The 72,089-nt window shown below is 44.2% G+C and overlaps 2 protein-coding genes across 2 annotated transcripts; both read right to left on the bottom strand.

Moving 5' to 3' along the window:
- Positions 1–6,215: 6,215 nt before the first annotated feature.
- LOC126095411 (dual specificity protein phosphatase 8-like) lies at positions 6,216–8,605 on the bottom strand. Its single transcript, XM_049910209.1, has 2 exons — positions 8,368–8,605; positions 6,216–6,481 (listed from the first exon to the last, which is right to left on the bottom strand). Exons 1-2 carry the CDS (start codon positions 8,603–8,605, stop codon positions 6,216–6,218), a joined length of 504 nt encoding a protein of 167 aa, XP_049766166.1.
- A 91-nt stretch (positions 8,606–8,696) lies between these two features.
- LOC126095412 (translation initiation factor IF-2-like) lies at positions 8,697–52,898 on the bottom strand. The gene is made up of 5 exons (XM_049910210.1): positions 52,808–52,898; positions 27,199–27,283; positions 26,971–27,156; positions 16,295–16,586; positions 8,697–8,879 (listed from the first exon to the last, which is right to left on the bottom strand). The coding sequence occupies exons 1-5, from the start codon at positions 52,896–52,898 to the stop codon at positions 8,697–8,699; spliced, it is 837 nt and encodes a 278-aa protein (XP_049766167.1).
- Positions 52,899–72,089: the final 19,191 nt, after the last annotated feature.

Below are 72,089 nucleotides of genomic sequence, written 5' to 3' on the forward strand. Positions count from 1 at the left end.
TCGATAGCGTGTGGCGAGAGTAGATATTGAAGTTCACTGTAGTCTATAAGATGCATCTGATCAATCAAAATGTTTCGCATATCATAGTACAGGGCTATTACAAATGATTGAAGCGATTTCATAAATTCACTGTAGCTCCATTCATTCACATATGGTCACGACACACTACAGATACGTAGAAAAACTCATAAAGTTTTGTTAGGCTGAAGCCGCACTTCAGGTTTCTGCCGCCAGAGCGCTCGAGAGCGCAGTGAGACAAAATGGCGACAGGAGCAGAGAAAGCGTATGTCGTGCTTGAAATGCACTCATATCAGTCAGTCATAACAGTGCAACGACACTTCAGGACGAAGTTCAACAAAGATCCACCAACTGCTTACTCCATTCGGCGATGGTATGCGCAGTTTAAAGCTTCTGGATGCCTCTGTAAGGGGAAATCAACGGCTCGGCCTGCAGTGAGCGAAGAAACGGTTGAACTCGTGCGGGCGAGTTTCACGCGTAGCCCGCGGAAGTCGACGAATAAAGCAAGCAGGGAGCTAAACGTACCACAGCCGACGGTTTGGAAAATCTTACGGAAAAGGCTAAAGCAGAAACCTTACCGATTACAATTGCTACAAGCCCTGACACCCGATGACAAAGTCAAACGCTTCGAATTTTCGGCGCGGTTGCAACAGCTCATGGAAGAGGATGCGTTCAGTGCGAAACTTGTTTTCAGTGATGAAGCAACAATTTTTCTTAATGGTGAAGTGAACAGACACAATGTGCGAATCTGGGCGGTAGAGAATCCTCACGCATTCGTGCAGAAAATTCGCAATTCACCAAAAGTTAACGTGTTTTGTGCAATCTCACGGTTTAAAGTTTACGGCCCCTTTTTCTTCTGCGAAAAGAACGTTACAGGACACGTGTATCTGGACATGCTGGAAAATTGGCTCATGCCACAACTGGAGACCGACAGCGCCGACTTCATCTTTCAACAGGATGGTGCTCCACCGCATTTCCATGATGATGTTCGGCGTTTCTTAAACAGAAGATTGGAAAACCGATGGATCGGCCGTGGTGGAGATTATGATCAGCAATTCATGTCATGGCCTCCACGCTCTCCCGACTTAACCCCATGCGATTTCTTTCTGTGGGGTTATGTGAAAGATTGTGTTGAAACCGCCTCTACCAAGAAACTTGCCAGAACTGCGAGCTCGCATCAACGATGCTTTCGAACTCATTGATGGGGACATGCTGCGCCGAGTGTGGGAGAAACTTGATTATCGGCTTTTTGAGTTTTTGTATGTGTGTGCAAAGCATTATGAAAATATCTCAAATAATAAAGTTATTGTAGAGCTGTGAAATCGCTTCAATCATTTGTAATAACCCTGTATACTCTAAAAATGCTACGGCGGGCATCTTCCATCTCTCTTTACTGTTGTCAATACTTCTGACAAGCTAGGTTATAAAGATGATTGCTGCTAGTTTCATTAGCAGTAATTTAAGTTGTGCTGTTAGTTTCCTGTCTAACCACACACTCAGATATCGCTACGGATTCGGAAAAAATGCTGAATTATTTGTGACAGGAAAAAATATAAATGTCACTGTCACTTTGTTTCACGCGCGGGAATATCATCTGTAGCCAGTTCATCTTCCATTTCTTACATAAGGAAGTCACGAAATCGAAGATACTCATTACTGAGAAAGTGTCTTCTTACATGAAAATAACAACGAATATTGGAGAAAAATACTTAGCTTTCACAAATAACAAAGTCTTAGAATGTGTTACAAACATGAAGAGGGAAAATAATTTTTCATATCCAGCAGTATGAGAACCCACGACGTTTGGATAGCAATTCATTAAGTTAACTTCTTTTTTCTTGTTGAGCTCTTTTTGTTCGTTATTGTTCGTTGCATTTGTTCTGGGAAGACGCCCCATGACACCCATTTGAGTTCATAGTTGATCCGTTCACTCAGTTTTTTTACGCACGTCAAAAACGTTTTGCAGCAACTCGGTTCCTAGAGTTCCGTAACCTGTACAGAAAACTGGAATAGAGATCAACGTAAACATCATTTCTGCCCTTTCTAATGCTCATGAAAACCACACATCGCATGTTGTACAACCATATAGCGAGACCTTCAGAGGTGGTGGTCCAGACTGCTGTATACATCGGTACCTCTGATACTCAGTAACACGTCCTCTTGCATTGATGCATGCTTGTGTTCGTCGTGGCATACTATCCACAAGTTCATCAAAGCACTGTTGGTCCAGATTGTCCCACTCCTCAACGGCGATTCGGCGTGGATCCCTCAGAGTGGTTGGTGGGTCGCGCCGTCCATAAAATGCCCTTTTCAATGCATCCCAGGCATGTTCGATAGGGTACATGTCTGGAGAACATGCTGGCCACTCTAGTCGAGCGATGTCGTTATCCTGAAGGAAGCCATTCACAAGATGTGGACGATAAGGGCGCCAGTTGTCATCCGTGAAGACGAATGCCTCGCCAATATGCTGCCGGTATGGTTGCACTATCGGTCGGAGGATGGCATTATGTATCGTGCAGCCGGTACGGCGCTTTCCATGACCACCGGCGGCGTACGTCGGCCCCACATAATGCCACCCCAAAACAGCAGGGAACCTCCACCTTGCTGCACTCTCTGGACAGTGTGTCTAAGGCGTTCAACCTGACCGAGTGTGTCCAAACACGTGTACGACGATTGTCTGGTTGAAAGCATATGCGACACTCGTCGGTGAAGAGAACGTGATGCCAATCGTGAGTGGTCCATACGGCATGTTGTCCCGCTCATCTGTACCGCGGTGCATGGTGTCGTGTTTGCAAAAATGGACCTCACCATGGGCATCGGGAGTAAAGTTGTGTATCATGCAACCTATTGCGCACAGTTTGAGACGTAACAAGACGTCTTGTGGCTGCACGAAAAGCGTTATTCAACACGGTGGCGTTGCTGTCATTGTTCCTCCGAGCCATTATCCGTAGGTAGCTCTTAGGCGGCCTGAGCGAGGCGTGTAATCGACAGTTCCTGTCTCCCTGTATCTCCTCCATGTCCGAACAACATCGCTTTGGTTCACTCCGAGACGCCTGGACACTTCCTTGTTGAAAGCCCTTCCTGGCACAAAGTAACAATGCGGACGCGATCGAACCGCGGTATAGACCGTCTAGGCATGGTTGAACTACAAACAACACGAGCCGTGTACCTCCTTCCAGGTGAAATGACTGGAACTGATCGGCTGTCGGACCCGTTCCGTGTAACAGGCGCTGCTCATGCATGGTTGTTTACATTTGTGGGCGAGTTTAGTGACATATCTGAACAGTCAAAGGAACAGTGTCTGTGATACAGTATCCACAGTCAACGTCTATCTTCAGGAGTTCTGGGAACCGGGTTGACGGAGAACTTTTTGTGATGTGTGTAGTACAGAACCCTCTTACTGAACACGCTGAGCTACCACGCCGGCGCTACTTGGACACGGTAAGTTACACGCATTCAGTGCTTTATCCTTGCTGATTCTAATGGAGAGGGACACAGCCTTACTTCGTTGCAAAATGATGCGGGAGTAAGCCGAAAATGTATGAAATGTTGGAAGGATTCCATTATTAGGCTTCACAGAATTCCTTTCCATTGTTACTTAAAAGTTATAAACGCGTTTCAGTAGTTAATAACTGTATCATTCACAGGAAAATGTACCCAAATCACTAGTCATTTCATCTAAGACTCACGTAATATAAGTAAGCAGAATTAATTTCGTGAAATTTAAAGATTTTTAAAACTCTTAATTACATACAAATAACAGGTATTTTGTGAGAATATTGACCGATAATGGTTTTTTGGTGTTAGAATCATCCTCAGTAACAGTAATACAAACCATAATCTAACAATGGAAAACACTCTGTTATGAACTCACTTTGCACTTGGCTGCGCCATGGTGATTCTTGAGTAAAAAATGGTCACTAAATTCGAAACTAAAACCACTCAATAATTCTAAAATAACAAATGCTAGCTGTAAACAAATCACACAGATGCGAACGAGTGGTACAGCTGTCGCAAAATCGACGGGAGGATCTATCGGTAACAGGTCTCATAAGCTTACAGAATAGCAACTTTGGATAAAAAACCGAAAATGACGCCACTACTGAGGCTATCTTATCGCACCGATCGTCAGGAACGGCACAGAATAGGGCCCCAGGACAGGGGTAGCCTCACCAACCACGTCACGTGAGTAACCGTACGGTATAGTAAACGCCGGCTCACAACACTGCACCAGATTATCCGTGCCTCAGCAATACTGTCCAGTTGCTACGTACGGTCCAGTTGTTACGTACGGTCCGCCGGACAACACTACCAACCCCCATCTGCTTCGACCACCTCCATCTCGTTCGCTACAATCCTTGCTTCATATCACAGAGACACCGAAACCACTCGGATTGGCAAAGAAAGTGGTCAACTCTCCTGGCGGTCAGCTCAGCGGCACCTGCTGTACCCTCCGTCACACACCATGAACTGGCATGCAGTATATAGATGTAGATATACACTAGTGGCCATTAAAATTGCTACACAACGAATATGACGTGCTACACACGTGAAATTAACTGACAGGAAGAAGATGCTATGATATGCAAATGATTAGCGTTTCAGAGCATTCACACAAGGTTGGCGCCGGTGGCGACACCTACAACATCCTGACAAGAGGAAAGTTTCCAACCGATTTCTCATACACAAACAGCAGTTGACCGGCGATGCCGGGTGAAACGTTGTTGTGATGCCTCATGTAAGGAGAAGAAATGCGTACCATCACGTTTCCGACTTTGATAAAGGTCGTATTGTAGCCTATCGCGATTGCCGTTTATCGTATCGCGACATTGCTGCTCGCGTTGGTCGAGATCCAATGACTGTTAATAGAATATGGAATCGGTGGGTTCAGGAGGGTAATACGGTACGCCGTGCTGGATCCCAACGGCCTCGTATCACTAGCAGTCGAGATGACAGGCATCTTATCCGCAAGGCTGTAACGGATCGTGCAGCCACGTCTCGATCCCTGAGTCAACACATGGGGACGTTTGCGAGACAATAACCATCTGCACGAACGGTTCGACGACGTTTGCAGCAACATGGACTATCAGCTCGGAGACCATGGCTGCGGTTACCCTTGACGTTGCATCACAGACAGGAGCGCCTGCGATGGTTACTCATCGACGAACCTGGTTGCACGAATGGCAAAATGTCATTTTTTCGGATAAATTCAGGTTCTGTTTACAACATCATGATGGTCGCATCCTTGTTTGGTGACATCGTGGTGAACGCACATTTGAAGCGTGTATTCGTCATCGCCATACTGGCGTATCACCCAGCGTGATGGTGTGGGGTGCCATTGGTTACACGTCTCAGTCACCTCTTGTTCTCATAGACGGCACTTTGAACAGTGGACATTTCAGATGTGTTACGACCCGTGGCCCTACCCTTCATTCGATCCCTGCGAATCCCTACAATTCAGCAGGATAATGCACGACCGCATGTTTCAGGTCCTGTACGGGCCTTTCAGGATACAGAAAATGTTCGACTGCTGCCCTGGCCAGCAAATTCTCGCGATCTCTCACCAATTGAAAACGTCTGGTCAATGGTGGCCGAGCAACTGCCTCGTCACAATACGCCAGTGACTACTCTTGATGAACTGTGGAATCGTGTTGAAGCAGCATGGGGAGCTGTACCTATACACGCCATCCAAGCTCCGTTTGACTCAATGTCCAGGCGTTTCAAGGCCAGAGGTGGTTGTTCTGGGTACTGATTTCTCAAGATCTATGCACCGAAATTGCGTCAAAATGTAATCACATGTCAGTTCTAGTATAATATATTTGTCCAATGACTACACGTTTATCATCTGCATCTCTTCTTGGTGTAGCAATTTTAATGGCCAATAGTGTAGACGCAATGATAGCATGGGCACAGAATTCTAATTTTGCCTTTTCCCGACTTTCCTCCCATCCCCGTATCAGTCACTTCGATAGGGTACAGGTCTTGTGCCAGTAGCCCGCCAGCTGTGAGGAATAAGTGACCACGAAGCTCTGTGGGATACCGCCAACACGTCAGCCGCCGCGGCTGCGAATCTGAATATGGAAATGGTGGCGTGCGGGCCCGTGAAGCGTCTAGCCCGGCCGTTGGCGCCGGCGCAATTTTAGCATAACACGGACACACGCGGCGGCGCTGCCGGCGGCGGCGGCCTTAGCGCGACTTTAAATGTAATCTGGGTCCGCGCGGCGAGGGCAGGGAGCCACCGGCCGTGCCACTTTTATTGTCTGGCTGGCGCCGCGATTGTTATGCGCCGTGGGGGAGTCGCCGGGCAGGCCGCGGTGCAAAGCTGTCCGCGCGTCCGCAGAGAACCGCGGCGCGGCCGCAGCTGCCGCCCCCACGCTTCCGCCCCCGCCGCTATGGAGTGCTCGCCTGGTCGCCGGATGTGCGGCGCGTTTTAATGGAGACGGTCGGAAACGAGCGGGTTCCGCTGCGGACGGTGCGCGCCCGGTTTCAGGCGGATTAAAACGGAAGATGCTCAAAGGGGAGACACGCCATTACGGCAGGCCCGGCCGTAATGGTGCCATAAGAAGGGCGTGGCAGTGGTACGCTAAGCAAAGCAGCTTTGAGGTGAAAATCAGCAAGAGAACTGTAAGTGCCTCCACAGTACTCGTAGCTTTATAAGGTTACTATATCCTCGGATACCTCGTATGTCACCTCACATTTGCGGTAATGTGCAGAAAATTAAAATTCTTTGTTTTTGTTGTGGTCTCCATGTTACTATATCCTGTGCAAGCTTCTTCATCTCTCAGTACCTACTGCAACCAACATCCTTCTGACTCGGTTTTGTGTATTCATGTCTTGGTCTCCCTCTACGATTTTTACCCTCCACACTGCCCTTCAATACTAAACTGGTGACTCTTGATGTCTCAGAATATGCCCTACCAACCTATCCCTTCTTCTAGTCAAATTGTGCCACAAATTTTTCTTCTCTCCATATCTATTCAATACCTCGTCGTTAGTTATGTGACATACCCATCTAATCTTCCGTATTCTTCTGTAGCACCACATTTCGAAAGCTTCTATTCTCTTCTTGTCTAAACTATTTATCATCCACGTTTCACTTCCACTCCGTACAAATACTTTCAGAAACGACTTCCTGACACTTAAATCTATACTCGATGTTAACAAATTTCTCTTCTTCAGAAACGCTTTCCTTGCCATTGCCAGTCTACATTTTATATCCTCTCTACTTCGACCATCATCAGTTATTTTGCTCCCCAAACAGCAAAACTGCTTTACTACTTTAAGTGTCTCATTTTCTAATCTACTTCCCTCAGCATCATCCCATTTAATTCGACTACATTCCCTTATACTCGTTTTCCTTTTGTTGATGTTCGTCTTATATCCATCTTTGAAGACACTGTCCATTCTGTTCAGCTGCTCTTCCAGCTCCTTTGCTGTCTCTGACAGAATTACAAAGTCATCGGCGAACCTCAAAGTTTCTATTTCTTCTCCGTGGATTTTAATGCCTACATTTCCTTTACTGCTTTCTCAATATACAGATCGAGTAACATCTTGGATAGGCTACAACCCTGTCTCACTCCTTTCCCAACCACTGCTTCCCTTTCATGACCCTCGACTCTTATAACTGCCTTCTGGTTCCTGTACAAATTATAAATAGCCCTTCGCTCCCCGTATTTTACCCCTGCCACCTTCAGAATTTGAATTCGTACGCATATTTGTTTTAAACAAATTGGCAAACAGTAATGCTAGATGGCTGGCTCTGTGCACTATGCGACTTAACTTCTGGGATCATCAGTCGCCTAGAACTTAGAACTAATTAAACCTAACTAACCTAAAGACATCACACACATCCATGCCCGAGGCAGGATATGAACCTGCGACCGTAGCGGTCACGCGGTTCCAGACTGAAGCGCCTAGAACCGCACGGCCACACCGGCCGGCAGTAATGCTAGGCACAGCGGTAGACAAGTTTACTTCCAATATCTCCTTAAGCTGACGTCTCCGACCTCATTTTCCTTACTTCAAATTATTCAGTGGCACATTCTCTGTGACCTGTTACATTTTTGCATCTCTTCCGTAAACACCCTGTATACTGCATGCACAAAGAATCAAATTGTGATAGTGGATATCCTTTCTTTTGGTATAATTTTAATGACCGGCAGTGTAGGAAATAATTTCTCTTCGACCTTACTGATGAGGACAGAGTTTGCCGAGAAGCAGCGCGGTATTCAGAGCCTCTAATGTTTGTGTGAGGCTGGAGTGTGGGTGGGGCGGCTTTTGCGGGTACGGGAGGTGGGGGAAGGTAGGAGCAAAGAGCGCTCCCGCTTAATTAAGCAAGACGATGCCGACAGGAGGCGCGGAGTGCAGCCAAACTAGGCGACTGCCGAGAATGCAAATGAGGCGCTCCGGCTGGCTGGGTGGCGCCCGGGATGCGGGGGCGGCTATTAGATTCGGCGGAGACACGGGCCGACCGCTGATTAGCCGCCGGGGCGGCGTCTTTGATCAGCGGCGCCGCGGTGGCAGGGGGCGGCGGGGGCGGGGGCGGCCTCGTTAGCGACCGCTGTAGAGCGGCGTGGGTGGCAGACATGGATATCGACTGCCAAGTGGCCCGGCCAGCCACCTGGACCGCTGACGGCGCGTAATTAGCGAGCCGCGCCAGACACGCCGTCGCGGCTCATTTACGCGGCGGTGCGGGCGCAGACACAGGCGCCGCCGCCGCCGCCGCCGCCGCCGCCGCTGCCCGCCCCCGCCCATCCCGTGTCTGCCGACCCGCGGCAGAGAGGCGTATCCACAGCAGGCACGCGCGCACGCCGCCCAACACCTGCTACACGATGATTACGCTTTCCACCGTGTGAGGTTTTCTGAATTCGAAGTCCATCACATACTAAATTCCGAGCCCTCATTAACTAAATCCGCAAATCCAAAATTTGGATTTGTTCAATAACACTGATTAAAGAAATTGGCTGCAGTCCATGCGAGGATACTACCTGCCGGCTTCTATTGTGCTAACGAGGGAAACTCCCCATGGCAACCGCCCTCAGATTTAACGGTAAGTTGGCCTAGTGGATAGCTTGTCAAAAACATGAACACAGATCAAAAAATGTTCAAATGTGTGTGAAATCTTACGGGACTTAACTTGTAAGTAGGCTGTTTAGGTTTTTATGTTGGTAACGCCACGTTACCACTGACTGTGCTGTGTTAAGTGGACTTGGCCACTGTTTCTATGTTTCGATACAGTGTATCGTTACGTGGAACTGTTTCAGTGTTTCGGAACGGCTGTGGTTCACTGTTTCGAAACAGTGGTGTTTCATTCCGCCCATGTCTCGGATATCAGGACCAGATTCGATCTCGAGACAGACACAGAAACCGTATCGTTGTTTCAAAATAAGGATGTTTCAGTCCACCTGTGCTTGGAACGGACTGATTGTATCGAAACAGTGATGTTTCATTCCGCTCTGTGTCGGACGAGATTCGGGCTCGGCACAGGTACTGAAACACAACATACCACTTCGTGAAACACTTTCAAGAGTGTCGAAATCGTTTTGACAAGCAATAGCATGAAGCTTAAGATATCCGAAAATAAAGCTTCGTTTCTGGATGACTGTCCTATTCCGAAATGGCGTAACATTTGCTTTATAAACATTAACCAAACAATAAAACAACGCATACTATTCACATTCAAAATAATAAATATGTGAAAATCATTCAGCTAAATTACACTTTTTTTATAACATACGTTTCTCTGTTCAAGTACAGTAATCATATTAAGAAACGCAAGTAAGCCTAGAACATTTTGAATAAAAAAAAGGCGTAGAGTGACAGTTATTATACATATACATGAATTTAATGTAGGTATAATTACAAGCAATCTGTTTGACATATCACTGATAGTGTAATGGTGAACGGGAAGGGCTGGGAAGCATGGTGAATTTATAGTAACGGTTCGAAACACCTTGAAAGACAAAATTTTTCCTGTTATTTATTCGAATTATTTGGCATTATTTGTGAGTCTATAGTCACAGTGCCTATTATCCACAATGATTCCCTTTGTGTGCATGGGAATTAGCAGGATGGGTATATTCCCATACTAGCGGAATGTGGGAATCCCAGTACCATATCCGTTGTTTCTGCAGTTTGCTCCCACCTCCAGTTCCGTTCGTGGTGGTTCTTCTGTCTTCAGCTATGGCTGTCCTCAGCCAATTGAAAAGTATGAAAGTCACACGACACGAAAGCAGCGCATTTGCTGCATGAAATACGAAACTGCCAAGACGCCTAAGTGATAGTTTCATACTTTCTGCGATATGATTAGCGCTCTCGTATCTCATTTGTGTTTATATGGACATACCTATACAGTAGACATTCAAGATGATAAAATGTCTAGGTTTATTATATTACAAAACACAAACTGTTTCACTGTTTCGAAACAGCGTATCGAAACATTACATTGTACTGTTTCATTTGTTTCGAAACAGTTACGTGTTTCAGTTTGCCCATCTCTAGTGTGAAGGCTGTGGTTGGTTAGCATTGTTGGAGTATATGCTATTGTAGTGTTGGGCAGTTGGCTGTTAACAGCGCGTAGCGTTGCGCAGTTGGAGGTGAGCCGCCAGCAGTGGTGGATGTGGGGAGAGAGATGGCGTAATTTTGAGAGCGGACGATCTGGACGTGTGTCCATCAGAAAGAGTAAATTTGTAATATTGGATACATTGTTTGTTCTCTATCAAAATCTTTCATTTGCCAACTATGCCTATCAGTAGTTAGTGCCTTCAGTAGTTATAATCTTTTATTTAGCTGGCAGTAGTGGCGCTCGCTGTATTGCAGTAGTTCGAGTAACGAATATTTTTGTGAGCTAAGTGATTTTTGAAACGTATAGGTTAATGTTAGTCAGGGCCATTCTCTTGTAGGGATTATTGAAAGTCAGATTGCGTTGCGCTAAAAATATTGGCTGTTAGTTTAGTGTTGATCAAAACAGGTAAAGAGCGAAATGTCTAAGTACGTTCAGTTCTGCTCAGCTGTTTGAAAATCAAATAATGTAAGAGTTTTTCAGCACAGTAATTCATTAATTTTTCTAAGGGGACGTTTCATAAACTGCTAAGGTCATCAGTCCCTAAGCTTACACACTACTTATCCTAAATTATCCTAAGGACAAACACACACACCCATGCCTGAGGGGGACTCGAACCTCCGCCGGGACCAGCCGCACAGTCCATGACTGCTGCAGCTAGACCGCTCGGCTAATCCCGCGCGGCGCGAACACAGATCAAGCATGAAACTAGGAAGAAGGTGTGCTGAAAGAAAAATTAGAAACAGTGAACGAAGAAGTACAATTTAGAGCAACATGAATGTGCAGTGGCGTCGTGGTTAGGCTGCCGGCGTAGTACGGAGTAGCTCAGCGTGTTCGGTCAAAGAGTTCGCTGTCCTCTTGTAATGCATATGTGCATGCCCTTCACGTGTTTAAGCCAAGAATTACGCATATTTATGCGATCGGGAATGCTCAATAGCAGTCAGGCTACTTGTACATTTAACAATTAAGCGTCAACAAGAGCATTATTGATGAAATCATAGGAGGCAATGTTGTGCAACCTTAGTAGGGACAGGATCCGACTATTCGGGAGTAGGATCTTACAATCTGAGACAGTGTTCCGAGACAATCTTCCGCCACAATGTCCTCAAACGTGACGTCAGATCCGTGTAGCAACAGCGATCTGAACGCCCATTGGCTGAAAGTATATATATATATATATATATATATATATATATATGTGTGTGTGTGTGTGTGTGTGTGTGTGTGTGTGTGTGTGTGTGTGTGTGTACTGGGTGATCAAAAAGTCAGTATAAATTTGAAAACTGGATTAAATATATATATATACCGGGTGATCAAAAAGTCAGTATAAATTTGAAAACTGAATAAATCACGGAATAATGTAGATAGAAAGGTACAAATTGACACACATGCTTGGAATGACATGGGGTTTTATTAGAACCAAAAAAATACAGAAGTTCAAAAAATCAGAATAGCAATAATGACCAAAACAAAGTAAGACAAAGCAAAAATGATGTCCTATACAGGAAATGCTCAATATGCCCACCATCATTCCTCAACAACAGCTGTAGTCGAGAGATAATGTTGTGAACAGCACTGTAAAGCATGTCCGGAGTTACGGTGAGGCATTGGCGTCGGATGTTGTCTTTCAGCATCGCTAGAGATGTCGGTCTATCACGATACACTTGCGACTTCAGGTAACCCCAAAGCCAATAATCGCACGGACTGAGGTCTGGGGACCTGGGAGGCCAAAGCATGATGAAAGTGGCGGCTGATCACACGATCATCAGCAAACGACGCGCGCAAGAGATCTTTCACGCGTCTAGCAATACGGGGGGTTCTAATAAAACCCCATGTCATTTCAAGCATTTGTGTCAGTTTTTACCCCTCTATCTACATTACTCCGTGGTGTATTAAGTTTTCAAATTTATACTGAGTTTTTGATCACCCGGTATATATACATACAGGATGATTCAAAAAGAATACCACAACTTTAAAAATGTGTATTTAATGAAAGAAACATAATATAACCTTCTGTTATACATCATTACAAAGAGTACTTAAAAAGTTTTTTTTTCACTCAAAAACAAGTTCAGAGATGCTCCAGACACTCGAGCAATATCAACCCGATACTCCAACTCGTTCCACACTCTCTGTAGCATATCAAGCGTAACAGTTTGGATTGCTGCTGTGTGACATTGTGACATTGTGACGGTTGACTTTCCTGTTAGTGTGGAAAGTTGCTTCATCACTAAACACAATCTTTGAAACGAAAGATTCATCTGTTTCCATTTGAGCAAGGATAAAATCACAGAAATCGATTCTTTTAATCTTATCAGCTGCAGACAGTGCTTGAACCAATTTCAGACGATAAGGTTTCATAACTAACCTTTTTCGTAGGACTCTCCATACAGTTGATTGTGGAATTTGCAGCTTTCTGCTAGCTCTGCGAGTCGATTTTCCTGGGCTGCGAACAAATGCTTGCTGGATGCGTGCTACATTTTCATCACTCGTTCTCGGCCGTCCAGAACTTTTCCCTTTGCACAAACACCCATTCTCTGTAAACTGTTTATACCAACGTTTAATACACCACCTATCAGGAGGTTTAACACCATACTTCGTTCGAAATGCACGCTGAACAACTGTCGTCGATTCACTTCTGCCATACTCAATAACACAAAAAGCTTTCTGTTGAGCGGTCGCCATCTTAGCATCAACTGACGCTGACGCCTAGTCAACAGCGCCTCAAGCGAACAAATGTGCAACTAAATGAAACTTTATAGCTCCCTTAATTCGCCGACAGATAATGCTTAGCTCTGCCTTTTGTCGTTGCAGAGTTTTAAATTCCTAAAGTTGTGGTATTTTTTTTGAATCACCCTGTACTGTGCGACGAGAGACTTACCTAAGCAGCAAGACACCAGGTTAGTGATACCGCCCGGAGAAGTACTTTTCCTTCTAGCTACTATGCCACTAGGGTGTTGTACTCTGTAATAAAAATAAAAACAAGAGTGAATGAATCAACTATGAACTTGAACATGTCATGGAACGTCGGCTCGGAACAAATGCAACGAACGATTATGAGCACAATGAGATTTTTTTAAAACATCTATCACGGTGTTGGACTAATGAGCGGACGAGCCGAGTTCAAAACACCCTCGCTCCATTTATTTATTTTCACAACATTATGAACTGTCCGTGCTGTCATTGAAATTTTTGTTCTCTTTCTGTAGTCTTGGCAGTTGTCGTACTACACACTGGTTGTGGAATATGAGTCGTCTCACAGAAATGAAAACAACTAATAAACTTGCATGAACTATGTTACAACAAAGGCATTCACGAGTCAAAACTTCCAAAACGAAACGCAGCTTCAGAAATGTTAAAAACATATGTTTTTGACAGAGCACAGAGAAACTGTGTCATTGTGAAACTGTTGCGTATATTTGTTGCAGCTTATGTGACAAACTATGTATTATGTTTTCATCGCTTCCTGGTGAACACCTAAATCGGGCAGTAGGGCATATCTCACTCACTTACCAGGCATACAAATTAGGTGCGTCGATAAGAGATTCCTATCATATGACGTACCTGCTGTTGCTAACGGCGTGTCTGATACATCAGACGTGGTGTCCGGTGGAGGATTCGGTTCACTTGTCGCCTTGTCATCAAACATTTACGGTTCCCATTCGAAAGACACTTCCTTTTCACTGCTAATAGAGTAGTCGTGAAGAATCAGCTGTCACTGTAACGTCCTTCCTGGCACTTCGCTATTGCAATATTGCTAACAGACATTACACCACGACACAGACACAAATTTGAATACAGCGAGCAGCGAAGAAGAGAAAAAAAATTGACACTAGGGAAGGCGCAACACGACTCGTCCGCTTAGCACTCCAACATCGTGACCACTTAACCACGACGCCGTTGTTCTTTCATGTGACCTTCCTCAACATAAACCCACACTGAACTGCCTTCTGCCACCTCTCAGTAATCTATTCACACACATACGTGACATCACCAATTTAAGGGACGTGAGGACAGATAAAACGAAGTATAAAAATGTACTTCATAGCATTATTAAGCTTCCTCATGGATAGCACTATTTTAATGTATAATTATTTTTATCATAAAAGAGTTCCTCTTTATATATTGAATTACACGTTGAAACGTCCCCTTAGAAAAATTATAATTACTGTGGTGTAAAACCTCTTACGTTATTTGATTCTCAAACAGCTGAGCAAAACTGAACGTACTCAGACATTTCTCTATTTATTCTGATCATCACTAAACTGATACACAATATTCTTAGCGCAACGCAATCTGACTTTCGATAATCCCTGCAAAAGAATGGCCCTGACTAACAATGACCTATACCTTTCATGAATCACTTACCTCACAAAAATGTTCCTTACTCGAACTACTGCAATACAGCGAGCGTCACTACTGCCAGCTAAATAAAAGATTCAAACTACTGATATGCATAGTTACCAAATGAAAGATTTTCATAGAGAACAAACAATGCATTTACCTTAATAATGTTCAAAAGTCATCATATATATATATATATATATATATATATATATATATATATATATATATATATATATACCTATCAATTCATGACATCCATCTTTACAAATTTCCTTTTTCTGGCAGACACACGTCCAGATCGTCCGCTTAAAATTCTCCAAATCCACCACTGCTGTCGGCTCACCTCCAACAGCACGATGCTACATGCTGTTGACATCCAACAGCCCAACAGTACACAAGCGAACATTGCAACAATGAGTCCAACCAGCCACAGACTGCACACAGCACAGTCAGTGATTTTCATACAGAGCGCTACGTGTCGTTACCAACATGAAAACCTAAACAGTCTGCTTACAAAGTAATCTCTATTATTTTGTTATCGTCCACATTTGAGTCAACTATTCCTTCCAGAACCCGTAACCCGTTCATTCACCAACAGCGATAACGTAAACCGGCACAATATGCACTATTGTGCAACGGAAAATCCACGATGGCTGCGACAAGTGGAACTTCAGGGACCTTGTCGGTTTAATATACGGTGCGGTATTATGGGAGGAAGGATAATTGGTCCCATTTTATCGATGGCAATCTCAACGGTGCCATTTGATCCTTTTTCTTCTCCCTTGCTTACTTGCAATACAAGACGTATAAGATTCTACAGTTTATAGTGAGAACTGTAACTCACGACTTGATCTACGTGTTGCTTTCTGTGCGCATCTCTGGAATGCTGGTCGAACGCGATCAGTGTTGGGCACCGGAGGCCCACCAGGACTTTTGCCTTTGCAAATGCAGCCCCTGTCGTGAGACTGTTTGTACCGAGCATAAATGGAGACTGTGCTGGGTGCCTCCCGGCGAAATTGTGTGTGAAACGCTCTTTGAAATGCAGCTACCGACTTCCATTTTGCTAATTGAGAAACAAACCAGCGCACTAGCACTCTCCAACAAAGAAATTGCACCTACACGTAAAACAAAAACAAGAAAAAAGGTATTCAGGAAATAGTGTTTTAAGAGGTTAAGGTTTGAAGCGAAGTTTTAGTATTACGTTCGCACGAATTTTTTAATGTCTGAAGTTCTTTTGCGCTCACTCTGTATTTAGCTTGGCTCACTCTGCCTTAATCGTCCGTAACTGCGGCCTCGGTCAGAATGGAGTAATGTTCGCCACTGAAATTCAGTAAGAACCCGGCGCCAGCACGCCGAGCTAAACCTGACTGACGACTGCGGCTTTATCGCAATGATCGGATAAGCCTGCTTGCCGGCGCAGATCCACTGAGCCGCTGGCTGCGCTGCCGTGTGGCGTGCCCAGTGGCTGCAGATGATGGAAGACCGAGGGACGCCGGCCTGGACTGGCGCCAGCAGGAGGAAAAAGGGAAAATGCGGCCGGCCGGCGGTAGGAACTAATTCTCCGGGCTGGCGCGGGGGCGCGTGCCAGCAAGGCGGCTCGGCGTGGCGCTGCGCCAGCGGCCGCGAGGGGCGCCCGCTGCGTGGCCCGAGGGCGCGGAGACTGCCCGAGGAAGGCAGACCGGAGCTCGCTGCCGTGCTTCCGGTTTACGTATCGAGTGAGGCACACGAAAAAATCTTATGCTAACCCCTCCCCAGTAATCGCTGTTATAACGCATTATTAACAGTTTTCACTCAGAAGATATACACTACTGGCCATTGAAATTGCTACAGCAAGAAGAAATGCAGATGATAAACGGGTATACATTGGACAAATATATTATTCTACAACTGACATGTGATTACACTTTCACGCAATTTGGGTGTATAGATCCTGAGAAATCAGTACCCAGAACAACCACCTCTACCTGTAATAACGGCCTTGATCCGCCTGGGCATTGAGTCAAACAGAGATTGGACGGCGTGTACAGGTACAGCTGCCCATGCAGCTTCAACACGATACCACAGTCCATCAAGAGCAGTGACGGGCATATTGTGACGCGCCAGTAGCACGGCCACCATTGACCAGACGTTTTCACTTGGTGAGAGATCTGGAGAATGTGCTGGCCAGGACAGCAGTCGAACATTTCCTGTATCCAGAAAGGCCCGTACAGGACCTGCAACATGCGGCCGTATATTATCCTGCTGAAATGTAGGGTTTCGCAGAGATCGAATGAAGGGTAGAGCCACGGGTCGTAGCACATCTGAAATTTAATGACCACTGTTCAAAGTGCCGTCAATGCGAACAAGAGGTGACCGAGACGTGTAGCCAACGGGACCGCATACCATCACGTCGGGTGAGACGCCAGTATGGCGATGACGAATGCACGCTCCCAGTGTGCGTTCACCGCGATGTTGCCAAACACGTATGCGACCATCATGGTGCTGTAAACAGAACCTGGATTCATCTGAAAAAATGACGTTTTGCCCTTCGTGCACCCAGATTCGTCGTTGAGTACACCATCGCCGGCGCTCCTGTCTGTGATGCAGCATCAAGGGTAGCCGCACCCACGGTCTCCGAGCTATAAGTCCATGCTGCTGCAAACGTCGTCGAACTGTTCGTGCAGATGGTTGTCGTCCTGCAAACATCCCCATCTGTTGACTCAGGGATCGAGACGTGGCTGCACGATCCGTTACAGCCATGCAGATGACTCTCATCTCGACTGCTAGTGATACGAGGCCGTTGGGATCCAGCACGGCGTTCCGTATTACCCTCCTGAACCCACCGATTCCATATTCTTCTAACAGTCATTGGATCTCGACCAACGCGAGCAGCAATGTCGCGACACGATAAACCGCAATCGCGATAGGCTACAATCCGACCTTTATCGAAGTCGGAAACGTGATGGTACGTATTTCTCCTCCTTACACGAGGCATCACAACAACGTTTCACCAGGCAACACCGGTCAACTGCTGTTTGTGTATGAGAAATCTGTTGGGAACTTTCCTCATGTCGGCACGTTGTAGGTGTCGCCACCGGCGACAGCCTTGTGTGAATGCCCTGAAAAGCTAATCATTTGCATATCACATCATCTTCTTCCTTTCGGTTAAATTTCGCGTCTGTAGCACGTTATCTTCGTGGTCTAGTAATTATAATGCCCAGTATTGTATTTGGTGCAGCCCTTTCAAGCTTTTCTATCTCATTAAGACTGTTCGTCTCTCCAAAGTACATCCACTTGAACCAGTTAGCTGTAGTTACGCTTGGATCTCAATGTATGATTTTTACCCCATTACTTCCCTTTAAAACCCTATTAACTATTCCATGGTGCCAAGGTACGTGTCCAGACAGGCCATCCCTTCTTTTAACCTACTTGGGTCATCTGACAGATCCTTCCATTTACAGCAAAACATACTGCTGTAACAGTGCTATTTACATTTTACTTTTACTTTACATGTGGCAAGGGCCTTGTCGACCATACGCCTGCTCTATGAGCCTCTTCCACTTCTGACTGTCCAATGCGCTGTTTGTCCAGTTGCTGTTGCTGTTCGTCCTAGTTGTGTCCTCCCGAATGATTCTGGGTCTCCATCTTCCTCTCGTTCCATCTATTGTTCTGCTGAATACCATTCTAGGTAGTCTGTTCTCTGTCAGTCATGCTATATGGCCTGCCCAATTCAACCTTCTCCTCTTGAGAACTTCTGTGATGTTACGGTGTTTGTACAGCGCTCTTAACTCTTCATTTCTTCTTATTCTCCATTCCATGTTATTTTCGTCGTATACAGGTCCAAAAATTTTCCTTAGTACTTTTCTTTCCAATATTAACAGTTTTTTATCACCTTTCTTTCTAATTATTAATGTTTCACACCCATCACAGGTATAATGGTCGATTGATATAAGCGGATTTTGAGGTTACTGCTAAGCGATCTTTTTCTTAGAATTTTGATGAAACTAAAAATTGTCTTGTTTGCTGTTGTTAAACGGGCATCTGTTCCTATATCTGTTCTGTTGTTATTACAAAAAAGACTTCCTAGGTACTTGAAGTGGTCAACAGCCTTGAAATTGAATCCATCTACAGTCAGAGGTGCATCTTTTCTGGTGTTCTTACTTATGGGCAGGTATTCTGTCTTTTCTTCATTAACATGTAATCCTGTTTCCCAGAAATTTTGTAGTAATTTTGCATCATTATGATTAATTCTCTATCGGAACTACCTATTAGTGCTACATCATCTACATAGGCAAGTCTTGTAATGTTCACATCCTGTAGCTGAATCCCTTTTGACGGGTTTTAGAAAATTCTCTACCGATCTTCTCTAGCACAAGGTTAAATAAAATAGGTGAAATGGCATCCCCTTGTCTCAGTTCAGTGTACACCTAAAAATCTTTAGTTTCTCCTACCGGTGTCTTTATGTGACATATAGTTTCATCTATATACATTTTAACTAATCTGACTAATTTTGGTGGTATTTTAAATTCCTTCATTATATTTAGCAGTGTCTGTCGGTGTATGCTATCAAAGGCCTTTTTAAAATCTACGAATAATATGTGGACATCTACATTGAATTCCCACGCCTTCTCAGTAACAGTGCTATTAATTAAAGAATATTGTAATTGATACTTTGTGGCAGATTATCGGAAGGTAAGGGTGTCTGTGCAAACTGTGGCATGAAACGTCGACTGACGTGTTACATTTTTATGTATTCTCAAAATTATCTGACATATACTGGGAGTCAAAAACATTATAGACAGGTTAGCTTCGTAACTACTTTAAATCTGCCCCTCAAGGGGCCTGGCATTGGTCCTTCAACGAGCAACAAATTAAAGTACTGTACTGTAAACACTTTTACAGATTTATAACGAAGAATTAAATATTCACAAAGATGTCAGAGTGTCAGCAAGTTCCGAAGAAAAGATGGAAACATCTGAAATAATACGTTTAATTGAATATAAACTTTCTGTACAAATTCTTGTAATTTTATGATTAACGAGCACTCACGAAGTATTCATATTACAAATAAAACATTGCGCATTAGGCATGAGTTAACAAAAATTCTTTACAATCTAGACGGAAATAAATGTTTATGTAATCAACGATATTGCAGTCCCAAAAGCCCAGTGACGATGTCACTCTGCTGGCAAGACCATACATCTACGACTGTTATAAAAATATAGTCTTAAAAATCTATGCAAGTAATTTATTGTTGTTCTGTATACTTAAACGATGAGCGGTTCACGCAAGGAAGGTTTTGTTATCTTCGCAACACAGATTACTTTCTGGTTAAGGTGCCGGTAATAATCAGATTAAATTTAGTTTGTGGCTGCTCAGTGCATGGCGGTTGTGGTAGTGAGGGAGGGGAATGGCTATATTAAATTAACCTGAGGTTATGTCGATGTGTGTCTTTAAATGGAACATGATTCAGGCTAAAACATACTGCACCAAAGTGTAGTTTTTGAATCAATATTGATAGAGTGGAGGAGATGGAACGACTTGGTATTTTCTTTCACTAATTAGTTTATGAACGAAAAGAGAAACTTTCTACTACCAGTATTTCTTGTGGATCAGGGCTAATGCACATGTACGTCAGTATCCGCATGATTGTTCAGCGATTTGCACTTGAGTGTTTGGCAGAGTGTTCATAGAACTAGTTTCAGACTATTACTGTACTGGTCCGTTCCCGAATAGCACGTGGGAAGAATGAAAACGTGATATTTCCGTGGAAGCTCTGATTGATGTTACTTTTTACGATGGCCATTTCCACTTGTGAAGACGGGAGTGAACATAATGTTTGACAGGGGGGGGGGGGCAGGGGAGGGGAGAAAGGAGGGGAGATAATTGGTCATTGCACATTCGTGAACAGATCTCGCAGCAGTGAGACATGCAATCGGGCAGGAGGGGGGGGGGGAGGAAGGAGGGGAGATTATTGGTCATTGCACATTCGTGAACAGATCTCGCAGCAGTGAAACATGCAATCGGGCAGGAGGGGGCGGGGGGGAGGAAGGGGTGGTGATGGTTGGTCATTGCACATTCGTGAACAGATCTAGCAGCAGTGAAATATGCAATCCTGCTAGATACGGATCTCATACCGCGCAGCAGTAATCCAGAAGAGGACGGAGGTAGTCGCATTAGTAGAATTATGCATCTCCTACGTGTTCTGCCAGTAAAATGCAGTCTTTGGTTCGGCTTCCCCACAACGTTTCTGTGTGATGATTTCAGTTTAAGTTGTTCGTGATGTAGTGCTCGAGTGTTTAATTAAACCAACAATCTTTAAACTTGTATGATTTATCGTCTAACAGATATTTCACGTTTTTTCCCTTTTCTATCATGTGAAGGACCTGGCACGTTTTATTGTTCAGGGTAAATTTTCACGTTTCGCGGTGTACAGATACCTGGTCAAAATCATTTTATAATTCGTTTTGATCTTTTGGTCACCATACTAGACGGGAAAGACATTTTCTGTTAACGTAATATGGCTGCTTATGATAACTTGTAGATCGTTTGCGTATATTAAGAACCGTAAGGGCCTATAACAGTTTCTTGGGGAACCCCACACATGGAACTTGTTCCACTTGATGCCTTCTCATCGGTTACTACGATATTCGATGGGCAATTTGCTTAGAAGCCGCTGGCGAGAAACGGAGTCAACAGTCAAATATCAAGCTTGTCTTTGAACTGACAGTCCTTCAGATTTCTGATTACAGACTGTGCTACCTAAGACCGGCGAATCTTAATATCGCAACATGAAACAAAGCTGATCAAGGGTAATGCTACAAACATTACTGCTTTGAATGGCGCTGTATCCAACCGTAATGATGCACGTAGCTACGAGTTAGTTACGCTGTTTGTTGTAAAATTATGGAACATGTTCTATGCTGACGCATTACGACGTTTCTGTAGAGCTATCATCTCCTGTATAAAAGTCAACATGGATTCCGTACACAAAAACCTTGCGAAACACAGGTCGCCCAGCTCGTGAAATTCAAAGCGCAGTAAACAAAGGCGCGCAGGTTGCCGCCGGGTCTGTTGACTTCGGAAGTCATTCGACACAGTTCAGTAATGTCGTTTAATGGACAACATACGACCTTTCCGAGTATCTGACCAGATGCGTGACTGAATTTACTACCTCCTAAGATATAAAACACAATACGCTATCATTAACTGTATGGAGTCGACAGGTGTAATGGTAATTTCTGCAGTACCCCAGGTGAGTGTTGTACGGCCTTTACTGTGATTAGAACAAATTTCTCATTCTGAAGCTGACAACAGAGTAGTTCGGTACGACCAATGTTATTGACATCATAAAACACGGAGATTAACAATAGGGTGCCCTGTTTAATTTGCATGTCTCTCCTTATTGAATCAGTGACGGTTTTTACTGGATTATGGATGTCTGAGATGGGTGCGAATGTGCAGAGAATTGGAGACAGAGCGACAGGCAATGCAGGTCGGTGGCCGGCTATGCAGACGCTGCTGTTCCCTAAAGGAAGGCTGTAGTGGCATGGCCGGCCGGGGTGGCCGAGCGGTTCTAGGCGCTACAGTCTGGAACCGCGCCACTGCTACGGTCGCGGTCTCGAATCCTGCCTCGGGCTTGGATGTGTGTGCTCTCCTTAGGTTAGTTAGGTTTAAGTAGTTCTAAGTTCTAGGGGACTGATGACCTTAGAAGTTGAGTCCCATAGTGCTCAGAGCCATTTGAACCATTTGTAGTGGCATGCAGGAAGACTTGCGGAGAATCGATTATTTATGCAGATACTGGCAGTTGTTTCTAATCGTAAATTAACGTTACGTACTGTGCGTAAATATCTGAAGAGATACATTACTGTTCTAGTGTGCTATTGGTGAAAAATCACTGGAAAAAGTAAGTGCCATATATTATCTAAGTGTATCTGCCCAGAGGGACCTAAAGTGGAATGACTATAAAAAGCCAATTGTAAGGATATCAGGTGCCAAGCTGATGTCCACTGGAAGAATCTTAACGTAATGTAATTAATCCGAGATGAAACTGGCTTACAAAACACTTTCGTGCAATTCTTTAGCATTATTCATCATTGTGGCACACTTACCAAGTAGGACTGACAGAAAATATTGAACAGCCAATGGCATTTTTCCTGACGGTTTCGGGTCATCAGTCCCTAAGCTTACACACTACTTAATCTAAATTATCGTAAGGACAAACACACCCTTGCCCGAGGGAGGACTCGAACCTCCGTCGGGACCAGCCGCACAGTCCATGACTGCAGCGCCCCAGACCGCTCGGCTAAACCCGCGCGGCGGTACAGAGAAGTTCAATAACCTCGGCCCTCGAGTGCTAATTACTACATGGGAGGTGTTGTGTATAACGGAGAGGGTTAGTATTCAGGTGGCGAGAGCGTATGTTCGGTGAAGAGTCGGGCAACGTATTGTCTCGAAACATCCTGGCAGACTGAAACCGCGTGCCAAATCTGGACTTGAACACTGGGACCCTTAGCCTTTCGCGGGCAAATGCTCTACCGCCTTAGCTTGCCAACCAAGACTCACGAACCGCCCACACATCTTCACTTCCGTCAATGCCTCTTTGCCTCCCTTCTAAACTTCACAGAATTTCTCCTGCATACCTTGTGGGACTAGTTCTCCTGGAAGAAAGGACATTACCGCCTGAGGGATTGTTTCCACGATTGATTTTCACTCTGCAGCGGAGTGTGCACTAATTTGAAAATTCCTGGCAGATGAAAAGGCTGCAACCTGTCTCCACTGTTGTTCATATTATTTATGGATCATATGTTGAAAAATAGACTGGCTGGGTGAGATTAAGATATGTGAACACAAAATAAGCAGTCTTGCATATGCGGATGACTTAGTTGTGATGGCAGATTCGATTGAAAGTTTGCAAAGTAATATTTCAGAGCTAGTTCAGAAATGTAAGGACTATGGTATGAAGATTAGCATCTCCAAAACGAAAGTAATGTCAGTGGGAATGAAATATAAACGGATTGAGTGTCAAATAGGAGGAACAAAGTTAGAACAGGTGGACGGTTTCAAGTACTTAGGATGCATATTCTCACAGGATGGCAACATAGTGAAAGAACTGGAAGCGAGGTGTAGCAAAGCTAATGCAGTGAGCGCTCAGCTACGATCTACTCTCTTCTGCAAGAAGGAAGTCAGTACCAAGACTAAGTTATCTGTGCACCGTTCAATCTTTCGACCAACTTTGTTGTATGGGAGCGAAAGCTGGGTGGATTCAGGTTACCTTATCAACAAGGTTGAGGTTACGGATATGAAAGTAGCTAGGATGATTGCAGGTACTACTAGATGGGAACAATGGCAGAAGGGTGTCCACAATGAGGAAATCAAAGAAAAACTGGGAATGAACTCTATAGATGTAGCAGTCAGGGCGAACAGGCTTAGATGGTGGGGTCATGTTACACGCATGGGAGAAGCAAGGTTACCCAAGAGACTCATGGATTCAGCAGTAGAGGGTAGGAGGAGTCGGGGCAGACCGAGGAGAAGGTACCTGGATTCGGTTAAGAATGATTTTGAAGTAATAGGTTTAACATCAGAAGAGGCACCAATGTTAGCACTGAATAGGGGATCATGGAGGAACTGTATAAGGGGGGCTATGCTCCAGACTGAACGCTGAAAGGCATAATCAGTCTTAAATGATGATGATGATGAAAACTGCGTGCCGGACCGGGACTCAAACTGGCCGGTGTGGCCGAGAGGTTCTAGGCGCTTCAGTCTGAAACCGTGCGACAGCTACGATCTCAGGTTAGAGTCCTGCCTCGGGCATGGATGTGTGTGATGTCCTTAGGTTAGTTAGGTTTAAGTAGTTCTAAGTTCTAGGAGACTGATGACCTTAGATGTTAAGTCCCATAGTGCTCAGATCCATTTGAACCTGGACTCGAAACTGGGACCTTCTCCTTCCAAAGACAAGTGCTCTACCAAACTTACTTATCCTAGCACATCCCACGACCTAAATTTCAAATCAGCGCAGAATGCGTCGCAGTGTGAGGGCTCGTCCTGGAAGTAGTGTTCTGCGCTGTGGTTAAGACATGTCTCCGCAATATCTCTTCCTCCAGGAGGCCTAATCCAACAAGTTATGCAGAAGAACATTTTGAAGGTAGGAGAAGGGCTACTGTGGGAAGTGAAGCTGGGACGGCGGGCCTGGAATCGTGCTTCGATAGCTCAGATGGTAGAGCACTTGCCCATGAAAAGTGAAGGTCCTAGGTTCGTACCCAGGCCCATCACTCTGTTTTCATCCGCCAGGAACTTCAAAATCAGCTCAGACTCGGCTGCATAACTAACATTCATTCTGGAACGATATTGTTTCCTCCCACAAATGTCTCACGAAATGGCCATGAGGATACAGAGAAATTAGAGCTCAAACGTAAGTTTATCGACACTCGTTCTCCTCACGGATCATTCACGAGTGGAGCAGACGAGGGAGAAAATGACGGTTGCGGAGAATAAATGTAGACATAGGGTTTGTCAGTGTAGTTTGACTTTTACTACACTACTGGCCATTAAAATTGCTACACCAAGAAGAAATGGAGATGATAAACGGGTATTCGTTGGACAAATATATTATACTATGACTTACATGTGATTACATTTTCACGCAATTTGTGTGCATAGATCCTGAGAAATCAGTACCCAGAACAACCACCTCTGGCCGTAATAACGGCCTTGATACCCCTGGGCACTGAGTCAAACAGAGCTTCGATGGCGTGGACAGGTACAGCTGCCCATTCAGCTTCAACACGATACCACAGTTCATCAAGAGTAGTCACTGGCGTATTGTGACGAGCTAGTCACTCGGCCACCATTGACCAGACGTTTTCAATTGGTGAGAGATCTGGAGAATGTGCTGGCCAGGGCAGCAGTCGAACATTTCCTGTATCCAGAAAGGCCTGTACAGGACCTGCAACATGCGATCGTTCATTATCCTGCTGAAATGTAGGGTTTCACTATGATCAAATGAAGGGTAGAGCCACGGGTCGTAAAACATCTGAAATGTAACGTCCACTGTTCAAAGTGCCGTCAATTCTAACAAGAGGTGAGCGAGATGTGTAACCAATGCACCCAATACCATCACGCCGGGTGATACTCCTGTATGGCGATGACGAATACACCTTTTCAGTGTGCGTTCACCGCTATGTCGCCAAACACGGATGCGACCATCATGATGATATAAACAGAACCTGGATTCATCCGAAAAAATGTCGTTTTGCCATTCGTGCACCCAGGTTCGTCGTTGAGTACACCATCGCAGGCGCTCCTGTCTGTGATGCAGCGTCAAGGGTAACCGCAGCCATTGTTTGCGAACTGCTAGTCCATGCTACAGCAAACGTCGTCGAACTGTTCGTGCAGATGGTTGTTGTCTTGTAACGGTCCCCATCTATTGAGTCAGGGATCGAGACGTGGCTGCACGACCCGTTACAGCCATGTGGATGAGATGCCCGTCATCTCGACTGCTAGTGATACGAGGCCGTTGGGATCCAGCACGGCGTTCCTGCACCCACCGATTCCATATTCTGCTAACAGTCATTGGATTTCGACCAACGCGAGCAGCAATGTCGCGATACGATAAACCGCAATCGCGATAGGCTACAATCCGACCTTTATCAAAGTCGGAGACGTGATGGTACGCATTTCTCCTCCTTACACGAGGCATCACAACAACGTTTCACCAGGCAACGCCGATCAACTGATGTTTGTGTATGAGAAGTCAGTTGGAAACTTTCTTCATGTCGCCACCTGCGCGAATCTTGTGTGAATGCTCTGAAAAGCTAATCATTTGTAAATCACAGCATCTTCTTCCTGTCGGTTAAATTTCGCGTCTGTAGCACGTCATCTTGTTGGTGTAGCAATTTTAATGGCCAGTAGTGTATTTCGTGTTCTCCGTAGCGCAGAAATGAGGCTGGTCTCAGGGGAAAACCGGCGACATCGGTTCCTCGAACAGTCTGGCGTACAGATTGGAGAAAGGGGCTGTGGAATGTGGTGGGAGTGGGGAGAGGTGGGGAAGAGCGTCTGCCGATCACGGCTGTGGGCCCGCCGTTAATAGCGACTCGAGCCGATCCGGCGCGCCGCCCGGAACGGGAAGACGCCTCGGCGGCTGCTGGGTGCTGGGTGCTGCGTGCGTCGCGCCGGGGCCTGAGCAAACAGCGGGCCGCGCTGCCGTGGGGGCGGGATTAGGCGGCTGCGCCCTAAATGAGTTGGCGCTGCGCCTGGGGATGATTTAATCCCGGGCCGCCGGGTTTAGGGCGTGCCGACAGGGGCCCGGATTTCGCAGAGTGCTCTCGTCGGCAACCGCTGCGCTCTGCGGCTGCTTCTCGAGTCCACTTGGCGGCGAGCCTGCCAAAATAAGCGTCTCTTTAGTTTTTAATGAAATGCGAAGGATTGGAAAGAAATTAACTTCTGTGCTTACCTAACAAATTCTAAGTATTCATATTTTCTTACTTTCCCCGTGTCTCTGTTTCTCTCTCTCTCTCTCCCTCACTCACTCTCTCTCTCTCTCTCTCTCTCTCTCTCACTCTCTCTCTCTCTCTCTCTCTATCACACACACACACACACCTACTTTATGTATCTCTCTTTGTCTCTCTCTTATTCCTTCAGCGTCCTCTCACCTCTCAGACTTCTGATGCTGAGTCCCACCTATCCTGTTCCACTCTCTTTAATTCGCTTTTCTCCTCTCTTGAACAATATTTTATTTGCTCTCTGTACTGTTTCCTACTGCCTTTTTATGTTCTTCATCTCTCTCTCTACGTTTCTAGCATTTGTAGACTTAGAGAAAGCTTTTGACAATGTTGACTGGAATACTCTGCCGGCTGAAGTGGCCGAGAGGTTCTAGGCGCTACAGTCTTGAACCCCGCGCCCGCTACGATCGCAGGTTCGAATCCTGCCTCGGGCATGGCTGTGTGAAATCTCCTTAGGTTAGTTAGGTGTAAGTAGTTCTAAGTTCTAGGGCACTGATCACCTGAGCAGTTGAGTCCCATAGAGCTCAGAGCCATTTCAACCATTTTTTGGAGTACTGTCTTTCAAATTCTGAAGGTGGCAGGGGTAAAATACAGGGAGCGAAAGGCTATTTACAATTTGTACAGAAACCAGATGGCAGTTATAAAGAGTCGACAGGCATGAAAGGGAAGCAGTGATTGGGGAGGGAGTGAGGCAGGATTTTAGCCTATCCCCGATATTCAATCTGTATATTGAGCAAGCAGTAAAGGAAACAAAAGAAAAATTCGGAGTTGTAATTAAAATCCATGGAGAAGAAATAAAAACTTTGAGGTTCGCCGATGACATTGTAATTCCGTCAGAGACAGCAAAGGACCTGGAAGAGCAGCTGAACGGAATGAACAGTGTCTTGAAAGGAGGATATAAGATGAACATCGACAAAAGTAAAACAAAGATAATGGAATGTAGTCGAGTGATGCTGAGGGTATTAGATTAGGAAATGAGGCACTTGAAGTAGTAAATCAGTTGTGCTATTTGGGGAGCAAAATAACTGATGGTGGTCGAAGTAGAGAGGATATAAAATGTAGACTGGCAATTGCAGGTAAAGCATTTCTGAAGAAGAGAAATTTGTTAACATCGAGTATAGATTTAAGTGTCAGGAAGTCGTTTCTGAAAGTATTTGTATGGAGTGTGGTTACTATGTCATCCACCGGTCATTCTTCACTAAGGAGATGAAACCTGTTCTCGAATAAGTAAGGTGGGAAAAAAAAATCTCCTCTGGTGGGTGAGTATAAGAGCGCTCCTCTCCGGTGCTTCTGCCCCCGAGCACGTTGTTAGACTGGTTGGTTTGGGGGGAGGGGACCAAACAGCGAGGTTATCGGTCCAATCGGATTAGGGAAGGACGGGGAAGGAAGTCGGCCGTGCCCATTCAAAGGAACCATTCAGGCATTTGCCTGAAGTGATTTAGGGAAATCACTGAAAACCTAAATCAGGATGACCGGACGCGGGTTTGAATCGTCGTCCTCCCGAATACGAGTCCGGTGTGCTAACCACTGCGCCACCTCGTTCGTTCCGGGTACGTCCTCTCGTAGAACTGAGGGAGATAACAGTTTCATCATGGTCGCTGTATGCTTCTTCATCGTGTTCAAAGTCTGCTTCCTGGACCCCGGATGTCCCAGCTGTGGGTAGGATCTCGTAATGCACTCCCCAGGGAAATACAAAAGAATTGTTGATATTTCGAATTGCACGCAATCACCGTAAGTTGTTCATGCAGGTGGTTCCAGAAGTCCAACAAATTCTTGGAGGCGTCTCGAAGCAGATAATGTAACGCTTGAGCTCGTATCCATGTCACCACTTTCGTCTTGGCTCGTGGATAGCACGTTCTGTCCAAAAAAGTAACAATCGTAGGGTCAATGGGGTATTGTCGTCCCCGGAGGAGGGCAATCATCTACGCCACTAGATTCCACGCTTCCAGAGAGGGGTCCCACGTAAGTGGGTCGGCGACGTTGTCTCTAACCTGACACATCTGGCATAACGGGGAGTTCAGCTTATTGATGGCGTGGAGACGGGATCTGGTAGCTTGTTACCGTTGACTACCAGGTACCATGTTGTTCCTGTTTCTGAGTCAAGGCCGGTATAGTGAATTGTCCGCCATATCACTGGCCATTGGACTGTAGGGTACTGTGCTTCTACAGGGTGGGTCGGACGCCTGCTCGTGAGTAGTTGATAGATGCCGCGCGCTGTCGCCATCTATTGGCCGGTAGGTCTGCCATAACGTAGCTATGTTCAAGAAAAGTTCCCTGATGTGATGAACTAAATCAAACTCCGTCCGAACAGGCCTTGGATGTCCCAACGGTACCAACCTGCCACCGTGTCATCCCACCACAGGCGTCACTGGATGGAGATATGGACGGGCATGTGGTCAGCACACCGCTCTCCCGGCCGTATGTCAGTTTACGAGACCGGAGTCACTACTTCTCAGTCAAGTAGCTCCTCAGTTTGCCTCACAACGGCTGAGTGCACCCCGCTTGCCAAAAGCGCTCGGCAGACCGGATGGCCTTCCATCCAAGTGCTAGCCCAGCTCGACACTGCTTAACTTCGGTGATTTGACTGGAACCTGTGTTACCACTGCGACAAGGCCGTTGCCCTGATATGATGAAATAGTTGGAAAAAGTTCTTTACCATCGCCAGTGCAGTTTGAGAAGCTTGTGCAGGTTCGTCTATGAAGAGTCCCTGTTGCCTACCCCACATTTTCAACATCGCACTGAGATAAAGCGCCCCCGTACGATCGTGAACGTGCACAAGCACGAGGCCTCTTCTACCAGTGGGTAGGATCCGAGCACCGTATCCGGCCTTCAAGAGTAATCCCACGCTGACGAAGTATCCAAATGCTGCCAGTATACGTCAAGTGACGTCTTCAGCATCGGAAGAACCTGTGCGTTGTGGGGGATACCTGACACCAGGTAGGTATTTGCGTAGGCGATTCGTTGAATCATGTTTAAGATGCCCAAGCCGTTCGCTCTGACACCATTGAGGACAGCGTGGAGCAACCTCTTGAAGATGTTCGCAGCCGTGCGGCGTACTTCATTTCCGAACACGATCCTCAGAAACTTTATGCAGTCCCGTATCTCGCAGGGTACAACTCAGGCAGCGGGTAGTACAGTACCAATATTCAGGGCGATCGATTTGCCTACGTTCCTACGGCAACCAGTAGCGGCATCGTACCTATTGATCCAATCCAACGCACATTTCTGTCGTTATCATTCCGCAGCAGCATTAATAGGTCGTCCGCATAAGCCTTGCACTGAAAAGTGTGTCCCCGCATCGTAAGTCCAGTCAAGCGTTGGTGAAGACTGCTGAGAAGTGGCTCAAGGGCTAATGCATATACGATGGTGAATAAGGAGCATCGTTGTTGGACTGATCTCGTAATAGTAAGTGGCCCTGCCAACCGTCCGTTAACAAGGATTTTAGAGGTGGCTCCGTTTAGTAACCGCCTCAGTGTGACAATGTAGTGCTGCAGGAACTTCATTTGTGTCAACACTTCTGTAATGTAGGCATGCCTGACGCTGTCGAAAGCCCGATCGAAGTCTATGAATATTAGAGCCCCACGTAGTCACCTGCTTTCCCCAGTGCGACCGAATCACAGTAGTCGCCGAATGCCGTCTGGACGTTACTATCGCCGCCTAGGGATGTCTGGTCATGCGATGCATTATTCTTGTGAGCCATGCTATTATCAATCTGGTAAAAATCTTAAAATCACAGTTGAGTAACGTTAGTTGCCAGTAGTCTCGAAGTCGTTTGCCACCTGAAGGTTTAGGTGTTGGGATGATCAGCGCCTCTACAACGGCAGGTGGAAGTGGCACTTTGGGAGACATTGGTTCATGGCAGATTTCAGTCCACGGGGAGCCATGGAGCTATTCAAGCACGACAACGACCCTTTCTGAGAACCTTACTTCCGCCAATACCTCGTCTCCTCTGGCACACAGTTTTAATCTGCCAGTAAGTTTCATATCAGCGCATACTCTGCTGAAAAGTGAAAATTTCATTTTACTGCAGAGTTAGTTTGAGTGGGTAAGTAAGAGAATTAACATATAATTAGGCTGGTAGGCCACACATTCAGTTCAAAATTTATAAACATAAATTGTAATGACATAGTGGCCAAATATAAATGAAGGTACAAGAAAAAAGTTCTGATGTTACACTATATAACGGAGAATGACAAGAAAAGCATGACACTTCTGGAGCTGAGAGGCAATTTTGAGTATGACTACCGATTTGTGAGAAAGGTAGAAATCGGTTATATACATAAAGCAGACTGTACGTTTTATATCTAGGACCTCCTCCCAAACTCCTGGGTCAATTTCAGCTGAATGTGGCACACAAACAGCAGACCTCATGTGTAACAGCACTGTCGCGTTTATAACCTCCTAACTCTGGTAGGAGCATAGATACGGGCAAAAACGTGTTATTTCCATCCCCCACATGATACACATGTTGTGTGGGAACTGTTTCAGCATGCCAAATCAACCTGCTTTTTAGGGCAGCATACATGCCAGGGGGAAGAAATTGTTTTCTGGATCCCAACATGTAGGCTACTCTGCATGAGAGGTGTGGTTTTGTTGGAGAAGTATCAGCATGCTTTAACTACCTACTGTGCTTGGTGGTATGTACTTCAGGAGAAAATGAATTATCTTCAAGTCTATAGGCAGGTTGTGGTAGTAGTATCGACCTGCTAGTACTGAAAAACATGTCTGGAGGCATAATGAAATGGATAGAGGAGGGGATTGAGAGAGTAAGGGGGAAGAGGATATGGACAGAGAGAGGGGTGGACGGGGAGATGTGTAAGACAGGTGGAAGGTGTAGAGGGGTGGAAGCAGGTAAAAAAGAAAGAAGGGGTGGACCAGATGGAAAGAGACGGAGGGTGGGGATATAGTCAGAGGGAGGGGGATGATAAGGTCAGAGAGAGGCGATGGAGAAGATGGAAAAAGAGAGGGAGAGGAGGATACAGACAGGGAGAGTGGGGAGAAGGAGACAAATGGATGGAGGTTGAAGAATTACGTGGACAGACAAAGGGAGGAAGAAAAATGGCTCTGAGCACTATGGGACTTAACATCTATGGTCATCAGTCCCCTAGAACTTAGAACTACTTAAACCTAACTAACCTAAGGACATCACACAACACCCAGTCATCATGAGGCAAAAGGGGGGAAGAGGTGGATACAGAAAGGAGGAGGAGGGTGTGTGTTCATTATACGTGTCATATCCATACATGCCAAAACCCATGAGAAAAAAGGCAGTTGTCAGTAAAAACAACGAATAGTTTCTGGATAATGAGTATGGAAACTAGACAGGATGCAACACGACAAGAGAAGTGAAGATATTGTATGGTTAGAGTGATTATATGACTTGTGTTCATTGGTACAACCATGGTATATCTATGAAGCTTTTTAATTCAATAGGATGAAGATCAAAACAATTCAACACTTTTTCAACTAATCAAATCCTGTTGTTATGAAAGCAGTGCTTTTGTGCTAACAAGGCAAGCACTCCAGACCCAGCTGCTGAAACTGAATAGAAATTGTTTCAGTACACAGATGTGTCTTTTCTCCAGCCACACAGATTCGTTAAACTCTGAATTTGCGTACAACTGATAAATTAAGGTTAACGAAAATAAAGCCTACAGGAGCGCAGTTTCTGGAATAAACAGTATTGTGCAGCAGAAAGTTATGGTCAGGAGCTGTGCATAATTCATGAACGCATTTCTTACAGTCTGCACGCTTAATCCATCATTATTGCCTTCTTCAGTTATTGAGTTTTAACGCTGCTTCTTCTTTTGATAGGTTTTGCAATATCGCTGTTATATGTTGACCGGCCGGTGTGACCGAGTGGTTCTAGGCGCTACAGTCTGGAACCGCTCGACCGCTACGGTCGCAGGTTCAATCCTGCCTCGGGCATGGATGTGTGTGATGTCCTTATGTTAGTTAGGTTTAAGTAGGTCTAAGTTCTAGGGGACTGATGACCTCATATGTTAAGTCCCATAGTGCTCAGAGCCATTTGAACCATTTGTTATAAGTTGTTTTTGTCATCAGACATTTCACTGATTTTGTCACTCGCATTTTCAGCTAGTTCTCTAAGCTTTCTTTTAACTGGATATCATGTTAAAAGTGCTGTCTGCTGCATTTTTCTTTCAGGAGTTATTTCTGTCTGTATTTTTCTTTAGCGATTGGTAAAGGTCTTACTACAAGAGATAAAGTGCGCGCATTGCGGGGCCTTAGAACATTTAACGGTATCTACCACGCAGTTTCGATAGCTTTGCGTTAAGCAGTAGTAAACATCGACAGCTTGAAGAAGATACTGCTTTATTTCCTTCAAGTCACAGCCAAAAAAATAAATAAATAAATAAAATTAAAAACTATCTTTTCTGTTAGCCAACGGAGACGGAAGGCTGAACTCTCTCTCCATTGCCTGTTTCATCTTCGGAAATTTTCTCCCAACTGATTTGATTTCGACAACTGATTTGATTACCAACTGCAGTTTTACGAAATGATAGTTCGAGAAAACTAGGGAAAACACTTGCTGATATGGGTTGTCACATGTGACAATTACCCCTGAAATTTTTGTGACAACCAAACCCGAAAAGAAATTTCAAACAAAAACCGAGATGGAGGAAACGCCCTCAACCTAACCTCAATGCTGGTACAGAATAACATTTTGTAAATTATGAAAATAGAAAAATCGTGGGGATATAGACTTTATAGAAAAAAATTGATAATGAGAGTTAATTTTATCAATAAATGAACACTTACAGCTGCGAGAAGACAAAAACACCAACGAAGTCACAGACCTGTCACCAGGAACTAGAAACTGCATACACATCCAGAATATTGTGGTCATTTTGTGGTTTAGTTATAGACTGCTAGGAAGCAGGCTTGTGATGGAAACCAATTAACGTGGGATCCCCTATTTACAGTCATATTTAAAAAAAAGAAAACCGAAGTTACTTTCCCTTACTCGTTGTCTGAGTGAAAATGTACAGTCCCAGTTAAGTGATTCAGAAATGGTAATCTGTGACAGCTAGAGGTAAAGATTTGGATAGTGTTATCTCTGTAGCTTCTGGTATTGATCTACTGCAGTACGGAGACAGCGAAACATACGTGCCATTTTCACAAGTCGATACGGTTAAGAGCAGTGTATCCTTTCCACGAGCTGTTCCATTTCACTGTGTTTTGATCACTTTATTTTAACTAAGTTTGTCTTTCTCTATTCATACGTATCAGCAGCATAAGAGTTAAAACCGCCTTGTACGCAAATGTATTTTATTCATATTAGAAATAGAAAGGGAACCAATTATTCATCAAAATGAACCAACAGATATATCACCTTGAAGAGAGATCGTTTCAAAACATTATAGAAATAAATCGTGGGAAAATCTGCTATCCATTATTCTCTTTATGTCCCTTTCATCCAAAAGTAGCTCTAAAAGTCTAAAAGTGGAAAGGGAGATGTACAGCAGAATGAAACCCTAAGTATGACGTTATCTGTGCAACAAAAATTAAACTGGCAGACCCAAATAAATGAACTTAATGAGGAGAAAAAGAAACAGACAGCTTACTGAAGTCATTAGCCGGTTGTGAATGGAAATGTTCAAGAACAATGCTCAACAGCACCTACATAATGCGAAATTTTAACTTATGGCAGCGAAGGATTTGTGACGGCTACTACCTGAAATATCAGCATCCTTTGACACCTAGAATTATGACTGGTGGAGTAAAATAAACAACTTAAAGCACGCATGAGACTTCTGACTGGATTAGAATCCGTTGAAATAACTAAGGTTAGCACTGCGTCAGTATGAGAAATTGATTGGTGTACCTAACCATATTAAACTGCTACAATATAAAGATTGATATAACAATAATACTAGACAGTTGTTAATACGGATTCGCTTCATCGAGAAACACAGGAGGGAAAAGAGCTCCTTATAAGTTACCGAACGTTGGTGCTTTAGAATTCATTTCGCCACATTTCCAGTTTATGCTTCCTCACTTACAATAGAAACTAGACGTAATGCATTATTGTAAAAACTGAAACAGATTAATTAATAATGAGAGCTATAGCATTGAAAACAATAAATCTGGGGTACCTTGAAGTGGCCCATATCTACACAGAAGGTTTATTAAAGGAAAAAGGAGGAAACGTTGGCTTAAGAATATACAACAAAATTTTCTGTTCCTCTCAAACCTTAGGACCACAATGCGCAGTTTGGGAGATGAAGCTGAACTCGTGAGAATTACAGTAATCTGGTAATCAAGTTTTCGCGCACATTCGACAATACAGTCATATTTTGAGATTCACTCAGTTTAAAGGAGTCCAAGTTTATTAACTCACTACGACAGAAAACAACACAACTGATGCTCAGTGGACATCGTATCACTATGGCTTAAATGGTAATGAAAAAGAAGTTTCCTAGCCAAAAGGGCTCAAAAATTAAACACGTATTTTACAATTAAACACAGTATTGACAACATATTTTGACAGGCGTTAAAAAGTCAGACAAAATTTTATGCGAGTAAAGATTTCCAAGAACCTCACGGACGACCCGATAGTATGTGATGGACCAAAAGATCTAGCAAAGCCATATGCCGCTTGATTACTGTACATGAACTTTTGGGCTCCCACCTGCGTAACACCTCCATCCGGTCGAGTCTTCTGTGCCACAATATAGGCTAGCTCATGAACAAAGTTCATTTTAATGAGTTTACAAAATTTTGAGACTCTAATTTAGATTTAATAATATTGTACTGAGAAGCAAGAAGACGAATGACAATATGTCAAGTGCCATAACGCTAAAAGAATAAGAATAATCCAGAATGAGATTTTCACTCTGCAGCGGAGTGTGCGCTGATATGAAACTTCCTGGCAGATTAAAACTGTGTGCCCGACCGAGACTCGAACTCGGGACCTTTGCCTTTCGCGGGCAAGTGCTCTACCATCTCAGCTACCGAAGCACGACTCACGCCCGCTACTCACAGCTTTACGTCTGCCAGTATCTCGTCTCCTACCTTCCAAACTTTACAGAAGCTCTCCTGCGAACCTTGCAGAACTAGCACTCCTGAAAGAAAGGATACTGCGGAGACATGGCTTAGCCACAGCCTGGGGGATGTTTCCAGAATGAGATTTTCACTCTGCAGCGGAGTGTGCGCTGACATGAAACATCCTGGCAGATTAAAACTGTGTGCCCGACCGAGACTCGAACTCGGGACCTTTGCCTTTCGCGGGCAAGTGCTCTACCATCTGAGCTACCGAAGCACGACTCACGCCCGCTACTCACAGCTTTACGTCTGCCAGTATCTCGTCTCCTACCTTCCAAACTTTACAGAAGCTCTCCTGCGAACCTTGCAGAACTAGCACTCCTGAAAGAAAGGATACTGCAGAGACATGGCTTAGCCACAGCCTGGGGGATGTTTCCAGAATGAGATTTTCACTCTGCAGCGGAGTGTGCGCTGATATGAAACTTCCTGGCAGATTAAAACTGTGTGCCCGACCGAGACTCGAACTCGGGACCTATGCCTTTCGCGGGCAAGTGCTCTACCATCTGAGCTACCGAAGCACGACTCACGCCCGGTCTCACAGCTTTACGTCTGCCAGTATCTCGTCTTATAGGAATAATGTTCGCATATCGATGATGAATTAGGGAAGAAGATCCGACAGCACAGCAGCTTTTATTTTGATGATTATGACTCTGTAAGTACTGTGTTAACATATATTGATTAGAGAAAATGTTTTGATTTTCGGTAGCACGCATCCTGGGGCATCGAGGAAACGACAGTTTGGTACTGGAGGACATAAGGCAGATAAATACAGTGAGGTGACGAAAGTCATGGCATAGCGATAGGCACATACACAGATGGCGGTAGTATCGCATACACAAGGTATAAGAGGGCAGTGAGTTAGCAGATAGGTCATTTATACTCAGGTGATTCGTGTGAAAAGGTTCTGACGTGATTGTGGCCGTACGACCCGAAATTAACAGACTCTGAACGCGGAATGGTAGTACGAGCTAGACGGGTGGGACGTTTCATTTCAGAAAACGTTAGGGGATTCAATATTCCGAGATCGACAACAGTGTCCCAAGAATACCAAATTTCAAGCATTACATCTCACCACGGACGACTCAGTGGCTGACGGCCTTCACTTAACGACCGAGAGCAGTGGCGTTTGCATGAAGTTGTAAGTACTATCAGACAAGCAACACTGCGTGAAATAACCGCAAAAATCGATGTGGAACTTACGACGAACGTATTCGTTACTACGACATTGGGGTGAAATTAGCGTTAATGGGCTATGGCAGCAGACGATCGACGCGATTGCCTTTGCTAAAAGCACATCGCCTGCAGCGCCTCTCCCTAGCTTGTGACCACATTGGTTGGACGCTATACGACTGGAAAACCATGGCCTCGTCAAATTAGTAATGATTTCTCTTGGTATGGGCTGATGGTAGGGTTCAAGTGTGGCGCAATCACAAGTGGTCAACAAGACACTGTGCAAGCTGGCGATGGCTCCAGAATGCTGTGGGCTGTTTTTGCATGGAATAGACTGGGTCCTCTGGTCCTAATAAACCGACCATTGACTGGAAATGGTTATGTTCGACTACACGGAGACCATCTGCAGCCAATCAGGAACTTCACGTTCTCAAACAGCAATGTCATGTCACGGTGTCACCGGCCCAAGATGGTTCGCGACCGGTTTGAAGAAGATTCTCGACAATTCGAGTGAATGATTTCCACCGACATCGCCCGATGTGGGCCCCTTCGGACATTTGTGGGACACAATCTAGAGATCTCTTCGTGCACAGCATCCTGCACTGGCTACACTTGCGCAGTTACAGACCGCTACATAGGCAACGTGGCTCAGTATAACTTCAGGGACAACGAACGACTTGTTGAATCCATGCCACGTCGAGTTGCTGGACTATGCCGGGCTTAATGAGATCCGACAAGATATTTCACTTAAATAATTTGACAATTCAGAGGCTTCCTTTACCAAGATACAGATTAGATGGCTTTTTCTCAAGGAGTTCCTTGCGGGGTGGGGGAGTGGCTAAGTATGTAGAAAATAGTATTCCATTTAACTCCATAGACTATCACGACACAGCACTGAACAGATATTTGAATTTTGGGTAGAGGCAGTTGAATTTAGTGAAACTAAATTCTAATTGTTGTTGTTTGCAGGTCCCATAGCTCTGACTTCAGAGCATTTCTGCTCAAGCTAGAGAGGGTTCTTGATTCACTTCGCAGGAAGTAACAGAAATTAGTTATATGTGGTGACTTCAATATAAATTTTGTATATGAATGTGCAAGAAAAAGGATGTTGGTAGGTCTGCTAAATTCATATGATCTGATGCAAACTGTGTTTTCTACAACTTGGATGCAGGGGAAAAATAGCATAGCCATAGACAATATTTTTATTCATTCTCCATACTAGATGGGCATTCTGTTAGTAAAAGTGTGAATGGCCTTTCATACCATGATGCAAACTTTTAACACTAAAAGGTTTTTGTTCAAAAAAATGGTTCAAATGGCTCTGAGCACTATGGGACTTAACATCTGTGGTCATCAGTCCCCTAGAACTTAGAACTACTTAAACCTAACTAACCTAAGGACATCACACACATCCATGCCCGAGGCAGGATTCGAACCTGCGACCGTAGTAGTCGCGCGGTTCCGGACTAAGCGCCTGAACCGCTAGACCACCGCGGCCGACAGGTTTTTGTACTCAAACAAATGTCACATATAATTACACAAGACGTAGGAAAGTTAATCCGACAGCAATAGAGAGTTCGTTAAACCTTGTCAAGGAACAAGAGTGGCAGGATGTTTATACTGCCGATAACTTAGATGATAAATATAATGCTTTCCGTAACATATTTCTCATGCTCTTTGAAAGTTGCTTTCCGTTAGAACGTTCTAAACGGGATACTAGCAGTAATAGGCAGCCCGGGAGGCTGACTTGTGGGCTAAGGATATCATGCAGAGCAAAGCGCGAATTATATCACAATGTTAGAAGGAGTCACAATCAAGCTACAGCAGCCCATTATAAACAGTATTGTGAGGTGCTTAAAAATATTATTAGGAAGGCAAAGAGTATGTGGTATGCAAATAGAATACCTAATTCACGGGATAAAATTAAAACCATATGGTCAGTTGTGAAGGAAGTGTCCGGTCAGCAGTACAAGATCGACGATATAAAGTCAGTTCGTAGCAAAAATATTTCTGTTACTGATAAATCAGATATACGTACAGTATTTAACAACCATTTTCTGAGCATTGCTGGTGAATTCAATAAAAATTTAGTTTCTACAGGGAATCATATAACTTTCTTGGCAAATGCGTTTCCGAGATGGATGTCTGAAATACTCCTCTGTGATACAGACAAGGGGGAGATTGAGTAAATAATTAAATCACTGGAGACTAAGGACTCTCATGGTTATGATGGCGTGCCCAGCAGAATATTAAAGTACTGAGCTGCACATGTAGCACTGTATTTAGCCATATTTGTAATTTTTCCTTTAGGAAAGGTCAGTTTCCTGAACGATTAAAGTAGTCAGTATTAAAGCCGCTTTACAAAAAGTGGAAAAAGGGATAATGTAGATAACTTTAGGCCAATTTCTATGTCATCAGTGTTTGCTAAAGTTACCGAAAACTCTGTGTATGAAAAGATAATTGATCATTTTATATCAAACGATTTGCTACGAAAAGTACAGTTCGGTTTTAGAGTGTCGTATGTTAACCGCGGGCCTAGAAACGACGGAGAGGCTCCGTCCCCGCCGCAACCGCAGTGGTCCACAACCCCACGACGACTACCGCAGTCCACCCCTCCGCCACCCTACACTGAACCACTTTTTCAGGGTTATTGTGCAGTTCGGCCCCCGGTGCACCCCCTCCTCCCCCCCCTCTCCCGAGGGAACGTATCACACCAGACGAGTGTAACCCCTATGTTTGCCTGCTAGAGTAATGGTGATGTACGTGTACGTGGAGAACTTGTTTGCGCAGCAATCGCCGACATAGTGAAGCTGAGGCAGAATAAGGGAAACCAGCCAGCATTTGCCGAGGCAGATGGAAAACCGCCTAAAAACCATCCACAGACTGGCCAGCTCACCAGACCACGACACAAGTCCGCCGGGCGGATTCGAGCTGTGGAGCACGTGCTCCTTCCCAATCCTGAAAGCGATGCGGTAGATCGCACAGCTAACTGGGCTGGCTGAGAAGTCGTTTAACAACTGAAGATGCTATTTTATCTTTTCTCTGTGAGATACTGGATGGATTAAACAAAATATTTCGAATGCTAGGCAAATTTTCTAATTTAACCAAGGCGTTTTATTGTGTTGATCACAAAATATTGCTCCAGAAGTTGGACCATTACAGAATACGGAGAGCTCCTCACAATTGGTTCACCTCTTGCTTTAGCAACAGACAGCAAAAGGTCATTATTCGCAATGTTGAAAATGGCTGTGATGTGGAGTCGAGTGAGGTACGGTCAAGTGGAGGGTGCCCCAGGCATCAGTGTTGGGGCCACTCTTGTTCCTTATTTATATAAATGGTATGCTCTCTAGTATTATGTGTAACTATAAAATGTTTCTGTTTGCTGATGACATTAGCTTGGTAGTAAAGGATGTTGTGTGCAACACTAGCTCTGTTTCAAATAGTACAGTTCATGACCTAAGTTCATAGCTTGTGGAAAATAAACTAATGCTAAATCACAATAAGACTCAGTTTTTACAGCTTCTGACACACAATTCAACAAAACCCGACTTTTTAATGTCACAGAATGGGCATGTGATTAGTGAAACTGAACAGTTCAAATTTGTAGGTGTTCAGAACGGTAGTAGACTGTCTTGGAAAGCCCACGTTCAGGATCTTGTTCAAAGACTTAATGCTGCAATTTTTACTATTCGACGCGAAAATTAGTCGACTTTGCTTATTTTCATTCGCTTATGTCGTTTGGTATTATATTTTGGGGTAACTCTTCCCATTCCCGAGTCTGGGTATTTTGACATTGCCTCTCAATATATATATATATTCGTTACTGTCATTTCTTGTTAGCAATATTAGCTTATTCCCAAGAATAAGCAGCTTTGACTCAGTAAATACTCGGCAGAGATCAAACCTGCAGTTGGATCGGACTTCCTTAATTCTTGTACAGAAAGGTGTGCGATATATTGCTACATCCATTTTCAATAAGCTACCACTCGAATACAAAAATCTTAACAGCAATCCACGCGTTTTCAAATCGGAACTGAAGAGTTCCCTAATGGGTCACTCCTTCTGTTCTGACGAGGAGTTCCTTGAAAAATTAAGCTGGTTCTCTTTGTATTGTTGATTGAGTTTTCTTAAACTAATGGACTGACTTTTTGCGAATTGATAAGCATTTTATTTTTATATGTTATTACTTTTATGTTGTAATTTCATGTACTGACACGTTCCATGACGTTGGAGATTTGCTCCTCAATTTGGTCCTACGGAACGTGACGTGTAAATAAATAAACATTGGGATTTACTCCATGACTTTCGTCACCTCAGTGCATTGTAGAGAGGGACGAAGGTATTACTACTGTAAACAGGTTAAAATTGATGTAGGTAGCAGTAGTCACTCTAAAATGATGAGGCTTGAAGAGGGTAGAGTTGCATGGAGAGCAGCATCAAATCAGTCTTGAGACAAAAGACCACAACAACAGCGCTTCTATTCTGCCTGTCCTACTACATTCTCCTTGGAAGACCCGCATGTCGCTGCTGCTTATCTACTTGGGCAGTGTTGTTGTCACCGTGCCGGCCGGAGTGGCCGTGCGATTCTAGGCGCTACAGTCTGGAACCGAGCCACCGCTACCGTCGCAGGTTCGAATCCTGCCTCGACCATGGATGTGTGTGATGTCCTAGGTTAGTCAGGTTTAATTAGTTCCAAGTACTAGGCGACTGATGACCTCAGAAGTTAAGTCGCATAGTGCTCAGAGCCATTTTGTTGTCAATCGTAATCACACGAATATAACAATGGGCGCTGTACGTGGAAAGAAACGTTCTTGAAACGACACTAGAAGCAGCAGCTTAGTCGATCACCACTGCAAAGATGGAATATTGCCTTCAGAAGCCATCGGGAGGCATCCGATCAAAAGGCACCCACGGCGACGTCACGCGAATGCAGACTCTAGTAGTAATGCGGACAGACGCTCGGCTTTTAGCTCGGCGCTTGCCGTTAAGTGCTGTGCTGCCCCCCTCCCCCACTTCATTACAAAGCGGTAGCCGACTTGCCATGTGCACCTCCCCCTCCACCCCCCCCCCCCCACCCGCGCCGGACTTGTGACCACAGTACCGGACTTCCCTCTTTCTTTTACGCTTTTTTTTTTTTATCTCATCCACCACCAGTGTTCACGCTCGGCGCGCAGGGGAATAAAGCGAGCAGAGCGGGGGTGCGATGCGGATTCTGCATTTAGCATATTTTATGGCCCAATTTAAATAATTGGGATGCGGGGGGATGATCCTGCGCGTGCGTTAGAGCTACTCGAGAGGGCAGTGTGCAGTGCGCGCTCCAACTCGAATCTCCTGCAGTGGCCTACCCGCGGTACAGTAGCCGCTACAAAACTCCTCGCGCATCATATTATTTTTGCACAGCCTGAATCAGCAGGTGCAGTTAATATTTAAATAACTGGAAATACGTACAATCCAGAGTTAAAAGTTCGTACAAACATGTGTCCAATTTCAGGTGTGTGCGGTTACAACTCTTTCCTTAATATGCGCTCAGGAACCTCACAAAAATAATCGACAGGGCACACACATAACTCTAAAAAACTATTTTATTGCTGCAAAAATAAACTAAATAATTTTGAACAAAAGACACACGCATTGTTTAAGTTCGCTGTATTTATCGCCCAAAGTGCGTTTATTTATCCACAATCGCCCAATTTCTAATGTGATTCATAATTCAGTGAACATAAAAACGTTTCGGTGTCCACTTGAGATCAGGCATCGTGGTTAATGAAATGGATACCTGCCGTTACATTCAACGATGGTGGAAAACTATAATATCTTTTATGGAAGTTTTGACTGTGGAATGCAGAATGCAGTAACTTCTTTTTAACATTATTTTCAGCAAGTAAAGCCCAACACTACACCGATAGTTAACGAGAAACATATTGTACCACGAACAGTTGCTTTCCAAAACCTGTATTACTGGTACAGAGTCTGATATCGATGTTTTTACCACCCTTTACAAGTATAAATAGGTATGATGCATTGAAATATTGAATTATTGACACTTTAGATATCTCAAAGAATGTTTAAAAATTTGAATTTCAGTTTATGATTTTCAATTTGCGTTTTTAACTTTATATGACTGGGACTGAACATGAAGTATCCACGCACAAAGATGTTGTGATTGAAAAACTTCCTGTGCCGCATAATGATCTGTGATTTTCGAAATAGGTAGCAATAATAAAGACTTAACGTAGCAGCTGATCAGGGTACAGTATGATTTTCGATCATTTTTAAGATTATAACATTTGCGAGAACTCCATAATGAAATTCAGTATCTTCAATTTCCTTGCCAACACTATTTTCTAAAATATTCCAGAATGTAGTCGTACTTAAGAGACGTGACATGGTTAACTAGAAACAATTTACGTGTTACCTCACAGTCTCGGTTCCAGAAGTGTTGGTTAACTGAGACTGCCAGTTATACATTTCCATATTACAAGCTGTAAATAACAAAAAAACAGCCATTTAGTATAAGTCGTCTACAAAACATTTCATTGTTTAATGTAAAATACCCTTTTAGAGATCTTGAGGGTAAATAGGGTTGAAATTCTTGCCCTGCGACGCAGATTTACGTTTTTAAACCATTTAAGGTAAATGCTGGGATGGACCCTTTGAAAAGGACATATCTGTTATCCTTTTTTGTTATCTTTTGATCTGTGCTTGTGCTTCCTACTGTAGTGACCTCTTCATCGAGACGTGGAAGGGCGTGAAAATGGAGGCTACGCCAAACATTTCTGCAGTCCGTCCTCTCCTTTCTGCTGTTTGCTGCATTTTCCCATGTCTACCGGTTTCGGCATGTTATTTTGGATGTTGCAATGTTACTGGTATTATTTCGTATGCGTTCTTAGAACACAAGTGGTAATCTGTAGTTCGACATGGTATGTAAGGTATTCTGAATTGTTATATTTTAGAAGTACTTTTTTACAAACTACGAAAGACAGTAGTCTCTTTGTTTGGGTATCGCTGTCTTTATTAGCACTCGTCATCACCAGTTTGAAGAAACAGTATACGAGGATGCGCACAGCCAATATGCCATAATTGTACTTTCATTTAACTTTGAATCACTAATGTACTCCACACTGAAAAAATTAATTTCTGACATTTAAAATATGCTGTTTCGATTAAAACAGAAATGATTCCCTTCCAAATAAGAATTAACTGAATTTCGATTTGGCAGCCACGAAATTTACCAAGTGTAAAAGATTATCGATCGATAAATGTTGGGGTGAAATGGTGATACCCCACAACTCGACGCCTGAATGGAATTATTAATTTCGTCTCTTTCCTCTCCAACACTGAGCACCTCCGGATTTCCTATACTTTCTACAGATTTGACACGAACCACTCCGTCGCTTCATGTCTATCATCCCCGTAATCTGCCACGCTTGCACCAATAAGTTCATACAACCAAAGACAAACTGTGTTCCGAACGAAACCCTAACCATCTCCCTCTACCTGGTCATGCAGAGTGCTCAGAGATGTACCAATTCTTCACGCAGTAACGGAACACTCTTTTCCACTCTCTATGTCAGGATTCCACTTCTCCTCACTTTCCTTCTTTCTCTTTGGACAAAATTGTTCGGGGTCCTTCTCATCCTTTCCATACTACAGCGTTTCCAGAACACTCTCTCACAACCACCTCTCTCACCTGCTGCTTACTTCCTACAGCTTACAGCAAGAGAAATGTCCCGTTTCTTTTATATTTAAAAAAAGAACACTTTTAATACTTTATTACTTTAGAAGACATTTTTTTTATATAGAGTCCGCTGTTTAAAACCGACCGTTTTAATAATTTAAACACATGTACATGTTGTGGTGTTTTAATGTTCAAATGGTTCAAATGGCTCTGAGCACTATGGGACTCAACTGCTGTGGTGATAAGTCCCCTAGAACTTAGAACTACTTAAACCTAACTAACCTAAGGACAGCACACAACACCCAGCCATCACGAGGCAGAGAAAATCCCTGACCCCGCCGGGAATCGAACCCGGGAACCCGGGCGTGGGAAGCAAGAACGCTACCGCACGACCACGAGATGCGGGCATGTTTTAATGTCTTAATGTCTTTGAAAGTACTCGTGTATTTTTCATGCATGTACACAGTGTACCGCTTCCAGTGCTACTTTGCGAGGGAAAGAAGTAACAATAAATAAAAAGAGCGTAGAAACGAAGCTGCTGTTGTACTCTTCCATCGGAAGACTGAAGAGTGGTTGGATGCGGCTCTCCACATTAGTCTATCCTGTACGAGCCTCTTTATGTCCAAGTAACTACTATAACCATCATCAATTTGGACCTGCTTGCTGTATTCATTCTTTGGTCTTCATCTACAATTTTTACCCCTCAATTCCCACCATTACCAAACTGAGCATCCCTTAATCACTTAGAATGTGTTCCATCGAGCTATCTCTTCTTTTAATCGAAATGTGCTCTAAATTTCGTTTTTCTCCAGTTAGTTTGACTACACGAACTACTTATCGAATGAGAATTTTACTCTGCAGCGGAGTGTGCGCTGATATGAAACTTCCTGGCAGATTAAAACTGTGTGCCGGACCGAGACTCGAACTCGGGACCTTTGCCTTTCGCGGGCAAGTGCTCTACCACTGAGCTACCCAAGCACGACTCACGCCCCGTCCTCACAGCTTTACTTCTGCCAGGACCTCGTCTCCTACCTTTCAAACTTCACAGAAGCTCTCCTGCGAACTTATCGAATGTTCATCTTTTTACTGTAACAGCACATTTGAAAAATTCTTTTCTCATCATGTTTGAACTAATTACCGTCCACGTTTAACTTCCGTACATGCCTACACTGCGGACAATTATCTTCATAACACACTTCCCAACACATAAATTTATATTATTCATTAACAAATTCTGATTTTTGAAAACGCTGTCCTTACCATAACCTGTCTCCATTTTATATTCCCTTTCTTCATTATTTACTGTACAAGTAACAAAACTCATCGACTGCATTTAGTATGTCATTTCATAATATAATTCGCTCACCCTCGCTTGATTTATTTCGACTGTATTCTGTTACTTTTGCTTTACTTTTTTGTGTTCACCTTATAACCTTTTCTCCAGACACACTCGATACCATTCAACTACTCTTCCAAGTTCTTTGCTGTGTCTGATAAACTACAATGTCATTGACGAGCCTCAAAGATTTTCTTTCATCTCCCTGAACTTTAATTCCCCTTACGAATTGCTCAATAATTTCCTTTGCTGCTTGCCCAATTTACTGATTAATCCTAACTCACCCCCTTCTCATGCATTGCTTTTTTTTATGTTCTTCGACTCCTGTAACTGCATCCTGGTTTCTGTACAAGTTGCAAATAACCTCTCAGTCTCTGTACTTTATTCGTATTCCGAATTTCAAAGAGTGTGTTGCAGTAAACGTTTTCAAAAGCTTTACCTAAATTTACAAATGCTATAAGCGTTGGTCGGAGTAAAGAGAAGAATTCTACTGTATATTCGATTTGGAAACTATAAAAATAAGCGCCGATGAATATGTTCCGTTTGGTTGATTATCTCTGATCACAACGCTCTCAGTTAAATGCAAAAATGAAGCTCGAATCGTGTTTGCGATTTATTAGCCCTTGTCTGTGACGGCTACTTGCTGGAGAGTCCCAAATTCTGTCTGTCCCTTGCCGACTTCTTGTCACTCCGCTGCGCAATCAGAATTAGCCCTAGTCCGATTACAGGCGGCTGCCGAGCTGTAACAACGATGAAGTGTTAAACAGTCTGGTGGAAAAGCCGGCCTCCGCCCCCAGCCCCCAGTGCTCGGCGACAGTACAAGCGCGCGCCGCCCCCTGCCCCCGCGCGGCTGAATTATTGCGCCGCCCCCGGCGCTACAAGCTGCCCAGCTGACGGCTGTCCGCGGCCAGCCAGCCTCTTCTCTCCCCGCTCCCGTGGTTTACCCAGTTTTGGCTCAGTTTCAGTGCGTGTCACTGGGGAAAACCGTAAATCCGATCCGGGAGAGCAGTCGTCGCTAAAATAACTGCGGGAGCCGCCGCCAACGCCACCAACACCGTGCATTGTTCCGCAGTCGCTGTCGTAGGCAGACGTCACTCGCTACTGAATAGCTCACTAAAGCCCAAGTGGATCCACTTCCCTCGTTCGGCAGAACATGTTAGACGTGACTGACGCTGGCTATTTTCGTTTGTATTACGTACTAGTTTTATGATCTTCACATAAAGAATTTAACACCCAGATTGATCCATACTCTCTACAGTCAGCGAGATTATCCAACGAAAAACTAAAATAAAAACTTTACATTTATCAATGTTGTATGGAACTAATGAACCTTACTACGATGTTTATTTTTCACATTCACTGACGAGACAAAACAATATGACCACTACTTATGGCGACGTTGGATTCCGCCTGGTGGCGAGGCTGCAACAAAAGTATGCAAGCGGAGCAGACTCGGACGGGAGATCACTTTAGCTGATATGGACTGCAAATGAAAAAATCCGTTGAGACAAGCTCCTTTGCCAAAGGGCAGATTATTATTACGCAGAGCCTGTGAACGAATATCTCAAAAACGGCGGAGCTGGTGGAATGTTCACGTGCTACAGTCGTGAGCATCTAGAGAAAGAGGTAGAAGGACAGTGAAATTACCCCAAGGTGCTAAATGGTTGGACATCCCTGACTCCTCATTGAAAGTGCGGTTCAGAGCCCCGTCTACTCTATGAAGTTGGATAGGTGGTGACATGGGACATCTCTGCCGGAAGAACACAATGCTGGAGCACGGTCAAGTGCTTCGGGGCACACCGTTCATGTTGTTGTTGTTGTGGTCTTCAGTCCTGAGACTGGTCTGATTCAGCTCTCCATGCTATCCTATCCTCTGCAAGCTTCTTCATCTCCCAGTACTTACTGCAACTTACATCCTTCTGAATCTGCTAAGTGCATTCATTTCTTTGTCTCCCTTTACGATTTTTACCCAACATGCTGCCCTCCAATGTTAAATTTGTGATCCCTTGATGCCTCAGAACATGTCCTACTAACCGGTCCCTTATTTTGTCAAGTTGTACCACAAACTCCTCATTTCCGCAATTCTATTCAATACTTCATCATTAGTTATGTGATCCACCCATCTAAACTTCAGCATTCTTCTGTAGCACCACATTTCGAAAGCTTCTATTCTCTTCTTGCCTAAACTATTTATCGTCCATGTTTCACTTCCATACATGGCTACGCTCCATACAAATACTTTCAGAAATGACTTCCTGACACTTAAATCTATACTCGATGTTAACAAATTTCTCTTCTTCAGAAACGCTTTCCTTGCCATTGCCAGTCTACATTTGATATCTCCTCTTCTTCGACCATCATAAGTTATTTTGCTCCCCAAATACCAAAACTCCTTTACTACTTTAAGCCTCTCATTTCCTAATCTAATTCCCTCAGCATCACCCGACTTAATTCGACTAGACTCCATTATCCTCGTTTTGCTTTTGTTAATGTTCATCTCATATCCTCCTTTCAAGACACTGTCCATTCCGTTCAACTGCTCTTCCAGGTCCTTAGCTGTCTCTGATAGAATTACAAGGTCATCGGCGATCCTCAAAGTTTTTATTTCTTCTCCATGGATTTTAATTCCTACTCCGAATTTTTCTTTTATTTCCTTTACTGCTTGCTCAGTATACAGATTGAATAACATCGGGGATAGGCTACAACCCTGTCTCACTCCCTTCCCAATCACTGCTTCCCTTTCATGCCCCTCGACTCTTATAACTGCCATCTGGTTACTGTACAAATTGTACATAGCCTTTCGCTCCCTGTAATTTACTCCTGCCACTTTTAGAATTTGAAAGAGAGTATTCCAGTCAACACCGTTCATAGTACATTGTTGAACAAGGAGCTCCACAGCAGACCACCCCTACGTGGTCACATTTTGACCCAACGACATGGTCAACTACGATTGCAGTGGGCACAGGATCATCGGGATTCGACTGTCGATCAATGGAAACGTATCGGCTCTTCTGGCGAATCACATTTTTGCTGCACTAGGTCGATAGTCGTCTCCAAAAACGCCGTCATCGAGGTGAACGGCGGCTCGGAAGGTGCGTCGCGCCACCGACGCAGGTTGATCGGAAGAGTACTATGCAATGGGAGACTTTCTCCTTCTCTTGCATGGGACTTAAGGTAATAATGGAAGACACGCTGACAGCTGTGAACCACCTGCATCCTTTCATGCTTAATGTCTTCTCCGACGGGTTTGCATTTTTCACCTGAATAACCGTGTCCGTCTCAGTACCACAACCGCTCTACTGTGGTATGAAGCTGATGTCTTGGCGAACAAATTCACTTGATGTAAATCCTGTGGAACCCTTGTGGGTCGCTATCTGACGCCATCAATGTGTAAGCAATTCAGCGGCTCGTTATTTACGCGAATTACATGACCTGTGCATAGACATCTAGTGCCACATGCTTCCACAAACCTACCAACGAACTATCTGATCCCTGATACGCAGCATCAGTGATGTATTTCGTTCCAAAGAGGTACAAACAAGCTATTACTCAGGAGGTCATAATGTTATGCATCATCAGTGTATACTTAAGATGTTCGGGCCAAAGTAGCCCAGTTGTTTCTGTTTCCTGTAGATAACGCTTTTACACATTTGTGTATTTAAATCACAAATAAAGCGATGATTTAGATAATTTAATATATTAATCATTCGAGCAGCGTAACAGAATACTATAACAATACAGTAGTCGAATATTACAATTATGTGCGTGTTGGTTTTGCTACACTATGCCTAACTTGTAATAGTACTTTTTCCATGTTTAAGTAAGATGTTTCTTGCAAGTGAATTTTTTGTGCTCAACACATTTAACTGAACTTTTGTTATCATCGTTTCCATATAGATATTATCTGCCACTCTTCTGACTCCTAGGATCATTTTCTTCCGATGTGGAGAGCAAAGAATCAAACGATTTTCTTCTCCATATAGGATCTCTTGCACCATTTTCTCTTGGAAGATGTCCTCGTCTTTTCGTATCCGCATCAATAAGGTGCTCTCCAAGAGTTTACAGGAATACACGTTTTGGCTATAGCGTGTTTTCTTTCCATTGGGGCTAAGATGCCTTGTATACTACATAAGAGTCATATGCAGATATGTCGATGATATCTGAGAACACAACAACATGCCATCTGTTTGCCTTCCTCTTTATTGTATAATTCACCACAATCTTGTCTAGTGTGTCCACAGCTCCTTTCTTAGCATTATCTTGGTGTCATCACTGACTTTTGAATCGTGGTACATAGTGTACTGCAAGATCACACATTTGTTTTTCTTTGGGATGTATGAGACATGCGGTGTGTCATTTGTCAAACCAAACGTTGATGTATAGTTAAGAGTCCACCCTGGTCTGCAACAGTTATGGAGGGATGGAAGGCTTACTTTTTCGCACAGTTCCATTCATTGTCATGTTTCTCTTCATTAACACTTGTCCTAACTCTTAGGAGGTGAACATGTTGTCGCAGATAATGTTATGCACTTTCAATCCATAAGGCAGTTACAACCCTTAGACCTTGGTTCTTTTCAGTGGCACTACCTGGTCGTTTTCCAGCATATGGCTGAAAATTCCATACATAACTTGTTCCATTGTCACACAGTACCCAAAACTTGAACCATACTTTGACGGTTTAGTAGACATGTTGGCAGAAAGGGCAGTTTCCCCTGAATGCAAGAAGTTGTCGTCTACTCTAACAAACATATTGAGATTGTGTAATTTAGGTAATATCTCTACTCATTTCTCCCACAAATCCCTTATGGGGGCAAACTTATCTTGCTCACGTCTTTATAGTCTTGTCTCACGGTCATCAAATCGAATAACCCTTGATATATTTTCGAACATTTCTAGTGGACTGTAGCTGCGAAAACTGAGTGACTTTTGTACTCGTCCAATAAACTTTCAGTAATCTCGTCAAGTGATTTATAAACACCTCCTATTAACAACAGACTTATGCAAGCATCAAGGTTAAGAACATCTTATTTTTTCATTTACCTTCATACTAACGTATCCCTTCAGCATTAGAATAGGTGAGCTTAATGTTTGGAATTGATGGAGGAAGGAACAGCTGAGTATTCATTTGTAATGTGAGAAGTGGCACACATTGTTGGTCCTGGAGCCAGACGAACTAAACTACTTGCTACATGCTGTCCCAGTTAGGTAGCCATTGTCTTCTATTCAGTTTATTTATATTTTGCCATCATAACTGAGTTGCTTACTATTTTCTGTTCTGGTGTATCATTCGCGCCTTCTAGTGAAGAAGAAGAACGGCATTCCGAAACACCAGCTTCATTCTGCGAAACTACTACACCACTATCATTTGTGTTCATCACTGTGTCAGTTATTTCATCATCTTGGAAAGAGACCATTATCTTGAGGAAAAAACTTACAAAATGTATGAATTGTTAATGCAGAAACCTAGTGACCTGAATGGAAGTGAATCACTGTACAAACTGATTCGGTTACAGGAAAAAACAATGACCCCCTGCTCTCCTTTCCACAGAAATAGACATTCTGTTGTTCAAAATGACAATGAATTCACTTCTTTATACCCACCTTACTGCACCCATACACGTTCCATTGTTGGTAAATTGAGTCTTGTCAGAATTTTCTGTACTATTGAAGGTTAAAATATACAGGGTCTAAAAAGACACGAACGGATTGAGAAGTATTATTTCCGTGGATGCCAAATAGAAGCTACAAAATACTTTTTTCATGTCAGAATATACTTCACTAAGGGGTAAACAAAATCAATGAAAGCAATTTATTAAAACCAAATATTTTCAAAACTATAGGCCATCAAAGCTCCTTGTGGGTCGAAATAGACACGGAAACCCTTTGAGGTTTTAGCGACTGTATCATAAACGTATGAAACAGTTTATACTGCTCCAGTTACTTCTTACTAATATTTATTAGCACAATGCTTTTAGCTGAATGCTGCCATCATCTGGTCCCTTGCAGTTACAAGTGCATTAATCTGAATTGTGTTGGGGATTATTTGTACGTGTGACAGTAATGGCCATGTACAAAATATTTAACCTTGCACAGAAGGATTCCTTTACTTTAGTGTATAACTTAAGTGAGTTTGAACTGCGTTGTCCACAAACCTGAGACACATGTAGCTCCGCCAGATGCTAAAAGGCGACGGAGATCAACATAACTGGAGGAGTTAGGAACTTCTAGTAGCAATGGCGGCATGTCCGGAACAAAAGGACTCCACCACAGGTCGACCTGAACATGTCAGCAGGATGCGAAGCTTTCTCTTCCAACACACATTTCAGGAGAACACCAATGTAATGGCAAAGTACTCGCCTTGAAATGGATTGATATCGCAAAGCGAAATGTGCTAGTGATGTCGCTCCAGTATTAGGGTCAGAGTATAGTAGAGCTCTGGAAGACTGGCAATCAAACACGGTATAACATATACCCAATATTTCTTTCGGAATTCCTGAACTCATTGTGGGCGGTGGGAGTGGTAAATAAGGAACTCTTCAAGTTTTTGTGTATAATCTGTGAGTCTGGAGACATAGCATCAGACAGACGGAAAAATATCATCCACCAAATCTCAAAAATAACCAGGACAGATGCATGCAAAAACTATCGAACAGTCAGCTTGACCGTTCATACAACCAAGTTACTGACAAGAATAATACACAGAATAATAGAAAGGAACATCGATGATCTGTCAGAAGACGATCAGTTTGGGTATCAGGTAAGAGCACCAGGGACACAGTTCTGTTATTGCGGTTCTCAATGGAAGAAATACAAACGGAAAATTACAACATATTTATAGGATCCGTCGACCAGGGGAAAAGTCTGTCGATGTAAAATAGAGCAAGATGTTTGAAATCCTTGGAAAAATACGAGTAAGCTGTAGGAAACGCCAAATAACATACAACATGTACATGAACCAGGAAGGAATAGTAAGAATGGAAGGCTAAAAACGAAGTGCTTGGATTCAAGAGGGTCCAAGACAGGGTTTCAATCGCTACTGTTCAATGTATACATCGACGAAGCAATGATGGAAACAGAAGAAAGGTTCAAGAGGGAGATTAAGGTTCAATGTGTAAGAGTGGCAGTGATAAGATTCGCTGATGTCAACTATCTTCAGTGAAAGTAAATAATTATGGGCCGTTTTGAACGAAATGAACAGTACAGTGAGTTCAAAATATGGATACAGGGTAAACCGAAGAAAGAAGGGACTAATGAGGAGCAGCAGTAATGAGGCTATTGATAAACTTCACTCCGTAATTGGGGCTAGGAAATAGACGATGTTAAGGGCTCACCTTTGAAGCAAAATAACACAAAACGAACGATGCAACAAGGACGTAAAAACAGACCTGCACAAGCAAAGGGTCCATTTCTGGCCATCAGAAGACTGCTAGTATCTATCAACAGCCTTAATGTGGGGAAGAAGTCGCGGGCTGTGGGTAAACCGGAACAGAAGAAAATCGGAGCGTTTGATATGTTGTGCTGTAAAAGTTTGTTAAAAAATGGCGGTCCGACAAAGTAGGTCATAAGGAGGCTCTCCGCAGAATGGGCAAAAAAGGAAAGTACGAAAAACATATACAAGACGAGAAGACCAGATTATAAGGCATTTATTAAGACAACACGGAATAACTTCCGTGGCGCTAGAGGGACCTGTGAAGGATAAAACCTGTAGGGTAAGATTGAAATTGTAATTTGACCAACAAATAATTGAGGAAGTTGGGTGCAGTTCGTACTCTGAGACGAAAAGTTGGCACGAAGGAGGAATTCATGAAGGATCACTTTAAAACGGTCATAAGAATCGACACTCAAAATAAAAAAAAGCTATTTTGAGAGTAAAAGCACTTAAGTTTCATTATTTAGCTGTACAAATTTTACTGAACAATTTACGATTTAAGGAAATGATGAGATTAGAGAATGAAAGCTACTGAAACAAAGTCGAATAACACCGTATAAAATACAATAGCGTATATGTATCTTCAAATTAAATGAAGCTCTGCACGACACTAACAAAACAAACGTACATGTTCCCACACGCAAATGCGGGTCTGCGGGTCTGGTAGATTAAAACTGTGAGTCAGACCGTGACTCAATCTCCAAATCCTGATTATCGAGGGCAGTTCTCCTTATGACTTTTAACATTTTCTTTCTGTTACGCTCTTCACTTCAAGTAGCTACCATTATTATTTTAGTGGTAGAGGGATGTTGCAGAAACCTGAATCAGAATAGGTCAGCATCTGCAGCGTAGTGGTCAGCGGAACATCCAGTTGGATTAATGCCAGGAGTGTTTACTTGTTGACAGGACTCTAACGGTGTGCACTCAGTCTCGTGTTACTAATTCAGGAGCTACTTGAGTGATGATTAGTGGTTCGAAGGTCAAGAGCTCTGTGCTGACCATATCCCATCCCATACCGCCTCCACTGACGTCACTGCCAGAGGATGCCACGGTGGTTGGTTGATCCCGATTGGTTCATCAGGGCCAGAATGGGGAGCTCTGAATTTGCTTTTCTTTAAAACTGAATGGTTGCTGGGAAATTTCAGACCTGCTTCATCCAGTGCTCCGCTTCATTCTATTACGAAAAACGGTGACATCATTTAGGATACAGTGGCCGAAGAGGGTTACAAATTCCATTGTTTATCCTAGAGGGCTCATTTAAACATATTCAGGATACCGACTCAGTGTATGTCAGTAACGCAAGGGGGCAACCAATTATAGTGTGCGGTAGGTCAGAACGTTTGTGGTTTCCTGGGAGAGAATATAATTTTTTGTTCTTGTTAGCAGTTTGTGGAGATAGTTCAGATGAAATCTGTTGTGTGAGGCCCAGAACTCATGTTAGACCTTTACTACTGGTCCAAGCGGAAGCTCTGAGTTGGATATTGCGGTGATTCTGTTGCAAACTACGCTGTAACTTGGCCAACAGCCACGACAGGGCCGACAGTTTAAGGCCCCACCTAAATTGCTTAGCGATGCACTCGTGAGAGCTCTACCATTGAAGCTGACTGCACTTAGAAAGAAAGAGAGGTAATTATTATCCTTAGGTAGGATAGCTTCTAGTAGTAATGTACACTATCTGATCAAAAATATCCGCACACCTATCAGTGCACACTGAAATGGGATGTGTCTGCCGTTCACAATTTGACATGACATTTTCACAAATTTCAGACGAGGCAAAGCTTCCTGTGCCAATATTTTTAGAAGTATGTCTCAAAAGTACTTAAATCTGATAGTTCAGAGAGTCACCTGTCTCTGCAAGCAATGTGAAGTCATTAAAGATGTTGGAAGGAAGGAATAATGGGTTAAAAAAGCGTTCAAGTGGCTCTGAGCACTATGGGACTTAACTTCTGAGGTCATCAGTCCCCTAGAAGTCAGAACTACTTAAACCTAACTAACCTAAGGACATCAGACACTAGAGACGTCGCGCAAGTTCAGATTGTATCAAGGATGGGGAAGGAAATCGGCCGTGCCCTTTCAAAAGGAAAAAAAAGAACCTCCAATGAGACGAAGATGAGAGACACTTTTACTCAGTACAGTAACTACACTGAAGTCATCACCATTTCCGTTGGTGCTTGGACATTACGAGAGATGGGACATGGTTATTAATTGGACTTGTGATTACCACGGACGGCAATGCGCACTCTGCAATGTGCTTCGATGCTGACCAAGGATTGGCCATAGGGCGCCCCATTCCTCCAGAAGTGAAGTGTGGTTGACAACTGCTGAATGGCCGTTTCTGCATGTGGACGTGCTGCAATAAGTCCCCCCTACCAATCCCGGACGTTCGCGATGGGATTTAAGTCGAATATCACCTCGTTCCAAGAGCTCCACCACCTTGCTTTCAGTGCGGTAGAGCATCGTCATTCGTAAGAATGAAGTAAGGGTCGAATGCACCCCTGAGATGACGCACAAGGGGAAGAAGTACAGTGCCACAGTGTCGCTGATAGGTAAGTGTACTGTGTCCAAAGATTTGGATGTGAGTACACGCATGCAACTTTATGCCACCCTACACCATAACACCTGGATAAGCAAAACCATCGTGTCCGACAAAGTTCCTGGGTGCATGAGGATCCGTCCAAATTCGCTACTCAGACTAAATCAGCTCTCATCCGAGAAGCGCACCCTCTTTGGTCTAATCGGTACGCTCGAGGCACCATCGCAAACGACGCCTCCGATGTGCCGGAGCCAACGGAACTCATCGTTGGGAAAAGACACACCCCATACAGTCGCCGTTCCCCTAGGAAGCGAGAGATTGCGTGTCTTTCACTCCTGTTAAATGTTGTTGCATTTGCTGTAGCTGTTAGACGCGGGTTCCTTCTTCCCTGTTGCGCAATGTAGAGGTCATCCGATGCTGTAATTGACCGTAGTCGACTACCTTCTATCCTACAGGCAGCAATGCCGGTGGTTCGGAGCGCTACCCATGCACGTGAAACAATGCTTTGAGCAAAACCAAACTCTGGGCTACGCTCGTCCTTTTTCCAGTTTATTGATGATTCTTCCCGAATGGAGTCATCTAAATGGCGCCTCTGGACCCTGTTGTAATGAAGAACAGCGTCACAGCACCCCGAACCGCCCTCTAACTGACACATACTGTTTTCTCACCGAGCGAGGTGGCGCAGTGGTTAGCACACTAGACTCGCATTCAGGAGGACGACGGTTCAATCCCGCGTCCGGCCATCCTGACTTAGGTTTTCCGTGATTTCCCTGAATCGCTCCAGGCAAATGCCGGGATGGCTCCTTTGAAAGGGCACGGCTGACTTCCTTGCCCGTCCTTCCATAGTCCGATGAGACCGATGACCTCGCTGTTTGGTCTCTTCCCCCAAACAACCCAACACAACTGTTTTCTCCCGTTCCTTCAACTGGCTGGTGTTGCGGGGACAGCCCCATCTGGCAATGTTGTCACGCTGACCTCATCGCCTGTGACGTCCAGCTTTCTGTGTAAAATTCGAAGTCCTCTCGCATTAGTCGCCAACACTTTCGTTCATTTCCACCGATTAGTTAATATGTTCTGTCACGTTATCTAGCTGGTCCTCAAATTTCGCAGAACAGTGTATAACTGAGTTGATTTTATATACTAAGATGGTATATATAGTGGCTCACCGGCCACTTGACCATCTTCTTCTTCTTCTGTGCGAATGCACATACAGTGCCCGAATTCTTACGGGAATCGGTAACGCGCCGCGAGTATAATGGGCGGGAGCACTACGAATGTAGTGCGGGACAATACGTTGAGAATGTGGGTTTCGCGGGAGCCGTGCCAGAGAGAAATCCCTGCAGTCGGGCTCTCCATGTGTCGTCGGTGGCTCAGATGGGCAGCCGGCACGGTAGCTCAGCGTGTTCGGTCAGAGGGTTAGCTGCCCTCTGTAATAAAAAAACTGAGTTCACCGATCAACAACGAACCAAAACGGGTGTCTTAAGACGTCCGCCCCGAGCAGATACAACGAACGAAAGAGAACAAAATGAGATTAAAAAAGAATTAAAAAATGATGGATAGAGCGTCTGCCATGTAAGCAGGAGATCCCGGGTTCGAGTCCCGGTCGGGGTACACATTTCCATCTGTCCCAGTTGATTTTATTCATTTCTAGGTATTTGATTCATTATACGGATATTGCAATGGTAATACAAACCTAAAACGAGAGTTACAACGAAAGACAATTTAACAGCTTTGTGTCATGCATTGAGAGAAAAAGATAACAGCTGTTGGCACTCGCCCTCAAAAATGTTCAGCTGTTGTCGTTGCCCTCGTACATTGCCATCAGTTTGTTCGCTAAGGAACGGCAGTGCCGTGTCGGACACGTGCCGTGAGCGAAGTGATGCGCGCGTTTGGGAAGCGACGCAGGAGTGGCGGAAATTAAGGGAAATGGCGGCCGATGCGCGGCCGCGTCCATTACCGGCGGTTTTCCGCGGCTTTGGCCGCGTGTCCGGCGCCGGAACGTCAGCACCGGGACGGCACGCCGCGTTACGGAGGCTGACACGTCCGCCGTGCCTCGCTGGGGGCGGCGCTGCTGTGTGTGGGTGGAGGGCGGGCCGAAAGCACCGGGTGGCAGCCTGCAGACGCTGTGCGGGGGGCGTTACTGAAATGAAGTACCGTCTGCATCTTCTAACAATACCACCACTTGCAAAGTAGGTTAGAAATCAGATTAATAATGTTGCTCACGCAGCATATGTTCGCTTTATCGAGCAACAACAAAGTTATTGACTGTGGATGGTATCGTCAGAATGGAAGTAATGAAGACACTGTAAAAAAAGTCATTAATTTTGGCACATATCTTGAATGGATTCCCACGTAGATTTCGTCGAAGTTGTTATGGCTCGTCTTGTTGAAATGGTGAAAATGGCTCTGAGCACAATGGGACTTAACATCTGTGGTTATCAGTGGATCATAACTAACCTAAGGACATCACACACAGCCATGCCAGATGCAGGATTCGAATCTGCGACCCTAGCGGTCACGCGGTTCCAGACTGTAGCGCCTAGAACCGCACGGCCACCCCGGCCGGCTCATCTTGTTGATTCTACGGTGATTCCACTTCGACTGCTAGAAGGTCCAGATCTGTATTTTAGCAATATTTGAAGACCTAACAAATGCGTTTCTCAGGAAATTCTTAATGATCAAACAATCGCAGATCTGAACAGTGGTATGGTAGAAATAATTTTTGACTTGGTGTTCACGATCCACATTTTTATTAAACTTCTTGTAAATTCACATATACTTCGACATGAAAGTTTAATTTTAAAATTATGACGTAATGGCATGCGCAGTGAACATTAACAACAAAATATAAAGGACACTGCATAGCTAGAACGCCCCATTAGACCCAGAAGAAGGCCGCTGCAATCGTGGCCGAAACGTTGGTTTTTCTATAGCAGCAGTAGTTTTTACAGTATGACGCGGTACCAAACCCAGAAAACTTTTATGTCGACTGACTCTGGCCACGGAAGCCTACGCAATTATATCACATATACTTCTTCTTAATTGTCACATCATCAAGAAAACAGTTTTGTATCAGTCTTCATATATTTAATTTCCACTTTAACCCAACACAAGAATTGACTGTTCTTTTACAAAGCGAACTAACGAATTAACTTCTGCAAAGTGAAACAAAGACTGCTCTGTGCGCATTCGCGCCAAAACGGTTACAAGTAAGTCAAAGATTATGACAGTCTCACAGAAATGAATACACACACGAACCATCTCACTGTAATATATCGATACATCGGAGTACATATACATCAATAAAAGCAAATGTGAATATTGTCATAAAAATATGTCTGTTACTTCGCAGAAAAGTTGTACGACATTACTGGTATCGAGAATTGGGGTTGGAGTGCCGTAATGGTCACGTAAATAAAGAACCATTACAATCTGCAGGGAGTGCCGTGCAAAACTCACGCGGGCGGAAGTGTACGACAGTAGGACAAACAACGTACCAGTTAGTATGCGGCAGCAAACAAGCCTTTTTCCGAGATAACTCCGAATGCTGGCTGACAAGCCGCCTCTGACTGAAGTGTACACTTTTCGAGTCGGAAGGGGATCACGCGTGTATGAAGTGCTTGGCCAGAACTAAAAGTGGCAGGAGTGGTAACTCCATATGGCCAACCGTTAAGAAAAAATAGCCTTTTTTTGGCAAGGGTAAGGTGACGTTTGAGTAACTTGCATTAGCGCATCTTCCGGCCAGCGACTGATGGAGCAGGAAGAGTAGAGAACTTCAACCCGGGGTCGTGGGTTCGACTGCCAATATGCAAACTTTTTGTTTCTTCTGTTTTCAGTTTTTACGTTACTTACAATGCAAACCGCAACAATATATTGTATTTATTGGCTCTAGCAATACCAACACATTTTTCATAACGTGCATTACGGAGAGCGGAGGTGGGTGATATTTAATGCAACCTTAAATTTAAAAAAAAAGTCATGTTTGAGTGGCCCTAGGCAGCTGGAAACAAATAATAGGTTCCCACGTTTTTGCAATGAAACTCACACCAGCTAGTGTAAATCATCAACTGTAATATTATAAAAGGAACTAATTTTTCGTGCCCTTACTGAAAATAATAAATTCAGTACATTGAGCATAAATTCAGTTTATTTGCAATGTAAGTGACGTAAAAATTGAAAGTAAAAAGAAAATGTTTCTACATAAGGCCCTGATGCCACGCCCCTCCGATTACTGTCGTCGCCCTGAGCCATCATTTGACTGGAAACTACATAAATAGCTCATGCCTTGCTGGTCCCGTGCCAGAAATGCTATTTTTTCTAAACGTTTGGCCGCCTGAGCTGCCACTACTTTCGTCTGCATTTCTGGTCATATCCTGTACATTTATACGAAATCGGTGATGACCAGTAGGCGCGAACCCCATGTAAGGGCTCGTATTTTAACCGTGGCCCATGATTGTGGAATGTGGTATATGCATGATGGAGCACCGGCACTTTTTTTTTTCCTCATCGGACAAACAAAGGCGAACGTAAACAGCAAACGAAAATGAAACGAAAATTCTCTCTCTCTCTCTCTCTCTCTCTCTCTCTCTCTCTCTTTCTCTCTCCCCTCTCTCTCTGTGGTGTAAACGCTAAGCGCGTGAGCAAACGGGTTCGGTCGTACTCGGTTCGCATTCGCATGTCTTCACTTGTGTTCAGCTGGTTGTCGGGAATTTCGTGAACCCATCAAAAGAAGTTCGCCACCTCCCTGCTTCGGCTCTAGCGGCACAGAAAGCTTTCGTCTGCGGTCCTGTTGTTAATGACATGACTTGCGAGAACGATGTGATGGTCTGAACGATTTTTAATCTTCCTCGCACAAGACTATAGGTTTCGTACTTGTTTCCAGTATCCAAGAGACCCACAGCATGAATGTGGAATGAAAGAAATTATGATTGGTAGAAAAGTGTCGAAGCACTCAAAGATCCCACTAGGCACTTCGCAAAGACGATAAATTCATTAGAAGGTTGCATCATACACTATCGAAGTGAATAAGAACGAGCTTAACAGTTCTTTCCGTCCAAACGGAGGAGTGCAGTGCAGTCATGTAAAAATATTATTTGATTTGATTTTTTATGATCCCAGAAATCCTGTTGCCTGTTGTTACACATGGATATGGGATACGTTACATGTATATGAGTAATAGGGTAATAGGGGTGCGAGGGCATTCTGTTACTGCAGGTTGCCTACATCATACATTCAGGGGCAAACCTATTGTTCTCCTCCATGCCAGCCCATAACCTATTGTTCTCTTTTGATTGACAGCTTCTTAACCTATTAATCTAAACCACTTTTGATATCGAATTGATGTGCAAATTAATTAAATTGTGAGAGCTGTTTGATTTATGACACTAACTTATTGTTCCCCTAAGTGGATTATGACCTCATGGGATTGATTTATGAACCCCTGTGGATAATATGACCATCTGAAAACCTCCCACATCCCTGCCCCTCCCCCCCTGACCCCAATACCTCTGGAAACACCTGGTTTTGTAGTACATATCTAATTTTTTCCTGTAAATTATCTCCTTTATGGAGTTAACAATTAATTCTGATCCTTGCAATTCTTCTACCCGAGAGCACTTAGTGATTCTAATCTTGCCCTTTACTTCCTGCATAAAACTATGGCTATAACACTCCATGTCTTCCTAGGTGTACACCATCATCTCTTCTTTTGCATATTCTTGTGGAATTTCCGTACATAATTTAAGTATACAACTCTTGCAAACAAATTACCATTTAGTGTTATTCTGACTGTTCTATTGCTAGATGCACAATATCCAGACCAGTGCATTTAGATACTACTAACCATCCTTTTTAAGCAAATCCAAGTGGGACTGGAGCTTTAAAGAGATTTTTTGTGTGCCCTTTAGTGTATTAATCTTTCTCGATGATGACATTTTCGGCTGGTACTCCAACATACCGCCACTTACCACTACTATTTACAGGAAATGTTGATATCTTATATTCTTCACTTGTATCCAGACTTTCCCATACTTTGTGTTTAAAGTGATATGCTAGTTTGCTTATACATCTGCAATTGCTTCTTCTTTTTCAAGTAGCAGTTTATACTCTTTCTTTGTGGCAGCTGTTTTCCTCATATGCTCCAACTTTCGTTTTTTGGATTCGACCTCCGCTATTTCCCCATACATAAGTACGGTACTCGTGAAGGGCAACCTCCCTCCCTCCCACAGAAACCTTGCATACAAAATAGCGAAATTTGGCTATTAGTCGATATTAAATTGGATGTTTTAATGGAAGAGTAGACAGGAATATTGCAGCAGCTACTTGTAAAAGATTATTACGTATTTGGTTTTAGACGTAACTCAAGACTTTTCTGGAATTTTTAATAAAATCGAGATGCGCGACTACCTAAAATCAATTCACGACTTGTGCATGGAAGGAGACCGCCACCGAAGCAGCAATGTGATTGTGGACAACGGTAAGACATCCGGAATACACTGTTTAAAGTGAATGAACTCCAGTTGTAGAATAAAGGTATATAACAAATTTATATGTCAAATCACAAGTTCAGAAGTAAACAAAGTTATTGGTAACCGTCTTACAGATTTTATAAAATGTCCAGACACGCGGCTACGAAACACTTTTACGTCTTCTTTGACTAATGCACATAATGTTACCAGGCTCGAGGCTACAATATACAACTACAGAATGGATAGTGTGTTCGACCCAGTGCAAGACAGTTTAAGTGTTTTAAATTCTGACAAACAGTATTTACAATATGCTCCACTGTACTCTGTCCCAATCACACCCATGTGGTTTCAGCTAACTAATAACTTACAGAACAGTTGCTTTTCGGTGTTTAACAACATTTGCAATTTGTCTACTGGGGTAATAAGAATACCCGAAAGTTGATTGGTCTGCAGAGAAGTCTGCAGGGATCTCAAGACCGAGAAAAGCTTGTAAGTTACGCTCTGTCTGCATACAGTTTTAATTATCTACCTGTAAAATACGTGGAAATTCTTACTACTGACTCCAACAAAAACAATGTAAGCACTACAAAGAAGTGCTGTATTAATGTAGGGGAAACATATTTCTCGCAATCCAGAACACAGTTCTTCACAGTATCGTCGTAGATAGACATTGCTGAATTGGGACAGATTCCCACAAATAATGTACACCATAAGTTTTAAGAAAAAGAACCAATATACCAAACAGACCCGACCTATTCTCCTTTAAAGAAATCACTCCTTTAAGTTCAGTTAAAGTATTAACTGTACGGAAAAGAAAACTGGGAATAGAGAAGGTTGAAGCCAAAAACGAAAGCTGGGGTATATGGCGAAAACAGTTGCCACAAAGGAGTTGTATAAACCGCCACTGGAAAAAGGGGACGCCATTGCAGATGTACAGGAAAGTCTATCACATTCCTTTAAACACCAAGTATGGAAAAGTCTGGATACAAATGAAAAAGTATAAGATATCAACATTTACTGTAAATAGCAGTGGTAAGTGGTCGTATGTTGGAGTACTGACAGGAAATGTCGACATCGAGAACGTTTAATACAGTAAAGCACAAACGAAAAATCTATTTATAAATCTCCAGTCCCACCTGCATTTGCTTAAGGATGGTTATATCGTATCTAAATGCGGTGGTCTGGATATTGTGCACCTAGCAACAGCACAACATTTTACAGAGCTTAAAAGCAACGGAATAACACCATATAATGGTATTAATGGTATTCGTTTGGAAAAGTTGTAAACTTAAAATTCTATACAGAAACTGCACAATAATGTGCAGCAGAAGAGATGGCAGTGTACACCCAGGAAGTCGTAGAGTGTTACAACCATAGTGTTATGTAAAAAATAAGATGATCAAAATCACCGAGTGTTCTTGGCTAGAAGAATTGCAAGAAGGAACGGAATTAATTGTTAAAGACATAAAGGAGATAGTTTATAGGAAAAATTAGATATGTACTGCAATTCGAGAACATAACTTCTTTGTATCAGTTAAATTACTGGTGGGAAAATCAAATATATGATTCAGATGTAGACTCAAATTACAAGTTAAAAATTAAGCTGGATGTTATTAAAACTGCACCAAGCAAAAATAAAGAAGGAGTTCTCCTACTGCCTCACGTTGCAGTAGAAAACTTGGTTTTGCAATGGCCTTACACATTGAACACAGTTGGCGGTACTATGACGATATGTTCTAATTTCCGCCGAATGGTCGAAACAGTGTCCTGTCGTGTTAACTCAGCTCGCCCTGTATTTACATGGGAGCAGAAGGTCTCTAACTTCCGCTCCGTTATTTTTAAACTGGAACGATCACATGGACAAAGTTGCAGTGACGTCAGAGCAGAGACTGAGGAACATTTACAAGATGCATGGCGACTGTATAAAACTGCGCTGGAGTTTTGCTGTATGGAGTCTTTAGTGGATAGTTTCGAAAAAAAGTGACTCCCTTCGAGGTATGAGAATACCATGAATATGATTCACAATGGCTCTAATGATTAAAGGACATCCTCATAGGATGCAAGTATGTGGTTCAATGGAGAGACATGATTCCATATCGCAGACAGTATTTTTATCAGAAAACGTAACACTGCAGGTCTGAATAGCCAGTTTATTGGTCGTAGGATTTTGTACATTTATTATGGCTTCAATCTAGCATTGCATTTTAAGTGATTCCTCACATAGCACGACATCTACTGTATGTGATCATTCTCAGTCAATCATCATCCTCTCTCGCTTTTAACCCCATGGGTATATAACAGTATCTTTGTCACACTGTCTACACGGCGTCGAGATAGACTGCGTTGCAAGTACAGTCTGTTAGCGTGGGAAACATGTAGCAGCGGCAAGAGGAAGCTGCAAATATCAGTTTAATACCACGTCCCTTAGCTGAATCACTTTCTAAATTCGGTGATAAGGGTGATTTTATTACAAACCTAAACCACTGGCAACGTGCATACGCACTTTCAGTCTGTTAGTACACACACTGCGATCACCATCTATATTCAATGTCGTGGTATTTGTGTGGGAAACCGCTTCATTCGAGATCAGTAGCATACCTCCATTTATAAAGCACATATAGTTTTTAATATGGATATCGTTAGCGATACTTGTGTGTGACTATGGAACGAAGACCGCTTTTTATGCTGCCTGACAGTAACATGGTCGTTGCGGTTGTGCTTTTAACATATGGTTGCTTATAAAACGATTATGTGTCTCTTCATATGAGGTACTGGTACCACTCGCAAGAAAAACAAATCAGGCATGTCCATCCATCTTGGATATCCACTCATTATTGTTTTGTGCCAACAGCATTCAGTTATTGGCGAAGTACACACATCAAAAAAAGTTTTGCGTTACCCAGGTTCCCAGAACTCCTGAAGACAGACGTTGGCTGTGGATATTGTATCACAGACACATTCTCTTTAAGTGTTCAGAGAAGTCCCTAGGCACGCCTAAAGATGTATGAGCAGCACCTATTAGATGGAAGGGTCCGACAGCCGATCAGTTCCAGGCTTTCCACGAGGACGGAGGTACACCGCACGTGTTGTCTGTAGTTCAACCATGCCTAGACGGTCAATACCGCGGTTCGATCGCGTCCATATTATTACTTTGTGCCAGAAAGATCTCTCAACAAGCGAAGTGTCCAGGTGTCTCAGAGTGAGCCAAAGCGATGTTGTTCGGACATGGAGGAGCTACAGAGAGACAGGAACTGTCGATGACATGCCCCACTCAGGCCGCCCAAGGGCTACTACTGCAGTGGAAGACCGCTTCGAGGAACACTGACATCAGCGCTCCCATGTTGATAAATGCCTTTTGTGCAGCCACAGGACGTCGTGTTACGACTCAAACTGTGTGCAGTAGGCTTCATGATGCTCAACTTCACTCCCGACGTCCATGGCGAGGACCATCTTTGCAAACACGAAACCATGCAGCGCGGTACAGATGGGCCCAACAACATGCCGAATGGACCGCTCACGATTGGCATCACGTTCTCTTCACCGATCAGTGTCACATATGCCTTCAACCAGACAATCATCGGAGACGTGTTTGGAGGCAAACGGGTCAGGCTGAACACCTTAGACACACTGTCCAGCGAGTGCAGCAAGGCGGATGTTCCCTGCTGTTTTCGGATGGCATTACGTGGGACCAACGTACGCCGCTGGTTGTCATGGAAGGCGCCGTACCGGCTGTACGATACGTAATGCCATCCTCCGACCGATAGTGCAACCAGATCGGCTGCATATTGGCGAGGCGTTCGTCTTCATGGACGAAAATTCGCGCTCCCATCGTGAACATATTGTGAATTATTTCCTTCAGGATAACAACATCGCTCGACTAGAGTGTCCAGCATGTTCTCCAGACATGAACCCTATCGGACATGCCTGGGATAGATTGAAAAGAGCTGTTCATGGACGACGTGACCCACCAACCATTATGAGGGATCTACACCGATTTGCCGTTGAGGAGTGGGACAATTTGGATCAACTGTGCCTTGATAAACTTGTGGATAGTTTGCCACGACGAATACAGGTATGCATTAATACAAGAGGACGTGCTACAAGGTATTAGAGGTACCAGTGTGTACATCAGTCTGGCCCATCACCTCTAAAGGTTTCGCTTTGTGCTGGTACAACATGCAATGTGTGGTTTTCGTGAGCGAAAATAAGGGCGGAAATGATGTTCATATTGATCTCTATTCCAGTTTTCTGTACAGGTTCCGGAACCAAAGGGAACCGAGGTGAAGTAAAACTTTTTTGACTAGTATATTATACTTAGAAGGGGATGTGTGATAGGTTTGCTGTATCAGCAGGCTTATAAAGTTTATATTGCGGTGTAAAGTTTCTTTGGTCATTGTTCAGACATGTGCGAAGACAATACCTATGTGCAGTCTTAAGGGATGGATGGATCTGACGTGGGAGATTGCGATTCCAAAAATGGCTCTCAGCACTATGGGACTTAACTGCTAAGGTCATCAGTCCCCTAGAACTTAGAACTACTTAAACCTAACTAACCTAAGGACATCTCACACATCCATGCCCGAGGCAGGATTCGAACCTGCGACCGCAGCGGTCGCGCGGTTCCAGACTGTAGCGTCTAGAACCGCTCAGCCACCCCGGCCGGCATATTGCGATTTCAAAGTATTGAAAGCTGTAGGGTGGAGGAGGGGAGGTGAATGATTTTACGTGGAAAATTACGTCCAATCATAAGAAGAACATGAATACTGATATTTCCAGAGCCACAGCCATTAGGAGGAGCTATTTCCGATGCTTTGCTTATTGTCGAATATCATCAGACTGCGGCTGCAATCGTAACATTTAATTGTAATTACAGTGATATGTACGTGGCTGGTTTCCTGGGAGGAGATCGTCTGGCGTGTGGGGCGCATGGAGGACGTTGCCTGTGGCTAGAATGAATGGACATTTCTGGCTTAAGGCTCTCGCGAGCGGCGGCTCGTAAGAAAAGTTCTGGCTGGCCGGCTAGTCGGTTCTTGTCGTAGCTGCAGGGCCATGTCCTAGCTGCGGCGCCCTTTGGTTCTTGTCGTAGCTGCAGGGCCATGTCCTAGCTGCGGCGCCCTTTGGTTCTTGTCGTAGCTGCAGGGCCATGTCCTAGCTGCGGCGCCCTTTGGTTCTTGTCGTAGCTGCAGGGCCATGTCCTAGCTGCGGCTCCCTTTGGTTCTTGTCGTAGCTGCAGGGCCATGTCCTAGCTGCGGCGCCCTTTGGTTCTTGTCGTAGCTGCAGGGCCATGTCCTAGCTGCGGCGCCCTTTGGTTCTTGTCGTAGCTGCAGGGCCATGTCCTAGCTGCGGCGCCCTTTGGTTCTTGTCGTAGCTGCAGGGCCATGTCCTAGCTGCGGCGCCCTTTGGTTCTTGTCGTAGCTGCAGGGCCATGTCCTAGCTGCGGCGCCCTTTGGTTCTTGTCGTAGCTGCAGGGCCATGTCCTAGCTGCGGCGCCCTTTGGTTCTTGTCGTAGCTGCAGGGCCATGTCCTAGCTGCGGCTCCCTTTGGTTCTTGTCGTAGCTGCAGGGCCTTGTCCTAGCTGCGGCGCCCTTTGGTTCTTGTCGTAGCTGCAGGGCCATGTCCTAGCTGCGGCGCCCTTTGGTTCTTGTCGTAGCTGCAGGGCCATGTCCTAGCTGCGGCGCCCTTTGGTTCTTGTCGTAGCTGCAGGGCCATGTCCTAGCTGCGGCGCCCTTTGGTTCTTGTCGTAGCTGCAGGGCCATGTCCTAGCTGCGGCGCCCTTTGGTTCTTGTCGTAGCTGCAGGGCGATGTCCTAGCTGCGGCGCCCTTTGGTTCTTGTCGTAGCTGCAGGGCCATGTCCTAGCTGCGGCGCCCTTTGGTTCTTGTCGTAGCTGCAGGGCCATGTCCTAGCTGCGGCGCCCTTTGGTTCTTGTCGTAGCTGCAGGGCCATGTCCTAGCTGCGGCGCCCTTTGGTTCTTGTCGTAGCTGCAGGGCCATGTCCTAGCTGCGGCGCCCTTTGGTTCTTGTCGTAGCTGCAGGGCCATGTCCTAGCTGCGGCGCCCTTTGGTTCTTGTCGTAGCTGCAGGGCCATGTCCTAGCTGCGGCGCCCTTTGGTTCTTGTCGTAGCTGCAGGGCCATGTCCTAGCTGCGGCGCCCTTTGGTTCTTGTCGTAGCTGCAGAGCCATGTCCTAGCTGCGGCGCCCTTTGGTTCTTGTCGTAGCTGCAGGGCCATGTCCTAGCTGCGGCGCCCTTTGGTTCTTGTCGTAGCTGCAGGGCCATGTCCTAGCTGCGGCGCCCTTTGGATAGCCGAATAGTCGACTAATACTCAGTATGCGTTGGGCTGTCTCCACGATCGCGTGTTTTGCATGTATTCTCCGTTGAAAATTTAGCGATCAGCGTCTATCACTGAGAAATATTGGCGCTGGACATATTGATAACATCCAAATCCCTACCACTGGTAGGGACGGTCTATATTGCTGGGGATGCTGCACTCTGGCATGCACACACATCCACGTATGCAGCTGTGCTCGTGGCAGCAGTTTTTTGCGACCTCTGAGCCTGGCGCTGGTGGAGTATGAAGGGATTGGCATGCTGTGTGTGGACATTGGGACATGAGCACGAAGTATGTGCGAGTGTTTCAGAGATCTCTGACGTCTAGTCTTGACAGCTACTGCTATGGACTGCTTTGTGGTTTAAGTGTATCAGGTTCAATGCTTCTCAATCCAATGAAGTAGACTCTGTCGTGCAGAATGGTTCAAATGGCTCTGAGCACTATGGGACTTAACATCTGAGGTCATTAGTCCCTTGTAACTTAGAATTACTTAAACCTAACTAACCTAAGGACATCACGCACATCCATGCCCGAGGCAGGATTCGAACCTGCGACCGTAGTAGTCGCGCAGTTCCGGAATGAAGTGCTCGGCCACTGCGGCCGGCTTGTCTTGCAGAGGTAGTTGTTGTTTCCTCTATCCTATCACGCAGCAGGCCGTCCCTCGTCCTTCCAGATGTAATGGAGAGAACCAATTTAGGAATACTGTAGTGCTATAATCGCAAAGTGATATTCCCGATTGATCAGTTTATTATATTTGATTGTTGTACTGCGAGTACGTCTCTGTCAAGCCCCTCCCGCAAATTGTTTCAGAACATTTCTTACAACTGAGATTAAGTTTTAAATTTTTCATCTATATCCAGCGTAATGGACTTCCTACCAACTGTGCTAGTATCCACTAATAACGGGCAACGGAAAAAAATTTAACAGGGTTTGAAAACCAGGCGGTAGCAGGATTGTATCTCGCCAAATATACCGGACCTAATATCCACCAATAGGATTCAAAGAAAAACTGGCTGCACAGAATGGGGCATACATTTAATATAATCTCTGTCAGACTGATTGACTAATTAGTCAATCAATCTGACCGCGCCGGCCGGTGTGGCCGAGCGGTTCTAGGTGCTTCAGTCTGGAACCGCGCGACCGCTACGGCGCAGGTTCCAATCTTGCCTCGAGCATGGATGTGTGTGATGTCCTTAGGTTAGTTAGGTTTAAGTAGTTGTACGTTCCAGGGGACTGATGACCTTAGATGTTAAGTCCCATAGTGCTCAGAGCCATTTGAACCAATTTTTCGTCTGACCGCAACCGATGGCATGCGCAGCACAGGTAGTGGCCTACTATAGGACGTGGCCACTTGTGAGAAAGAGGTCCTTTGCTGCCTTTGTTGTCTCTGACAGAATTGTAGTGTCATTGTCGATCCTCAAAGTTTTTATTTCTTCTCCATGGATTTTAATTCCTACCCCGAATTTTTCTTTTTTTTCCTCTACTGCTTGCTCAATATGCGGATTCAATAACATTGGGGATAGGCTACAACCCTTTCTCATTCCCTTCCCAACCACTGCTTCCATTTCATACCCCTCGATTCTTATAACTGCCATCTGGTTTTTGTACAAATTGTAAATAGCTTTTCGTTCCCTGTATTTTACCCCTGCCACCTTCAGAATTTGAAAGAGAGTATTCCAGTCAACATTATCAAAAGCTTTCTCTAAGTCTACAAATGCTAGAAACGTAGGTTTGCCATTCCTTAATCTATCTTCTAAGATAAGTCGTAGGGTCAGTATTGCCTCACGTGTTCCAACATTTCTACGGAATCCTAACTGAACTTGCACGAGGTCAGCAGTTTTTCCATTCATCTGCAAAGAATTCGTGTTAGTATTTTGCAGCCGTGACTTATTATACTGATAGTTCAGAAGTTTTCACATCTGTCAACACCTGCCTACTTTGGGATTGCAATTATTGCATTCTTCTTGAAGTCTGAGGTTATTTGGCCTGTCGCACCAGATGAAACAGTTTTGTCAGAGCTGGCTCACCCAAGGCTATCAGTAGTTCTAATGGAATGTTGTCTACTCCCGGGGCCTTGTTTCGACTTAGGTCTTTCAGTGCTCTGTCAAACTCTTCACGCAGTATCATATCTCCCATTTCGTCTTCATCTACTTCTTCTTCCATTTCTATAATATTGTCCTCAAGTACATCGCCCTTGTATAGACCCTCTATATACTCCTTCCACCTTTCTGCTTTCCCCTCTTTGCTTAGAACTGGGTTTCCATCTGAGCTCTTGATGTTCATACAAGTGGTTCTCTTTTCTCCAAACGTCTCTTTAATTTTCCTTTAGCCAGTATCTATCTTATCCCTAGTGATACACGCCTCTACATCCTTACATTTATCCTCTAGCTATCCCTGATTAGCCACTTTGCGCTTCCTGTCGATCTCATTTTTGAGACGTTTGTATTCCTTTCTGCGTGCTTCGTTTACTGCGTTTTTATATTTTCTCCTTTCATCAACTAAATTCAATATATCTTCTGTTACCCAAGGATTTCTACCAGCTCTCGTCTTTTTCCGTACTTGACCCTCCGCTGCCTTCACTATTTCATCTCTCATAGGTAACCATTCTTCTTCTACTGGAATTCTCTCGCCCATTCTTGTCAATCGTTCCGTAATACTAGCCCTGAAACTCTCTATAACC

This window comes from Schistocerca cancellata, chromosome 8, assembly GCF_023864275.1.
Source record: "Schistocerca cancellata isolate TAMUIC-IGC-003103 chromosome 8, iqSchCanc2.1, whole genome shotgun sequence".
Classification (NCBI taxonomy): Eukaryota; Metazoa; Arthropoda; class Insecta; order Orthoptera; family Acrididae; genus Schistocerca; species Schistocerca cancellata.

What these genes read in the sequence shown, in the direction of transcription:
- LOC126095411 (XM_049910209.1), bottom strand. Translation starts at nt 8,605, where the DNA reads ATGTCTGCCACCCACGCCGCTCTACAGCGGTCGCTAACGAGGCCGCCC. An exon ending in GGCTGCACTCCGCGCCTCCT is followed by an intron (nt 6,482 to 8,367) that starts GTCGGCATCGTC and finishes CACCGTCCGCAG; the next exon opens with CGGAACCCGCTCGTTTCCGA.
- LOC126095412 (XM_049910210.1), bottom strand. Translation starts at nt 52,898, where the DNA reads ATGCCGCCATTGCTACTAGAAGTTCCTAACTCCTCCAGTTATGTTGAT. An exon ending in CGAAATCCGGGCCCCTGTCG is followed by an intron (nt 27,157 to 27,198) that starts GCACGCCCTAAA and finishes AATCATCCCCAG; the next exon opens with GCGCAGCGCCAACTCATTTA. An exon ending in CGATAAAGCCGCAGTCGTCA is followed by an intron (nt 8,880 to 16,294) that starts GTCAGGTTTAGC and finishes CTTCGAATTCAG; the next exon opens with AAAACCTCACACGGTGGAAA.